The sequence below is a fragment of the Nicotiana sylvestris genome, chromosome 3 (assembly GCF_000393655.2).
Source record: "Nicotiana sylvestris chromosome 3, ASM39365v2, whole genome shotgun sequence".
Taxonomy (NCBI): Eukaryota; Viridiplantae; Streptophyta; class Magnoliopsida; order Solanales; family Solanaceae; genus Nicotiana; species Nicotiana sylvestris.
The window spans coordinates 215,034,103-215,106,191 of record NC_091059.1 but is presented as its reverse complement, the minus strand read 5'-3'; the positions used below and the strand labels follow the sequence as shown (position 1 = coordinate 215,106,191).

Below are 72,089 nucleotides of genomic sequence, written 5' to 3'. Positions count from 1 at the left end.
TCTTTGCACGGAGACACGAAGGGTTTTCGCGCAAAGATAAAGCGAGCGATTTTTGCCCGTCCGAATACTCCGTGTGAAGCATTTTTGAAAAAGATTTGACCGAACCTTTGCTTCGGAGGTTTCCTACATATCCTGGGCTGAACAGGAATCAGGTCAATGTAGTTCGGGAAATTTTGGTAGCTGGGACTACCATGTGACTGTATTGCTTGCTGTTGTTGTGCGCTGTTGCATGCTGCTGTAGGATGCTACTGCTCAACCGATCTCCCTATTACATTGCTCTAAAAGGAAAAACAAGAAGTTAAGCTAGAGTATGAGGTCTCATCTATCTCCCACTTGTTCTTGTTGTCTTGCTTTCTTGTCGGCTAATGCTTTCCTCTGACGCCTGTATTTTGTGAACTTGGAGATGATGCTGATCCTTCGCTGACGTTTGAATGCCAGTTTTCGTCACTTTGCTTGACCCGCTGGGGATACGACTTTCTTCTTTAAATCTTTCAATGGTTTCCTCAGTGGTATGGCTTTTCATCAGAATTGTTATGTTGGGCATGCCATAGCGTTCCCAAACTGCTCTTTTGAGACGCGTTCCTTCTTCCCTTTGAATGTGCGCTTGCTTTTGCAGTTGTCTGCTTCTTGGTGCTGAGGATTTTATTGTTTCCCGTTTGGGGATCTCTGTCGTAACCTTCCGTCTTCAGGTGGGGTGACTGATTCCAAAATCTAGAGCTGAATGTATTCCCGCATTATACTGGTGGGCGACCTAGAACTTAAATGTATTCCCGCATTATACTGGTGGGCGACCTAGAACTTAAAAGTATTCCCGCATTATACTGGTGGGCGACCTAGAACTTAAATGTATTCCCGCATTATACTGGTGGGCGACCTAGAAAAAGTATTCCCGCATTATACTGGTGGGCGACCTAGAACTTAAATGTATTCCCGCATTATACTGGTGGGCGACCTAGAACTTAAAAGTATTCCCGCATTATACTGGTGGGCGACCTAGAACTTAAATGTATTCCCGCATTATACTGGTGGGCGACCTAGAACTTAAAAGTATTCCCGCATTATACTGGTGGGCGACCTAGAACTTAAATGTATTCCCGCATTATACTGGTGGGCGACCTAGAACTTAAAAGTATTCCCGCATTATACTGGTGGGCGACCTAGAACTTAAAAGTATTCCCGCATTATACTGGTGGGCGACCTAGAACTTAAATGTATTCCCGCATTATACTGGTGGGCGACCTAGAACTTAAAAGTATTCCCGCATTATACTGGTGGGCGACCTAGAACTTAAATGTATTCCCGCATTATACTGGTGGGCGACCTAGAACTTAAAAGTATTCCCGCATTATACTGGTGGGCGACCTAGAACTTAAAAGTATTCCCGCATTATACTGGTGGGCGACCTAGAACTTAAAAGTATTCCAATTGTTTCCCCGTTCTTCCGAGAAAATTTTCGACAATCGGCAGAAAATTTTCTGCCCCGGTTTTTGGTAACTTCCATGGCATTGCATCTTGTTGCCGTCATCAATTCTTTGCTCTCTTCTTCCAACATTTCCGAGCACAGTCCCTGCATCGCCTGGGGCCGGCCTTTTAAGACTGTTTGTATTACCCTGCATTGGGTGAATTTCCCTTCGGTTTCTGGTAGTAAGCTTTGAAAAATCCTTTAAAGAACACTTTTTTAGGAAAAGAAAATAAAGATATGGAAAAGAGAAAATCTTTCTGAACCAATCTTTTGTGGGAGGAGACAATCAAAAGAACTTATCTGGATGACACAACTGGTCCCCGTGATCATGACATGCACCATAGATTCCCGACCCAGTCTATTTGTATCAATTGATTTGTCCGACGGGCTGACTTGCTGGGGATGATAAATGGATGTTCATCTTGTTGCGAATGTGGTAGGTTTCGCTGCTCTATCTTGTCGCCTCATAGTGCCCTTCGAGGGGTTTTCACTAATGAGACTCTCTCTTTTCTCTCATCTCCCGGCGCCTTATGGTGCCTGTGAAGGTTTTCACCAATAAGACTCTCTCATTTCATTTCCCTCATCTTACATCGCCTCTCGGTGCCTGTGAAGGTTTTCACCGATGAGACTCTCTCATTTTATTTCTTTTCGAGGAATCGGGGTGTTGTAGATATGATCCTCTCTTCTGGAGATTCTTTTGACTATCAACTCATTCCCAGTCTTACGATCCTTTTCTTTGCTGGGGATCGGTGTATCATTCTCGGCCTTATTTGCCGGATTTGGCATCTCTCGAACATTGATCGGGAGGTCTTTTGGATGTCGATGTTGGTTTTGGTGTGGGATTGAAGGAAGGCTACAACTTTTGGAAACAAAAAAAAAATGAAAACAACTTGGAGGGTGATGTGCTACAACTTTTGGAATCAAACCTTTGTTGGAACTTAAAACATAACTTCTGCCCCAGTTTTCTTGCTTGGGGAATTTATTTATTTTTTACTTTTATGTTGTGCTACGTGCATTACGCACGCTGTGTCTATTATGCATACTATGTACATTATGCATCCTATATTTATTATGATGCATACTATGACCGAGCCGTGAGGCGCCTACGTATCCTCTTTGAGGAATCAGGTCAAACGTAGTTCCCACGGTTTTGTATTTCTTTATGATTTCATCTTCTTTTTCTTCTTCTTTTTCTTTTTTTTTTTTTTTTTTTTTTTCATGTCCTTTCCATTAGTGATTCCAAAAGAGGGGTATGAAAGGATTACTTAAGGCTCAAAGGGGGAAGCAAGGGTTAAACAGTGTTTGGATAGAAGAAAGAATTGCCTCCGTCATCTCATTATCCATCAAATGCCAAATACAAACAAATAAACCAAAAATTGCCATAATTAAAGAAATTACGCATAATATCTCTTGACTGCATCTGAATTGATAGCCATGTCGACACATCTACCTTCGATATCTGTCAAACACAGAGCGCCGTTGGACAATACTCTGGTCACGATATAAGGCCCTTGCCAATTTGGGGCGAATTTGCCTTTTGCTTCGACCTGATGTGGGAGGATCTTCTTTAACACCTGCTGCCCTACCTCAAACTTCCTGGGGCGCACCTTCTTGTTATATGCTCTTGCCATTCTCTTCTGATACAGTTGACCATGGCACACTGCTGCCAATCTTTTCTCATCTATCAGGCTCAACTGTTCCAATCGAGCTTTTACCCATTCATCATCATCAATCCCGGCTTCAGCGACAATTCGGAGGGATGGAATTTCGACCTCCGTTGGTATCACGGCCTCAGTTCCATACACCAACAAATAAGGAGTTGTGCCTATGGAGGTCCGGACGGTAGTGCGGTACCCCAACAAAGCAAAGGGTAATTTCTCGTGCCATTGTCTGGACCCTTCCACCATTTTTCGTAGTATCTTCTTGATATTCTTATTGGCTGCTTCGACTGCTCCATTCGCCTTGGGACGATATGGGGTGGAATTGCGGTGTGTAATCTTGAATTGTTGGCACACCTCTCTCATCAGGCTGCTATTAAGATTCGCGCCGTTATCCGTAATGATCACTTTTGGGATCCCAAATCTGCAGATGATATGGGAGTGAACAAAGTCCACCACCGCCTTCTTGGTTACCGATTTGAAGGTTTTAGCCTCCACCCATTTGGTGAAGTAATCAATGGTCACTAGAATGAACCTATGACCGTTGGACGCTGCTGGCTCGATGGGCCCAATGACATCCATGCCCCATGCTACAAACGGCCAGGGTGCTGACATCGTATGTAACTCTGTTGGCGGAGAATGAATCAAATCTCCATGTATCTGGCACTTATGGCATTTCCTTACGAAAGTGATACAGTCGTGTTCCATGGTTAGCCAATAACACCCTGTTCGAAGGATCTTTCTTGCCAATACATATCCGCTCATGTGTGGCCCACAAACTCCGGCATGTACTTCCGCCATAACCGTCGTTGCCTGCCCGGCATCTATGCATCTCAACAACCCCAAATCCGGGGTTCTTTTGTACAATACTCCTCCACTGAGGAAGAAACCATTCGACAAACGCCGAAGGGCTCTTTTTTGGTCTCCAGAGGCATGTTCTGGATATATCCCCATTCTGAGATATTCCTTGATATCATGAAACCAGGGTTCGCCATCTGCTTCTTCTTCTATGGTATTGCAGTAGGCGTGCTGATCACGGACTTGGATATGCAGAGGATCAACATACATTTTGTCAGGGTGGTGCAGCATTGATGCTAAGGTGGCTAAAGCATCTGCAACCTCATTGTGAACTCTCGGGATGTGTTTGAACTTCACCGATCGAAATTGCTTGCTCAGATCATGCAAGCATTGTCGGTATGGTATGAGCTTCAGATCTCGTGTTTCCCATTCACCCTGAATTTGATGTACCAAGAGGTCCGAGTCTCCCAAGACCAAGACGTCTTGGACATCCATGTCAGCAGCCAAGCGCAGACCCAGAATGCAAGCCTCATATTCGGCCATATTGTTAGTGCAATAGAAGCGCAGTTGGGCCGTAACAGGATAATGCCGTCCTGTTTCAGAGATGAGTACTGCCCCTATTCCCACCCCTTTTGCATTTGCCGCTCCATCAAAGAAAAGCTTCCAACCCGGTTCCTCGGGTAATTCCAACTCATTTGTATGCATCACCTCTTCGTCAGGAAAATACGTTCTTAAAGGCTCGTATTTTTCGTCAACGGGATTCTCTGCCAAATGGTCTGCTAGTGCCTGGGCTTTCATGGCCGTCCTTGTTACGTAGATGATATCAAACTCTGTGAGCAGAATTTGCCACTTTGCCAACCTTCCCGTGGGCATAGGTTTCTGAAAGATATACTTCAATGGGTCCAAGCGGGATATGAGATAAGTAGTATATGAGGACAGGTAGTGCTTCAACTTCTGAGCTACCCAAGTCAGGGCGCAGCATGTTTTCTCGAGTTGAGTGTACTTGACCTCATGCACTGTGAATTTCTTGCTAAGATAGTAGATGGCCTGCTCCTTCCTTCCTGTGTCATCATGTTGCCCCAGTACACAACCAAATGAATTTTCCAAGACTGTCAGGTAAAGGATTAGGGGTTTCCCGGGCTTAGGCGGGACCAACACGGGTGGATTAGACAGATACCCTTTGATTTGGTCGAAAGCCTCTTGACACTCTGTCGTCCAACCTTCTGCAGCATCCTTTCTCAGTAGCCGAAATATGGGCTCACAAGTTGCTGTGAGTTGAGCGATGAACCTGCTGATGTAATTGAGTCTACCCAGCAAACTCATTACCTCTGTTTTGTTCCTTGGCGGTGGCAAATCTCGGATGGATTCAATTTTGGATGGGTCTAACTCAATCCCCCGTCGACTGACGATGAATCCTAGCAACTTTCCTGATGGAACCCCGAATGCGCATTTGGCCGGGTTAAGCTTGATATCATACCTCCGGAGTCTTTGGAAAAATCTCCTTAGGTCTGCCACATGGTCCTCCTGACGCCAAGATTTGATGATCACATCATCGACGTACACCTCTATTTCTTTGTGTATCATGTCATGAAACACAGCAGTCATTGCTCGCATGTACGTTGCCCCAGCGTTCTTTAAACCGAACGGCATTACCCGATAGCAGTAGGTTCCCCATGGCGTAATAAATGCTGTCTTCTCAGCATCCTCCTCATCCATTAGGATCTGATGATAACCCGCATAGCAATCCACAAAGGATCCGATCTCGCGCCCAGCGCAATTATCGATCAGGATATGAATGTTGGGTAACGGGAAATTGTCCTTGGGACTTGCTTTGTTGAGGTTGCGGTAGTCGACGCACACCCTGATTTTTCCATCCTTCTTTGGGACTGGTACCACATTGGCCAACCATTCGGGATACCGAGTGACCCGAATGACCTTCGATTGTAATTGCTTGATCACTTCTTCTTTGATCTTTACACTCATTTCTGTTTTAAATTTCCTTAGTTTTTGCTTGACCGGAGGGCATGCCGGGTCAGTGGGCAATTTGTGAACCACTAAATTGGTGCTCAATCCAGGCATATCATCATATGACCATGCAAAAACATCTTTGAATTCCCTGAGAGTTTCGATCAATTCTGCTTTGACATTTGGCTCAATGTGGATGCTAATTTTGGTCTCTTGGATGATATCAGCGTCTCCTAGGTTCACAGCCTCAGTGTCATTTAGGTTAGGCTTGGGTTTCTCTTCAAATTGGCACAGTTCTCGATTTATTTCTTCGAAGGCTTCTCCTTCGTCACATTCGGATTCATTATCACAAACGACCTCTTGCATTGTTGAGTCAGATTCAGATTGATTTATTAGACTAGGTCGAAGATCCGCTGTGCATGCCATGTCATTAGGACCAGTAAAAAGAGAACTGTTCAGAAAGAAAAAGAACAAAACCAGAAATTAAAATGGGACAAAAGAAAAGAACTTTATTAAATTTGCAGGATAAAAAGGGTTCACACTTTTACAAAACGAAAGTAAAATTGGGATTACACCCTTGAATAATCCGATCAAACAAACAAACAAACAAAACATTAATCAAAGCCTACTACCAAGACTCCCCTCGGACAGGAAGAGGAGTAACCGTCCAATTGTTGGTCTTGGCCTCAGGCCCCACAAATTGTATCTCTGCCCTGCTGGAACCCTCTCCAGCTTCCACCACACTGACATCCGCGAATAGTCTCTCAAAACTCTGATTCAGGTCTTCATTTATGCCGATCAAAGGTCCTTGAATCTTTGGGATCGCTGACCCCTTGGCACTAGCTTTAACAAAAGACCTCGAGAGTCGTGGTACTGGTTTAGGCAGAAACCAGACCCTCTTCTTCATTTTTCGCGCTTGCTTCCTGTCTGCTGGGGTTGGTTTGAACCCCAACCCGAAAGTTTCCAGATTCTTAGGAAGGGAGACAGGTTGGACTATCCCTTGAAGTTCAACTCCCAGGCCTTTTCCCGGCACAAACCCATTACCCAGCATCTCCGATACCATCATGACTGTCGCGGCAGCTACCCTAAGGTGCGGGATGATTTCTCCTTCAGAGATTTTGTTGGCCGACCCTGTATCGAGAATCTGGTAGACCCAAGGACCCTTGTCATCAGTGGTCTCTATGAAAGGCACAATGGTTCCGCCCATGGTGCATGTTGTATCCTCACCGTGCAACACGACCTCTTGTCTTTCCCACTCGAACTTCACTGCCTGATGTAGGGTGGAAGGCACCGCTTTAGCTGCATGAATCCAAGGTCGTCCTAACAGCAAATTGTAAGATACCGTGGCGTCCAATACCTGGAATTCCATGGTAAACAGGACCGGGCCAATGGTTAGTTCAAGTACAACATCCCCCACAGTGGCTGTTCCGTTTCCGTCAAACCCTCGGACACAGATGCTATTCTCCCGGATTCTTCCATGGTCAATCTTTAACTGGTCCAGGGTGGATAATGGACAAATATTGGCGCTTGAGCCGTTATCCACTAATACTCGGGTTACCACCGAGTCTTCACATTTGACAGCTAGGTATAGAGCTTTGTTGTGCTCTGTACCTTCCACCGGCAGGTCATCATCTGAGAATGTCACTCTGTTCACCTCGAAAATCTTGCTGGCAATGGTTTCCAGGTGGTTTACAGAAATCTCACTGGGTACATGGGCCTCGTTCAATATTTTTAACAGGGCTCGGCGATGTTCCTCGGAATGGAGGAGTAATGACAATAGTGAGATCTGGGCAGGTGTTTTTCTCAGCTGCTCAACCACAGAATAGTCTTGCACTTTCATCTTCCTCAGGAAGTCTTCGGCCTCTTCTTCTGACACTGGCTTCTTGGTTGCCACTGGGTTGGTTTTCCTTAACTCCATCGGAGCAAAACATCGACCTGATCGAGTCAGCCCTTGCGCTTCACAACTGACTTCTTCCACCTGTTTTCCTTGGTACGTTACCACTGCTTTTTCATATTTCCAGGGGACAGCCCTGCTGTCAAGCATTGGCAGTTGGACCACCGGCTTTATGGTTACCCGTTCTCTACATACCCCTATCAACACGACCGCCGGTGTGGGCAGGATCCCTGGTATTACCAACTTGCTTGGCTCGGGTTTGCTTGCTATGACGGACGGGTTCTTCCCCCATAATACTACCGGCTTGACACCTTCTCCCTGCGACTGTGCATTTGTTCCTCCCCTGGTTAAGACTTCTTTTGGGGCAGCTTGGATCATCATCACTGTTTGTGAGGGTTTTCTTAATTCACCTCCCTCACATACCAACTCAATCATGTGAGCTTCGTGGTGCGCTGGCAGTGGATTTTGGTTGATGTTAGGAGTCTCCGGTGTCTGGACCTCGATCTTATTGGTGTCAATAAGATCCTGTATGGCATGCCTTAACTTCCAACACTTCTCGGTATCGTGCCCGAGCATCCCTGAACAGTATTCACAACTGATTGAACGATCCAAATTCTGAGGCGGGGGATTTGGTTCCCGAGTATGGACGGGACTAACCAAACCCAATTGCCGCAGCTTGTGGAACACAGCGGTGTAGGTTTCTCCCAGTTCGGTGAAGGTTCTTTGCTTCCGCAACCTGTCATTTCTGGCATCTGGATTTCCCCGGAAACCTGCCCCTGAAGGATTTCTATATGCCCTTGGTGGAGGGTAAGTGTTTTGTGGTGGTGCATATATGTTCTGGGGAGCCGGTGCGCGCCATTGTGGGCGAACCGGAGGCTGAGTGTATACCTGGGCTTGGTGTACGGAACAATGTGGTTCTCGAGGTGGATAGAAATTTTGTGGTGGGTTGTATGGATAGTTTGACCTGTGAGGCCTGGGTTGGTTGTAGTGTGGCCTGCCAGCCCTGGACCAACTGCCTGCCTCGATCGTGGCAACCTCTTCTTTCTTTCTTCTTAGCGCACCTCCCGTGCCGCTTTGAATAGCCTGGGTCGTGGCCTTAAGTGCCGAATAGTTTAAGATCTTGTCCGACCTCAAACCTTCTTCTATCATGACCCCTATTTTGACTACCTCGTTGAAAGATTTTCCAACCGTTGTCACCAAGTGACCAAAGTAGGTTGGATCCAATGTCTGCAAAAAGTAGTCTACCATTTCTCCCTCTCTCATGGGAGGATCGACCCTAGCTGCTTGTTCTCTCCAACGGAACCCGAACTCGCGAAAACTTTCCCCGGGTTTCTTCCCAGTCCTCAATAACGTGAGACGGTCAGGGACTATCTCTAGATTGTACTGGAAATGACCTGCAAAAGCCTGTGCCAGATCATCCCACGTGTACCACCTGCTGAAATCCTGCCTGGTATACCATTCCAGCGCAGATCCGCTCAGACTTTGGCCGAAGTAAGCTATCAAAAGCTCATCCTTGCCTCCTGCCCCTCTCATTTTGCTACAGAACCCCCGCAAATGTGCCATGGGATCACCGTGCCCTTCATATAAATCAAACTTGGGCATCTTGAACCCAGCCGGGAGTTGGACATCTGGGAAAGGGCACAGATCTTTGTATGCCACGCTGACTTGATTGCCCAGCCCGTGCAAGTTTCTGAAGGATTGCTCCAGGCTTTTGAACTTTCTTAACACTTCATCCTGTTCTGGGGCCTTAACAGGCTTCTCAACCTCTGCCGGTACTTCCAAATGGGGATTGTAAACCTGTGGTTCCGGTGCGTGGAATGTAGGCTCAGGGGGATAGTATTGTGTATCGTGAGCCTGAAACAATGGCTCACTGGTCGTTCGCTGCAAAGGGGCTGATGCAGGTCCCACAAAAATGGGAATATTGGATGTTGGGAGAGGTTGGTGGGGTGGTGGAGCTTGGGAATCATGAGGGCTTCTCTCTTGATGATAGAGGGGGTTTGGGCGGCTTGTGGAAGGGCCAGAGTGAGGGTACTCCGGTACGTGTCCCAGTGTCTCAGGGCTCTTTTGCGTTTTGGCCAGGGCTAGCTGCATGGCATGCATCTCCAGTCCCATCCTCTCAATCTTTTCCATTGCCTCTTTTAGCAACTGGCTCATCGGCCTTTCTTCCTCATTACTATTCTCAGAAGTGGTCATGCTTGTTGCTACCGGTCCTTTGGATCTGGTTTGGTATGAATGTGTTGCCAGAATTCTTTAACAACTAACTGTCTGGTATCAGACAACAACAAACTTTGTTAGTGTTAGAGCTTAACAGATTTGATCATAACACATAGAGGATGCAATGCACCTAGGCAGTTGACCGTTTCTACATGCTTTGCTTCAAACCACATGCGTCATCCCGGTTTGTTCATTCGTCTCTTTTTTAGAGTATTATGCGAAACCCCGCGTTTTTATTTTATTTACATTTTCTTTTCTTTATTTAAAAAGCGGTCGAATCTTATGGGGATTGCCTACGTATCACGTCCCCGCGTGAATCAGACCAGGCGTAGTTCTGCCTTAAAGTAAAGACACATAGAAATTCTTCCGGAGTCACTTAATTTCATTATCAAAATTTGCTATTACACATTGCTTCAAACAACATAGCAACAGTACAGACTCCATGGTTCTTTGACCCTATTTGATTGAAGAAAAAATGGAAAACAACATATGGGAAAACATCAAAGCTTAACTAAAACAAGACTCGGCCGGAGGTTAATTTTCCAACTTAGGGACTCGCGAGGCATCGTTCGGCCTTTTCGCGGTTCTAGGTGCGAGATCCCTTTCGAGCTGCTCCAACTCGTGCATGGTCTGTTTGACATAACCCATCACTACTGGGAGAACGGTAACACAGGTCATGTTTTCACACCGTCGACACCTTCTGATGATGGCATGGGCAATGGCCCTGATCTTGTCTCTGGTTTTTTTCTTCTCTATGAGTAGGTGTCTTATCTGATCACTGCACGTCTTGAATACCTGTGAGTCCTGTATATGCTGATCCCTCAGCTGTCGCACTTCTTCCTTCATTTGGGCCAACAAGTCGTAACAGTATCTACTCTCCGATTGGAAATCCCCGGCCTGCTTAACTGCTTTAAACTCGAGTGTAGCCATCTCCCTCTTTATTTTGGCCACAGTCTTCTCGTGGTCACGTTTCAATTGGTTCAAACACCGGCGATGCTTATCTACTCTTGTTCCCCACCGTGCCTTGAACTCTGTCATGACCTTTTCGGATTCTTCTAACCTGTCTCGCCATTCCGCGATCTCCCTTTTCAAACCCTTTATCAACCGCTGGTCTGATCGACTTCTGGGCTGCTCGTCGAGAGACAATCTCAATTTTTGGATTTGGGCCTTAAGCTCTTCGTTCTCTTGGATCAATCTATTCTTTTCGCTTCGATCCGCCGCGACTTGTACGCTATTATCGAATTTCAGACTATCCATTTGTAGCTTCAAATCGCCAATCTCTGCCCGATAACCCTTCTCTTTTGCTAACCAGTTCCATTGCCCTTGGGATGATTCTACGAAATCTTTGAGATGCGGCCTCTTAGCCGGTCTTTCGTAGGACAGGCTACCTCTAAACCAAGCGTGATATTCTGGGGCGACTTCCCCTTGTGCCGTATTAATCACACAAGTGTTTGCTGTCAGATGTTGGCATTCACTCCATATTTGGCGGACTTCTTCTTCAGGGAAATGACCGTTCGGACTGATTTCAATCACTTGGGTACTCAAATCTTCATCTTTCGGTACCACTTGGTACCTCCCAAGTTGCCTCAAAACCCGATATGGTGCATAGGGTTGGATACTTTTCAGTCCCATCAACAGAAAGTGAGGCCGGGTTGCCGGCATGTATATGATTTCCTCGATAGGTGACCATCCGAGCGTCCACTGGACTTGGCTGGCAGTGAGAGTTCGGAGAAATGCGGTCCATGATGTGACTCCCTTAGGTAAATTGAGCCCTTTGATTCTCGTGTAGAATTCTCCAATACAAGTTTTTTCTGGCGAACCATAACCCAAAAGTGAGGAGCGATGGCATAAATGATCGGTCATCCACATTTGCAACAGTAGGTTACATCCTTCGAAAAAGTCGCCCCTGGCTCGACAAGCAGTGAGAGCCCGGAAAATGTCAGCCATAATCATAGGCGCCAGAGTACTTTTATCTTGGGTAAGCAAAGTATTGACAACCCCGGCTATCCTTAGATCAATGTTTCCATCTTTCCTAGGGAACACTATAAGTCCCAGAAAGGCTGTCATAAAAGCCACTAGCCTGTGTTCGTCCCACTTTTGTCGGTTGCCTCTACTGCATAGCTTGAAATCCGGCTTATTGAACCCGCCCATGTGACCGTATCTAGCATATATGAGGTGGAGACTGCAGAATCCTTTGGCAAGATCTGGATGGTGGAATGTCCGAGGTATTTTTAGGAAATCCAGAAACCTGTGTACCGTGACAGCTCTAGGTGCAATTAAGTATTTGAATCTAAAAGGGGCTTCATCAATCCCGATGTACCCTGCTATTTCTTCCAACGTCGGGGTGAGCTCGAAGTCCGAAAAATGGAACACGTTGTGTGCGGAATCCCAACAAGTGACCAATGATCTGATGATATCACCCCGAGGCTGAATGTTTAGTAGGTCCGGGAGACCTTTCAGATATTTCCTTACTTTGTCTTGCCCTTCTTTGCCTAAGTCGTTCCACCATAACCGCAACTCAAACGGGATCCTGGTCATTATTGAAAAGGGTTCGTTTTGTACCGTGCTCATCCTGCACATTTATTGGGGTGATTATGCCTAAGTGAATAATAAAAAATAAAAAAAATAATAAAACTTTATTTAGACGTCTACTTTTATAAAACTTTATGAAAAACCCTGCACATTTATTACTTTCATGACTTTTGGCAAAACCAGTAATTTTGCCACAAATAAAGGCGTATTTTTATATTTGTATATATATATGTAGAGATATATATATATATCAAAAATAAGACTCTTTTCCATCTTCATTTTTGCGACAGGACAAACCATATATATATATATTTAAAAGTATATAAAAGTAGAACGACGACCCCTTTTTTCTTCTTTTCTATTTTTCCTTTGCAATTAATTAAAATAAAACTAATAAGACATTTTCCTTTCATTTTCTCAAAATTTCAGCAGAGTTTTGACTGTATTTTGGCATTGGCTTTTTTTTTTTTCAAAAATAAACAATTAACTCCTTAACCGCTATTCCTTCCCCTTTTTTTTCGATTTCCATTATTCAAACACTGGTCAGCATGCGGGCTTGAGACAAATAGATGCACGGAAAACAAATGGGATGCATTAGGATGGTCCTTTCATACCAGGTTGCTAGTCCTAGACGGACCCAACCCCTGTGTTGAGTCCCCTAAGTCATATGCAACATGATGCAAATAAGCGCTCCTACTAGGGATCCGGCATGAAGTCACGTTATTCTATGTTCAAAACCTGGGTCAGTGTTCTAGACAGTGTACCCGAGCAGACAACTCGGGCCGAGGAGGGGCAACTTACCGGGAACCAAAAGGCCGTCCGGCTTCGTAACTTATCCGTCCTCTTTCTTATTTCGGGTATTGACACTAACAGAATAGGGAGTCTCGACCAGCGAGCTTCTCCCCGGAGGTAAGAAGAGAAGGGTTTCGGCACAGTTTATATATACAGTCCAAATAATATCAAAGCAGTAAAAGCAGCATTTAGCACATTAGGCTCAAACACGTAAAAAACCAGATAATAAATAAAGCCAAATAATAACAATTATTTTAAGCTCGAATTCTTAACCCTGAACCAGTGGTTCTGGGTTACAGATCCCCAGCGGAGTCGCCAGAGCTGTCACACCTCCTTTTTACGCGCCCGCGGGGGCGCAGGGGAGTTTTTTCCAATTAAAGGACAATCGAAACGGGATTGGTTTAATTATTCAGAGTCGCCACTTGGGAGATTTAGGGTGTCCCAAGTCACCAATTTTAATCCCGAATCGAGGAAAAGAATGACTCTATATTATGGTCTGCGTACCAGAAATCCGGATAAGGAATTCTGTTAACCCGGGAGAAGGTGTTAGGCATTCCCGAGTTCCGTGGTTCTAGCACGGTCGCTCAACTGTTATATTCGGCTTGATTATCTGATTTTATACAAGTGTGAACTTATGTGCAAAATTTAACTTTTAACCGCTTTTATCATTTACTGTTTTTATCAAGAATTGCAACGTTGTGAAAATGTATCTCGAACCGCGTTACAATCAATGTACCCGTGGTCGTCGACACACTTTGACTCCGTTGAGATTTGGATTTGGGTCACATCAATGTGCACCCGAGTTTAAGGAAATTAAATTATTAAAGGCGCGCCTAAAGCGACTAGCGTATTTATTTTGGGTAGGACCGTGGAATTTTACTAAACGGTCCATCCCGAAGCCTAAACAATTTTTAAAGCAATATTTATTGAGGGCCCCGCAATTTGTATTTTTATTTGGCGAGGCTCACCTCGTTCTTTATTTCTAATGAATTTGCAACGTCATGGACATGCATCTCGAACCACGTCACAGTCAATGTACCCGTGATTAGAGAGGCATTTCGAATCCGTCGAGATTTGGATTTGGGTCACATAAATGTGCACCCGAGTTTAAGAAGGTAAAGTTTATTAAAGCGTATCCTAAAGAGACTAACGTGTTGTCATTTTAGGAAGGTTGTGAGATTTGCTAAACAACCCGTCCGGGAAACTAAATGCTTCAATGATTTACATTTAACAAGGGCCCCGCATCTGCGTGTTTTGTTTATTTTCATCGAGGCTCATCTCGTTCTTATTTTAAAAGGATATCCTATAGCAACTACGTTTCTTGTCGTGTTCGTCTCTATCAATTGAAAACGGTAGACAGTCCTAATTAATTACATGATTGCGAGTTTACTTATAACAGGATTTAAAATGCTTTTACAGAATAATAAAATGTGACTGCGATTATGGATAACTAGCCGAAAATTATGGGCCCAAACCTAGCTCATGCGAGATGGCCAGACTTAGGCCCCCTTTTTCGATATGGGCCTAACTGATTTGTTTCGATTTGGGCTCGGCCTTCATGAGATTGAGGCCTAGGACTGATTCTTTGTTCTGTGAAATGAGTTTATCAATTTATATGGGACAATCTGGCAAAAGGAGAAAGAATTTTAACTAAAGTGGATAGTTTTCCTATTTGGCTTACATTAGAGAATATATTACACCCTCAGACTAAGTCTAAAGGTACAACTTATTACACTGGGAATGTTTTTTCACCTAACAGCACACATACATGACTAGCATGCATTAACCTGCATTGATACACTAAGCATGTAGGCTACTTCTATTATCCAAACAAAAATGTAACTACTATATACTACATGACATTTAACACAACAGTCCACGTGTATATAAACAATCTGCAGGTCCTCTCTTTTGCATTTATGTTCAAACTCTCAGTTACATTAGTGGTATCGATTGTGTACCTGGTAAGGAGGACAAAGAAGAAAGGAATGATCAGCTAAGCAATATGCAGTGAATACAGCAACAGCAGATAACACCAACAACACAGCAACAACAACCAGCCACAATGATGAAGCTCACAAGTGGTCGAGCAACAAACAAGCAGTCCCAGAAACAGAATGATGAACCAACAGAAAACCAGAGTATTCAATATAACAGCACCAGCAGTTCAACAATCACAAACAGCTCGGCAAATAACCAACAACAATTAGCAAAGACAGCTTGGCTAACTTGAACTCCTAAGCAGTTTTCAGACAGTGTTTTGTTACAATATTCTGAAATTTTCTTTTTGTTTTTTTTTTCTTTCTCTCCAGACTCAAAAATGTCCAGCCTAAGACCCTTAAACTTCCGCCCCTGTTTTAGTTATCAAATGGCCTATTTATAGGCCAAATGCACCATTACAGCTGAGCTGCCCTGCCTGCCAATTGGCAGAATGCCCATACTCTTTTAAGCCCATGCTCAGCATGCTTGGTGTCAGCTCCCTTTATTCCCCACGCCTGGTTTTGTTTAATCCAGAATTATGGGCTCATTTGTTTATTCATTTTGAGCCCCCATACCCTTGTGTCTTGTTCCCCCATTGGTATTAGTTTAATCCTAAGTTAGTACCCTTTTTGTCAGCTCACTTAAACTAATTACTTCTGTTCTTTTTAAACACCCCAGAATACCCCCGTTAACCTTGATTATTACTGCCCCTGCCTATTGCAGCATTAGGGCATTTTTGCACTGATGAAAACTCGAACTCAGGACTGCCTAGACTGAACCCTTTTAGTCATTTTTATAATGCCAACAGACCATTTCAAACATTACTAGGTCATCCAGCCAGTGTCCGAGTTTAATTAGTTATGTGAAACTCCTAGCTCCTTCGATCCATTAGTTATAGAAAACTAATCGACGACATTTATCGAGTCGACTATACTAATTATAGCAGGTAATAATCAGTCGCTCATATAAACAACACGTTCGGGGACCTAAAGGGTATCAGACAACTTTTATTAAATTACTGGGCCTATATGAATTAGTTCCTTTGACGATTAATCTAACTGACGATCATGTTTATCACAGAGTGTATTCAGAACAAACAGAAGACAATCGACCAAATAAAGGGTCTTTAACAGAGATGAAAGAAATCTGGAAGAAGTAACAAAATAACAAACAAACACAAAGAGATATGCTGACAACTTATTTGGAAATAAAACAAAAGAACGGAAAACTTACCAAAATGTTTAAACCAAACAGACCCAAATCAAACTCGACTTCGAACCTTTGAGGCCGAACAAACCTTAATCAGGGTGTTCTCACATGAGAACACCTTGGTTAAGGTCTATTAGACCTCAAACCTATGTCAAAACTGGCCGGGTTCCCCAGGTGCATGTGCTTCAGAAGTCTGGATTTCCAGATCTGGATTTTTGGGAGTTGTGGGTGGATTCGGACCAAACCAAGCTTGGTTTGGTCACGAGGAAGGTCAGGAGAGTGTCTAGCATGAAGATGGGGTGGTTTGGCATAGGTCCAGGTTCGACTCAAATCTTCAAACGAAGATTCGAGACGAACGGAAGTGATTCGAGGCTTGTGGTTAGTGGATTCGTGTTCAGGATGGTCGGGTGCATCGGGGGTGTTATTTTGGTGGTCATCGGAACTGTGGTTGCCAGGCTTATGGTGGGAAACCTAGGCTGCTAGGGTTTGAGAGGAAAGGGAGCCTGGGGAAGATGGTGAATAGTGGCCGAGGGGGGGGTGTGGCTTGGGGCGTGGGGTAAGGGGGTTAGGTTTATATATGTATTGAGGGTTTAGATCCTGGCCATTGGATCAATTGAGATCAAGGGCCAGGATCTAACCATTGAGGAGGGACGACGTCGTTCGGGAGATGATAGTGGGTTATGACCGGGTAGGGGATTGGATCGGGTCATGTTGACGGGTTTAGAGGAAGGCCTGGATCCGTTGGATCAATGGGAATGAACGGCCCAGATTAACTTGCCTGAAACGACGTCGTTTCGACTTAGCAGGGGCTGTATTGGACCGTTTGATTGCCATGAATCAACGGCTCAGATTGAGGCGCTGATACGACGTCGTTTGGGACGTGTCCGGGCAGCCTGTGTTTGGACTGGATCTGTGTCCTGGTCTTGGGCCTATTTTGTTTCATTTCTTGGCCCAAACCGATTTTCCCTACTCTTTTGCTTTTGTTTTCTTTCTTATTATTTTTTCTTTTCTTTTAAACAAAATAAAAATAACAAATAATAAGGTAACGGAATTAAACAACAATGCAACATTTTAACACAATTATCACAAAAATATTTACGTAGGTTAGCTAAGAGCCTAGGGCGAACGGTGCACATATATATTTTTTGAATTTTCTTTTACTGACCGAATTATGGTTTAACCATCCTAATACATATATTTTGTATTTTGTTTGTTAATGATTAAATGCAAAAAAAAGAATGGACAGATCCACAAGTGACTAACAACACATGAAAACTCGAACAATTGTACAACGAAGCCATTTGTCACTATTTTTATTTTCTTTTGGAGCGAATGTCCGTAAAGCAAAAATCACGTGCTTACACCTATTTTAAAAATATATATATATATATATATATATATATATATTATTTTTAAAATATAGCTAATATTTTACAGTCTTGGGTCTAACTTTTGAAATATTACTTTAACTACAATGGGCCCAAGTCAATTTGGTCTATTAAGACAAAAAGGTCTTTAATTTCTTAGGGTTTATTTGCTTCTCTTTCACCCCTTCATAACAGATACGCAGCGAAGCTTCAAGGCCAACTCTCTTCTCTCTCTCTAAAATTCTTGATATTGTACAGGAGAACAAGAGTAGACTGTAGATGCTAGAGGTTTTTCGTTCTCGTTGCTCCAAATTATATGGAGTCCAACAACAGTTCTGTTGAAAGGAAAGAGCCGTCTCAGGTTAGTTCAAGGAGCCCTCAAACTTACTCTCAAAGTTCTAGCAAAAAGAATTCCAATATCTCAAAGTTAGGATCTGTTAATTTTAGCTTGAACTTCTATTAATTCCAATAGTAAAGTTTGCATTTTTACCTACAAATGAACCAAACCCAATAAAGAAAATCAAACATATAATAGAAAGTGATACCAAAATCCAACCAAAATAATCAAACAGATAAGTGGTTTTAATATCATAGTTTCATATTTTGAAGAGCAACATCATTTTGAAAATTCTTTTTTTTTCAAATTTCAACCAATTTATGTTCAAACATTAGCTAAGTATTTTTGAATCATTTCTGTAGTTCTTTTTGTTCTTGACCACTATTTGCTTGTTTCGTCTCTCTTAGCAGATGGAAATACAACCTCCGGAAGCCGAGGTTCAGGAAATTCCTCATCTTGAAGGAAATAGTACTCCAGTTGTTCATACAAGTGTTCCTACTCCTCCTAAAAAGCATAAAAGAGCAGCACCTTCTGAAAATGATTCTGGCCTTGGGAGGGAAACATCAGACATTTGGAAATACTTTACAAAATTCATTGATAAAGATGGTAAGCATAAGTCAAAATGTAGTTTCTGTACTAAAATTTTTGCTTCCGATACTAAGAAAAATGGGACTACTACATTATGGAACCATTTGTATGTTGTTTGTAAGAAATCCCCTTTTAGATTCATAGACAGAACACAACCAACACTCAGGTCTTTCCCAATTAAAGGAAGCGGACAAGGAGGTAATGTTGGTACATGTAAACTAGAAAGAGTTGTGTATAATGTCAATGAAGTAAGAAGGGCTATTGTTGAATTCGTGATCATTGATGAACAACCATTTAAAGTCGTCAAGGGGGAAGGTTTTAAAAGATTAATGTCAATTGTTGTGCCTAATTTTGAGTTACCCTCTCGTTTGACTGTTGCTAGGCAATGTTTAAAAATTTATCATGAGGAAAAAGAAAAGCTTAAAAAACAGATTCAAAATCAGCATGTATGCCTCACTAGTGATGCATGGACATCTCTCAAAAACTTAACTTACATGGTTATAACTGTCCACTGGATTGATGATAATTGGAACTTGCAAAAAAGAAATTCTGAACTTTTTTCAAGTTCCAGATCATAAGGGTGAAACAATTGCAAAAGGTATTGAGGTTTGTTTGTTAGATTGGGAATTGAAAATCTATTCAATGTGACCCTAGATAATGCAACTGCTAATGATGCAACAATTAGACACTTGAAAGGGAGGATTGAGGATTGGATATGAATTGTCTTGGAAAATGACTTTCTACATGTTAGATGTACTGCTCACATTTTGAATTTAATTGTAAAAGAAGGATTAAGTGATTATATTGAGTCTATTTCTCGAGTCAGAAATGTTGTGAAGTATGTCAAGTCCTCTTCTGCAAGATTAGCTTCCTTTAAATCAATTGTTGAAAAGGTAAAGATTGATAGCCATGGCCTTTTGAGTTTAGATGTTGAAACCAGGTGGAACTCAACTTATATGATGTTAAGTACAACTATAAAATTTGAGAAGGCCTTTTCAAGATTGTATATTGATGATCACAAGTACCAAAAATATTGTCTAGATATGATTGGAAAAGTATCGCACCCAAGTGCGGATGATTGGAAGAAGGTAAAAGTTTTTACAAAGTTTCTTGACATTTTCTACCAGATGACTTTGAAATTTTCAGGAACTTTGTATGTTACTTCAAATTCTTTCTTCCATGAGCTTTTTAATCTTCTTAACTTTATTGCCAAAAATTCTCAAGGTGATGATCTAGTTCTGGTTGATATGGTTGTTAAGATGAAACTCAAGTTTAATATATATTGGGGTGACTTTGGTAATATGAATATGTTATTATTTGTCGCTGTTGTGTTGGATCCTCGGTATAAGATGAGGTATGTGAAGTTCATATTTGCTAAATCTTATGGTTCTGTTGTGGGAAATTTGAGATCAGAGAAAGTCATGGATACTCTATCTCGCTTGTATAATTGCTATAAAGATTCTTATGCTGAAAATTCTGATGAGATTTTGGGAGGTCAAGTTAGTATGATGAATGAAGGTGATACTGGAGAGATATGACAATCACAATGGGAAAAATATTTGTAAGAGCAAGATAATGAAGGAAGTAAGACTGATCTTGAGAGGTATTTGGCAGATGATTTGGAGTTGGCCAAAGATTTTAATATCTTGTCTTGGTGGAAAGATGCAAGTAAAAGGTATCCAATTGTTTCTAGGATTGCAAGAGATGTTCTTGCAATTCCTATTTCTACTGTTGCATCTGAATCGGCTTTTAGTACTGGTGGGAGGATTCTTGATTCCTACCGAAGTTCTTTATCGCCAAAGACAGTAGAAGCTCTAATTTGCACTCAACAATGGCTCAGGTCAACTCCCAAAGAATTCAACATTGAAGATATTTTAGAAGAAATCCATAAACTTGAACTAGTTGAAAAAGGTAATTTTATAGATTTAACTCATTATGAATATATTTATATTTGTGAATTACTTAATGCTTAATATTTTCATTTTTTTATCTTTCAGAATATAAAAAAATGGTTTGAGCATTGATTAGATCTGATGATGCAACTGGCTTCAACCATATTCTTGCTACTATTTTACTTTATGAAAAACGGTTTTTTGATGTAATGAAGTTTTATTTCGTTTTGCTCAGGAATGTGTTTGTTTTTAGTGACTGTATGTTGGGAAAATTTAACTGTTTTTGGCTCATCCATTGGAGAAACAACTGAATTTCTTATCATGAGATAAAGTTGAGTAGTGAGTGACAGAATTTTGGATTTCTTGGGAAGTTTTACTGTATTCTTTTCTATAGTTTGGGAGTTTATCTCTAAAATGAACATAAATTGTCTTTACTCTCTCCTCTTTCTCCTAACAGAATACTTGAAAAGTAACAATGGTAGACATGCTTGTCTATTTTTTCTATGTTTCAACATTAGATTCTCGTGAAATTTTTTATACTTTAAAAAATCGACAAAAACCGAAAAACCGATAAAAACAGAAACCGATAAATTTCTATTAATTTGGTTTGGTTTGGTTTTACAATTTGAATAACCAACTTAATTGGTTTGATTTTTTTAAGGTAACAACCGACCCAAACCGAACCATGAACACCCCTACCTGCAACCTAGTAGCTGATCCTCGGCAGGTCCAGGATGCGCAGACGGAGGAAAGTCCATGTCGTCTACTATAATTTAATTAAAATTAATTGTGTGTGTTAGTTTAAGGAATTAAATAATTAATTATGTTTAATATTGGACTGAATAATTATGTATGAGTTCCAGGCTCGATATTTGAGGCCCGACAGCACCAAGTTATCCTTAATTGTTATGCGTGATTAAATAATTAATTATATTTAATATTGGACTGAATAATTATGTATGGGTTCCAAGCTCGATATTTGAGGCCCGGTAGCACCAAGTTATCCTTAATTATTATGCGTGTCAATTTCAACATTTTTAGAATTTTGCTAGTTTAAGGAATTAAATAATTAATTATGTTTAATATTGGACTGAATAATTATGTATGAGTTCCAGGCTCGATATTTGAGGCCCGATAGCACCAAGTTATCCTTAATTATTACGCTTGTCAATTTCAACATTTTTAGAATTTTGCTAGTTTAATGAATTAAATTAAAAATTATTGAATTGGACTGAATAATTATGTATGGGTTCCGGGCTCGATATTTGAGGGTAGGTAGCACCAAGTTATCCTTAATTATTATGCGTGTCAATTTTAACATTTTTAGAATTTTGCTAGTTTAAGGAATTAAATAATTAATTATGTTTACTATTGGACTGAATAATTATGTATGGGTTCCAGGCTCGATATTTGAGGCCCGATACCACCAGGTTGTCCTTAATTATTATGCTTGTCAATTTCAACATTTTTAGAATTTTGCTAGTTTAATGAATTAAATTAAAAATTATTGAATTGGACTGAATAATTATGTATGGGTTCCAGGCTCGATATTTGAGGCCCGGTAGCACCAAGTTATCCTTAATTATTATGATTGATTAAATAATTAATTATGTTTAATATTGGACTGAATAATTATGTATGGGTTTCAGGCTCGATATTTGAGGCCCGGTAGCACCAAGTTATCCTTAATTATTATGCGTGATTAAATAATTAATTATGTTTAATATTGGACTGAATAATTATGTATAGGTTCCATGCTCGATATTTGAGGCCCAACAACACCAAGTTATCCTTAATTATTACGCTTGTCAATTTCAACTTTTTTAGAATTTTGTTAGCTTAATAAATTAAATAATTAATTATGTTTAATATTGGACTGAATAATTATGTATGCATTCTAGAGTCGATATTGGAGTTAATTTTACAACATATATTAATTTGTTACTTTTGTAAATTTATTGTTATAAATTAAATAATTAATTTTATAAAGTGTAATTGGATAGAGTTTGCAGTTACTACATGCTTAAACTACACAGACTCTACGCTAAAAGGTTCTACATTTTACTACGCTAAAAGACTCTATATTTTACTACACTAAAAGGCTCTATATTTTACTACATTAAAAGGCTATATTTTATTACACTAAAAGGCTCTACATTTTACTACGCCTAAAAGGCTATTTATTTTACTACGCTAAAAGGTCACTATTACATATAAAAACAACTAACATAAAATATAAATATGAACAACAAATAAAATAAATAATATTAATTTTTGAACAATACAAATAATTTATCAAATTTTAACAATTTTTTGTACCAAAGCTAATAAATCAATTTGGGTATAAGATACAAATTTAAACACAAACATAACACAAATTAACATGGAAACACATTAAACAATACAAATATGCATGTACTATACGAGTTTCGACATAAACAAAATCGAAATACCTCGATTTAAGTTTTTTGAATTTGATTGAAATCGAATTTTTGCACCCGAAAGAAGGAATCCAAAGCTTGTCTTGTGTGTGGGACCTAAACTCCTTACTATTTAGGTGACGGGTGCGGCCCAAATTTTTTTTTTACTTTTATGGGGGGGGGGGGGAGGGGGACCAGCAGAATCCGAAATTTTTTAATGGGATTCGTCGGCTCTGTGGTGCTTTAATAAATAAAGCTGGGCCCAGATTTTAAGTAGTACTGCGAATTAGTAAAAAAAAAATTTAAAAATAATACGCAGTACTATACAGCGTTTTACTTTAACGACCAACTTTCCGTTAAAGTAAAACGCAGTATAGTACTGCGTTTTACGTAATTACGTAACCTTTTTTTTTAGCATTAGAAACGTGTTTTTTGTCCAAAAAAGCATCAAAAAAGTTTCGGACTCGTTGGAATATTGCCAGTATTTATAAAGTACTAATTGAAAAATAGTCGGAGCTTAAAAAATGCCGCAAAGGCTCAAAGTAGTTGAAATGTAACAACATAAACTTCAGGAAATTTGTGTGTATTTCCACCTGCTGCTAGTGGAGTTCGAAACTTTTAAAGTCGAACGGTTGAAAGTTTATGGAATATATATTCAATTATGGAGATATCTTATTTAGCAATTATTTCGAAAGGAAAAATTGGTTGTACATTATCGTCTTCTTAGATGCTTAGGATTTATGGAATGCATGTCTAATGATAGAGGTATTTTGTTCAGCAACTATTAACACTATGTTTTAAGTAGCAATAAGTGGCGAAACCAGAAATTTCATTTAGGGTGTTCAAACTTGAAAAAAGTATAAAAAATCTCCAATAAAGGATATTAAATATATGTTATATAGCACTAAAATCTAATATTTTACCTATATATACCGTGTAAATTTTCGACGAAGGGCGGTCAATTGACCTAAAAGTAGCTAAAGTATGCAAGTAGCTAAGGTGGATGGTCTTAAATTTTTATCTTAGCTTGCCTTAGGAGCATAACTTCAATTTTAACAAATATTTGCTTATGGACAAAAATTTTAACTTTTAACTTTGAAGTTATGTCCATGAGGCAAACAGTAATTAAAATTTAAAGACCACCCCAAAAAATACATCATATTTCTGCATTTTTTTTGCTAAATTGCACTTCGCCACAACAAAATATCAAAGGCCCACGTCTTAATTGGTTTTATTAAAAAGTAGTAAGCGGTATTGGTAATTCCACGTGGCCATATTATGTACATTCTCAGTGATTAGTAAATTGGAGCTCCCTTTAAAGAATTGGGGAACTAGTGTTTGATGTAAATTGCATTCCAAGAAGAATTTTAAGAGCAGAGGCAAGGGCTAATTTTAACTACCTTTTTTTTATCTGGCAAACTTATTTTTGAAATTGGTTCCAATGAACATGGCGTTCACTGCTCCCGCGAGGTTCGCAGGTTTAACTGTAACTCCGTCGGCTCATGCTAGATTTCGCCGGCAATTTACTCCGTTTGCGACTTTATCGACTCCGCCGACCACCAGCAGTAGCAGCCGTGAGACGGTGGATTGGGTGAAGGCAACTGCAAGTTTCTTTGAGGGTGATAATCGCCCTATTATGTTATTCGATGGTATGGTTACATGTAGTATGGTTTATACTCCTATTTTTCCAATACCCTTGATTTTTTACATCACTTTTCTTTTTTCAGTTCAATTAGGAATAGATGTTATATATTATAAATTGTGGTGAAAGGAAGGGGTTTTAATGCTGCGGAGCAAGATCAGGCATTTAGCAATTAATTTTCTACTGTTTAATACCTCCTTGGTACTATTTTATTGAATAAATTTACCTTTCAGAGAGGGAAAAAAAGGTTTTTACCATAAAATGATTGAGTCTTCTTGCTGTTTATTTAACAAGAATGTGACTTTAGGTATTTTTCATGCTTCTTGTTGCACAACATAAGTATCCCTACCTAATGTTCAACTTGCTGCCTGCCTTTTATGAATTTGTCAATTCTCAATCACAAATTTGTCATCATTTTTATTTTGTCTCTGTTGATGTATTTGAAACAAATTTTCAAGTTTTGACCGCAACTATTCCAAGCCTCAGAATTTCTCCATGTTATCATGATATGCAAGTTTAAAATTTATGATAATCGATCTCGGATAGTGTAGTAATCCTCTGTTTGGTGGTTTTGGACACAGAGCGCATGAAACTAAGAAATGTTTTGCATGTCTTGCAGGCGTGTGTAACCTGTGCAATGGAGGTGTAAAATTTGTCCGTGATAATGATGGTACAAGGTTGGTGTTCTCACCTTTTCTTGTTTTTGGCTGAAAGGATGTCTACATTCAAACTTCCTTCCCTCTGTACAATCTAGCACTTTAAGTATGGTTTATTTTTATATGAAAGAAGATATCTGTCTCAGCAAATTTGATGGCTCTTGATCAGATATTCTAGCTGGTTTACAAAGTTATGTGTTGTGACTAGAGCTATGTGCTAGTTCTGCTTTCAGAAATTTACCTTATGTTTACCCTTAATGTTTGTTCTATCATACTCTTACTGTCTTGGTTAGTGTTTGAGAGCTCCCTCTGCTGCATATTTTTCTAAATATATTTGGTAATATTCTACTTCAGATAGAATATAGAAGGGAACTTGAAATGGTGAGCCCAGGTCAAAAGTCGTTGTCTGTTAACTATTTGATGAATAAGAGGCTGGCATAGCTTATTAAAAAGAGTCTGCTAAGAGAAACTATCTGAGCTCATCTAATTAGAGAAGGGAATGCTATCGACCCTTACTAGTCAGGCTTCTTAATGTAATCATCATCAGTTGATGTTCCTTATTTTTTGATTCATATCAAGGTTACTACTCCTTTAATTCCACATTTCGTCGATATCCAGGAGAATAAGGTATGAAGCTTTACAAAGTGAAGCAGGGAAAAATCTGTTGAGGAGATCCGGCAGAGCTCCTGATGATATTTCAAGTGTTGTGCTTGTTGAAAAAGATAGGTATGCTGTATGTTCCAATTAAAAAGGGATATGTATGCTATCTAACATGGCTCTAATGCTGAACCAAGTTTATTCTTGTTTTTTTTTTGGGTGGGAGGGCGAGGGTGGGATAAGGATCATAACTTTATACTTGGTGCACAAACAAACTAACACAAACTTTTTTCAACTTCGACTTCAATTTTTTCTCAGTTAACTCAAATTTTGTCCAGACGCATACTAAATATGGCAGTAATCACGGAATGAGTAACTAGTGAAGACTGTATTCATTTCAGGTCTTATGTGAAATCCGAAGCTGTTCTGAAGATTATGGAGTACATTAACTTGCCTTTCCCTCAGCTAGCTTTTTTCTTACAATTTGTGCCTCTGTAAGTTTTCACTGTTCTGATCCCAGTTTTAACTTAGTGGAGTAATTGCTTCATCTTTTGGTGCTTAATTCTTCCCTCATTTTAGCAGATTCATTCGAGACTTTGCATATGATAATGTTGCCAATAACCGTTATGCACTCTTTGGCCGCTCTGATTCATGTGAGATATAACTGGAGGTGCCAAACACTCTTTAGGTGCTTCGGTTCTTGTAAGAGTTGAGATGGCGCAACATCATTTAATTGCAGACATACAGAAACTGGTACTTTTTCTATCGTGCAAGTAAAATATTCTCTTGTATAGAACAGAATTTGATATTGTTTATACTTTATAATCACTTGCTGCTATCTGCATATGTTGAATCTAAACTTCACTATTCTTATCTTATTATATGGTTCTGGTGTTATGATTAGTTACACAATGGAGAAAGAGAATGCTGGACAATAGATCTTATTAATTTGATTCTATATCAAAGTTCTATTTTCTATCTGACTTCTTGTTCTGACAATTAATTGTATCTTTTATGTTAGGCTGGTTAAGATTTGCGGTTTTGTACATAAGTTCCAACTCTAATATTGTGATTGTACTGTAAAATACTAAAGGTCCGAATGAAATGCTCTAGGATTTATTTTGTCCCTCTAATTCAGATATAATGTTGCATACAAAGATAAAAGTAGCTTCCGAGCTTATCGGAAAAAGAATTAACTGTGGCTCTAATTAGTTATTCGTTAATTCATTTGTATCCATAAGCCTCGAGTCTGGTGATTCCCTAAAAAGCGATACAAATATAAACCTACAACAGTTGATCAGAATGTTTTGCATAAATATTTTATTGTGGCTATTGAACCTATCAAGAAAAGAAAAATCTGTTTGTGGCTTTTCACTAGTTATTGGTTACAGAAACTGTGTCTGTATCCATAAGCCTTGAATCTAGTAATTCCCAAAAATAGCGAAATAGCTATAAACCTATAACAGTTGAGAATAATGGTACAACAATTCTCTCCTTCCTCCCAACCCACCCTATAGTTTATTGTTGAACAATAAGGTATGTTGCATAACATCATATATAACTATGGCAGCAGACAGTTCACAACAGGCCTAGTATGAGTGTGCCTTCCATGAGCATTAACGCACTTGGCATGAACAGGGTTACCCTTAACAGATGATATATACACACGATCGAGAAGTATGTTTTTGCAGCCAACAGTTTCGCTGCAGCTCAGATTTATCACCTCGTCCATCAGGGATGTCCCTGATATTCCTCTGAATGTTATGTCGCTCAATGCAACTGCAGCTGTCTGTGTTAAATTAGTCAAAACAGTCAGTTAGTAATGAAATTCAACTGTTAGTAAACAGTTCACTAGAAATTGAACTTATATACACTGAAATTTTAACACGATCACTGTATTTTAACTTGTTATAGCGAGTAAACTCTCTTGTAGTTTACTAGTAATATGTGGATGCTGACTAAAGAAGCATCAACTTGTGCCAACATTTGCAAACAGTATTCTTTTTCTATTTTTAATTTTTTGGTTTATTTTTCATATTTCAATGTTAGTGTATTAGAGTAGTAAATATATGTGGTCTCACATCATTTTTGCAATTGACTCGGCTGGGACAGTAAAACTGGTCGATGATGATGGGATTGTTGACTTCAACCAATTTTATTCCTTCAAATGTTATCCTCCTTGCATACCCTTCGCCTCCCTGTTCCATTTGAAAACTAACATGTTAGCTAGTTATGGCTGTAAAAATGAACTGTTTGTATTTGTCAAGTTTAAATGAGAGTATTTTGCAACTGATGAAAAAACGAAGTGCACATTATTACCTGCCAGGTCTTAATTCTTACTCCTGTTAAGGTGTCTTTAATCGTGCAATTTCGTACGCGCACATCTTCCACAATTTCAAATCCTCCTTCTCCCAAGGATCCAATACTACAGCCATAAAAAAAAAATCAAAACTTTTATGTACACTTTTACAACATTCTTAAACTAGATTTGAAAAACCAACAATTAATTACCTAATACCATGGCCTGGTCCGCATGTTATGCCGCTAATATTGACATTGGACGATCCTCCTCCTATTGCAATACAGTCGTCGCCTATCATAATTCATTGCTCAAATTATGTGGAGAAGACCCGTTATAATAGGAAGCAAGTAAATTTTGTACTCGTAACTAGGGGTGGCAAACGGTTGTGTCGGATATGGATGGGTCGAAAACGGGTAATGAAAAAACGGATAAATTATCCGACCCGACTCATATTTAATACGGATAAAAAAGGATTAACCGGCGTATAATATGAGTAATCATATTATCCATGACTTCATGAATATGATCACTTTTGGGAGAATTTTTTATCTCCCAAACTTGAGGAACCCCTAATTTGAAGTTTTACAAATATAAAAGTTAAACCCATTAGTTATCCATTTTCGAAATGGATAATATGGTTCTTATCCATATTTGATCCGTTTTTAAAAAGTTCATTATCCAACCAATTTTTTAGTGGATACTATGAGTGGTTAACTGTTTTCTTTTAACCATTTTGTCACCCCTACTCGTAACTAAAAGTTGTAATTCGACAGCTAAAAAAGGGGGTCGGGTGGAGTTTAACCGTAATAACTTATATATACTGACAATGTGATTTGCCTAGTATAGCAAGTTGCTTGCTTTATTTTTAAGATTAGTAATTTCACTTATTACGAGCAACTACCTTAAGTTATATTTTAAGTGACTTGACATTGTAATAAAAAATGACATTATGAAGATTCTTTTACATTGGAGGGAGTAGAAATCAATTTGTACCTGTTGCAATGAGGGAGTTGTGTATTCGTACGTTTGTGCTACCGGAAACGTCAATCCCATCGGTGTTAGGACTGTCACCGGGGGACATAATACGAATATTGGCGATACTAACTTCATTGCAAGCAGTCAATATGATATGACTTCTAGCACTTCTAATTAGCGTTACACCCCAAACTCGCAGCCGGTCGCATCGTCTGAAAACCAATGCCTATATATATATATATATATATATATATATATGAAGATCATCACATTACGACGTGCATACATAATATATATACATAGATTTAAGTGTATACTCACAGTTGGTCCTTTGCATTGTGTTTCCTGGCCATAAAATAATTCGATATGTAAGAAAATTTGCTAGAAACTTATAGGCTTCTTTTCAGTTTTCGCCATATATAGAGGACTTTGAAATGCTTACTTGGGATGGGTTGTTATTATCCAAGCAAGGATTAGACCACCATACATGGCCTTGGCCGTCAAAAACTCCATTGCCATTAACAGTAAGATGGTCGATATTCTCAAAAATGAGCCATGCATTGGTTGCACGTCCATCCCATCCCGATTTTGAGTTAGGTGCAATTATATTTCCTGATACCTGCAAACAGGCGCGCACGCACACACACAAAAAATAAGATTAAAAATTTAGTTATCAGATATCTCAGCATTGTTTTGATCTAACTTAGTTAAATGAGTTTAACTTTTATACATTGATACAATCAGGTCATGACTTAAAAGATAATTACGTGTAACTATTCGTAATAAATAGAACTAGTAACCTGAAATAGAAAACTGAGAACGTGTCACACCAAGTTAAATGACGATGTAGTGTAACTGTGTAAGAATTTGACATATTGTATGTGGTGTATAATATAAATCCTAGTTAAATAGCTGTTTGTTTCTTAATGTTGAGCAAAAAAGGCTGAAGGGAATGACCTGAATATGGATAAAAGAAGGTTTGCAAGGACCCTCAAATGTTGAAGGCGTCAGTAAGAATTTCTTTCTTTCTGGTATAACAAGAATTACACGACTGGATTCCGATTGACAGACAGCTTCCCATGCCTTGAGGAAAGCCTGCATATATAATATCCACAGTACGTTCAAATTATACATCCATGTTTAGAAATTCTCACATATACGAGGAAATAAGAGTAATACATTGGTGTAAATGCACATATAAGCTCGAACGCAAGAAAATTTAAGAAATAGTAATGGTTTTTAATTACGTACTGGGAGATCATCATTTCTTCCGTCTCCGACTGCCCCAAAATTCACGACGTTGAAAGTTTTAATGTCATCAGCACTCCATACAGGAGAAAACATGCACAACAAAACCAAGAAAATTCCCAAGTAAACCTGCAAATTAAACCACATCATCATGATCTAAAAGCTTTAGACCCTCGTGACCAAAAAAAACTTTTTTTTAATTCATTCTCTAATGTTAGCATATAATTTATAAATCATCATTTGTGTGAAAAAATAGAAACAACTCAATAGAAAAGAAATAATTAGCGCGATCACATATATGGACAAACAAAAAATAAGGACTTCTAAATTTTACTTTTCGGTTAAGATTTTCAGTAATCAAAGGAAACAAGAACGGTTTTGGGTTAACTGAACTTACCATTGTAGTACCAGCTAGTACAAGAACCATGCATATATAATCAGAATGTGCAAATCTCTAGTCATATAAATATAAGCATAGAAAGATTAAACCGCCATGATACCCTCCACCACTTAAGACTGAAGTTACAAAACCTTTTTCGCATCAAAATATATAAACAATTCCGCCACTATTTACCAATATGATCATTATATTGGAGTAAATTCTCCAGCTTCTCATTTAATTAAATCCATAGATTTGACTAATATTTTTTTCTTTTTGATCAAGTGACTTAATAACCCTCTTGGATCTATCACTTTTCACGTCTAACGAAGCAAAGAATAGAAATAATAGCTGACTTAACGCATAATTGCCTGATTTACGAATTACGCAAGTGGTATATTTAATTTGTACTTTTTGTATAAAGTCCAGGAAATTTTATTTTTATATGGGCAAGTTAGCTGTTAGCATGTAAAACACAAAGCACGATGGAGCCTTCTTTCACTTCAATCGAAAACAGATAATTGAATGCGATATGAGATGCTTGAAGACTTTCCTATCCGAGTAGCTTTAATTTACCTCCAAGTTTTATCAGTATTTAGGCATGCAACCAAAAAATAAAATTAGTACAATAAATACCAAAAAATAATGATTATATGTTTTTGATAGAAGTCACTCTATCTAAGTCCTAAGAGAATGAATTTGCAGCTTAATTGTTGCGGTTCAAATCCCACCAAGGGATTTCCAATCTTCGTCTCTGTCACTTCTCTTGGAAATTTCCAAATGAAACGGAATAATTTTAATTTGCCACTTAAAAGATATTCAACAACTGCTATATAGGAAAAGTCAGGCGAAATACTACTAGGACGTACCATCCATTTTAATACTATTCCAGGACAAACTAACGTTAAAAGCTTGTCACGCCCGGATCTTGGAGAGCGCGACCGGCGCCCGACTGAGATACCCTAATCAAGCAAGCCTACTTGATGCCTTCAACCCAACCTTGCCCACAAATAACGTGTAGATAGATTTAAAAGTTAGACAACAAGGAAATAACATGTACAACAACAATCTCATTACCATTAGAAACTCTATTTTTCGCTTTTCAAAATATTACAAGTTCATATTTAAAAATGTCTGAAACCAGAAATCTGACTTTAGTAGGATTTTGACTAGAAATACAATTTCGACAGGAATTAAGGATCTAACAAGAATTATCTCCTAAATTGATCACACTTTAATTTGATTTAATTCCTATAGATATCTCTTATTCCTGGCCGTTCCTTCACTTCACACCCCTCCTACTAGGTACACTTCGGACACTATTTCTTTTGCCAATCTTGGACTTTAGATGTGTTAGATCTGCTTGCTACTTCAATCTCACGGAATGAAATTAAATACTTTTCAAAACTTTGAGTGAGATTAAACTGATTGAAATAAGATCTCATTAGTTGATTATTATAAATGCGAGTTGGTAGCGTGATCTTCTGCAATCTTTTAATTTGTTATCATTCAATCCCTTACCTTTTTGTAAAGTCATCCTTCTATTAGAAAATAACGTCACGTTAGGTCGAATTTGTCCTTTTCAACATATATGTTACATCTAGTATACCCAATCCCTTATTTTAACTTTTCCGAAAAACACTCTAAATTTCGCGCTTCGCAATTTGTAGAAGAATGTGTTTCCTCTATCAAGGCATCTTACAGAGAAAAACTGAGAAATATGTGAAGCAAGCAAAACTGCTTATCATCGAAGTTTTGCTAAAAATGACAAAACTAGCTTCAGCACACGAGAGCCTCACTACTGCAGGAGCTCTTGAACTATATTGTGGTTTAGTCAAAAACAACAACAATAATAATCGTCCTAATAGTTAATTATATTTGTAGTATGTCTAAGGAGTGAAAGAAGGTAAAATTGATCAATAAGAATGGGTGGATACTCGCTCAAATAATACGGTTGAATGCATTCCTTTATACTAAGTTTGCCTTGTCAACTTCTCATTATCATTCTTACAATTGCAGCTTCCGCCGGCTGTTGCCCTCTTTTACAACTAAACTGCTTGTAATATAACTAGTTTTTAAACACGTGCGTTGCACGTGTATCCCATAAATCAGTACGAGAAATAGGATGGAACAATTAGAATTTACGTTTTTTCCTCCTGTAATGTTTATATTGTGAAATTTCACATAATTGTCTTCCACACAAGGAATGATGGCATGAATAAACCTGCCGTTTATGAGCAAAATGAGTTTCAACAACCAATATCTTACATTAAATACAAAGCCAGTTATTAGTACGATTTTGTAAATGTTAGCCAAGATAAACATACCAAGACCATATCATGAAAGAGTGGATATTCATGATATGACTATAATTACATGCATCTCACTACTAGAATTCGGCCAAAAAGCGACCAAATATTGGCGACCAAATTTGATCTGTTAAGAAAAGCGACCAAAGTTAGTCGTCAAACTACCGAAAATAATAAAAAAAATATTTGAAATAATTTAGCGACCATAGTTGGTCGCTATTTGGACGCAAATTTAGTCAAACTGTTGACTGGACTGGTCAGACTAGCTTGGTCAAAGATACACTGAGTTTAACGACCAATGTTGGTCGCAAAAGTGGGACCCACACAATTTTTTTAATTATTTTATTATTATTTTATAAAACTTATAAAATATAAATATATATAATTTAAAACTTGCGACCAAAGTTGGTCGCTAACTGAAGGATAAGAAGATAGCGACCAACTTTGGTCGCTAAAGTGGGACCCAGTTATAATATTTTAATAAATATATATTTATGTAAAAAATTTATAAAATATAAATAAATATAATTCAAAATTTAACGACCAAAGTTGGTCGCCAATGTGGGACCCAGTTCTAACATTTAACAATTTTTATTATTAATTTAAATATTATATAAAATATAAATAAAACTGATTAAATTTTAGTGACCAAATTTGGTCTCTAAGTTAAATTCATGTACATTTAGTGACCAACTTTGGTCGCTAAATTAAATTCATTTAAAGTTAGCGACCAAAGTTGGTCTCTATATGATCAAATTTAAAAATCACTTTTGTGTTTACTATGTAAATAATATAAATGTAAGTCGTTAATAATTTTGTAATACAAGGGATGAATAGTACTACGAAGCGGGCGTGTGTGTCTATATATACAATATATGTACTTACGCTATACTATGCACTAAGTATAAGTGTATGAGGTAATACCGTATCGAATATAGCTTATATATATATATATATATAATATATGTACTTACGCTATACTATACACTAAGTATAAGTGTATGAGGTAATACCGTATCGAATACAGTTTATATATATAATATATATACTTACGCTATACTATGCACTAACTATACTTGTATTAGGTAATACCGTATCGAATACAACTTATATATATACAATATATATACTTACGCTATACTATGCACTAACTATAAGTGTATTTGGTAATACCGTATCGAATACAGCTTATATATATATATATATAATATGTACTTACGCTATACTATGCACTATTTATAAGTGTATGAGGTAATACCGTATCGAATATAGCTTATATATATATATATATATATATATATATACATACGCTATACTATGCACTAACTATAAGTGTATTAGGTAATAGCGTATCGAATACAACTTATATATATATATATATATTTTTTGAAATATATATATATTTTGAAACAACGACCAACTTTGGTCGTTATTTTAGTCAAACAGTCAGAATATAGCGACCAAAGTTGGTCGCTATGTCTAAAAATTCAAAACTGTTTTACCCACCAAAATAACGACCAACGTTGGTCGCTATTTTAATTACATAACTCTCAAAACCGGGATCCCCTCCCATTCTTTCTAAAAAATTCCCAAAATCCCTCTTTTCTCTCTCACACTCAAACCCCACCCCCCTTCCAACTCCCACCACCAGGGCCCACCCACGCCACCAACGACCACCGCTCAGCTGCCACCGTCGCCTCTGCCGCTGTTGCGTCTCTCCTTCTCCATCTACTAAAAATTCAAGGTTAGAATTACAAACCTAGGGTTTCAATTAGTGTTTCAATTGTTTATTGTTTCAACTTAGAATTAGTGTTTCAATTGATTATTTAACATTGTATTTTATAGAAACCTAGGGTTTAGATTGTATTTATCATTATTTAACATTTTATAGAAATCTAGGGTTTAGGGTATGGGTTGAATATTTAGGCTAGGCTTTATTGAGTATTTCTCCTTCAATATTTTAGTAAGCAATAGATACTAATTTAACGTCAAAGACTTGATTCATAGGTAGATATATATTAGGGTATAAATTGAACTTTTAGTTTAATCTTGATTAGTTTATAGGTAGATATTTAATATAGACACATGATAGTATATTTGGATTTTCTCTTAAAGTTCAAGACAATGTTAATGTTTAAGGCCTTAAGCGAATCGTTGCGTGGCTCTTGTTTGAGTACAACGAGTCGCCCACTTTTAGGATATAAATTGAACTTTTAGTTTAAGTTTAAACTCGTAGGATACGAATATAACTTATAGTTTTTAGGTTTTGTTCTTGTGAATTGAACTTGTAGGATATAAATTGAACCTTTTAGGATACGAGTTGAATTTTTAGGATATGAATTGAACCTTTTAGGTATGAGTTGAACCTTTAGGATATAAATTGAACTTAAACTCGTAGGATATGAATATAACTTTTAGGATATAAATTGAAGCTTTTATGTATGAGTTGAACCGTTAGGATATGACTTGAACTTTTGTGGATATAAATTGAACCTTTTAGGATATGAGTTGAATTTTTAGGATATGAATTGAACCTTTTAGGTATGAGTTGAAGCTTTTAGGATATAAATTGAACTTTTAGTTTAAGTTTAAACTCGTAGGATATGAATATAACTTTTAGGATATAAATTGAAGCTTTTATGTATGAGTTGAACCTTTAGGATATGACTTGAACTTTTGTGGATATGAATTGAAGCTTTTATGTATGAGTTGAACCTTTAGGATATAAATTGAACCTTTTAGGTATGAGTTGAATTTTTAGGATATAAATAGAAATTTTAGGATATGACTTGAACTTTTGTGGATATGAATTGAACCTTTAGGATATAAATTGAACTTTTAGTTTATGTTTAAACTCGTAGGATAAGAATTGATGAACTTTTAGTTTTTAGGTTTTGTTCTTGTGAATTGAACTTGTACGATATAAATTAAAGCTTTTATGTATGACTTGAACTTTTTAGAATATGAATTGAAACTTTTAGGATATGAGTTGAACTTTTGGGAAATAAATTGAACCTTTAGGATATGACTTGAAGTTTTAGTTTATGTTTAAACTCGTAAGATATGAATATAACTTTTAGTTTTTAGGTTTTGTTCTTGTGAATTGAACTTGTAGGATATAAATTGAAGCTTTTATGTATGACTTGAACTTTTTAGGATATGAATTGAAACTTTTAGGATATGAGTTGAACTTTTAGGAAATAAATTGAACCTTTAGCATATGTATTGAACCTTTAGGATATGACTTGAACTTTTAGTTTATGTTTAAACTCGTAGGATATGAATATAACTTTTAGTTTTTAGGTTTTGTTCTTGTGAATTGAATTTTTAGGATATGAATTGAAACTTTTAGGATATGAGTTGAATTTTTAGGATATAAATAGAAATTTTAGGATATGACTTGAACTTTTGTGGATATGAATTGAACCTTTAGGATATTGTCACACCTCCTTTTTCCGCCCCCGCGAGGGGTGAAGGAGTTTTTCCAATTAAAGGACAATCGAAACGAGATTTGTTTATTTATTTCAGAGTCGCCACTTGGGAGATTTAGGGTGTCCCAAGTCACCAATTTAATCCCGAATCGAGGAAAAGAATAACTCTGTATTACAGTCCGTGAACCAGAAATCCGGATAAGGAATTCTGTTAACCCGGGAGAAGGTGTTAGGCATTACCGAGTTCCGTGGTTCTAGCACGGTCGCTCAATTGTCATATTCGGCTTGTTTATCTGATTTTATACAATTATGAGCTCATGTGCAAATTTTAACTCTTTACCGCTTTTATTATATTTTTAAAGGAAGGTGAATATCGTTTAAAAACATGTCTTTGGATTGCGTCACATGAAATGCACCCGCAATCCGGAACATATCTTTATTCAATGTTTTGGGATTTGGATTTGGGTAGCATGAAATGCACACCCGAGTTTAAGAAGGTAAGATTAATTAAATCGTGCCTAAAGAGTCTAACGCGTTATTATCATTTCTGGGTACGGCCGCGGAATTTTGCTAAACGGCCTATCCCGAGTTCTAAGGAATCAACACATACATTTTGTGAGGGCCCCACAATCTATGCGTTTTATTTGGCGAGGCTCGTCTCATTTTATTTAAAAGGTCGTCCTATAGTGGCTATATTTTCTATTGAGTTTGTCTCTAATAATGAAAGAAAAAGAATGGTCCAACTTTATTTACATGCTTACAAGTTAGTTATAGTCGGGTTCCGAATATGATTTCCAAAATCCGAAACATGAACGCGTATATGGGCAGTTGTTTAGATATTACGGGCCCAGGCCCAATGTGCATAACGTGAAACTCGACCTAGGCCATCCTTATTCCTATAAGGGCCTGTTAATTCATTCGACTCAGGCCCAACATTTATAAGGTTGAAATGGAAACTGTTATTATTTTATTCTAATGGTATTGTTGCAAGTTATAGCGAGACAGCCTGCTAAATGGAGTAAGATTAACTAGCAATGGACAATTTAACACTTAACATGCGTTAGAGGATATGCTAATCACAAACACAGCTAAAATTCCAGATATTGTTTACTACATTCTTACTTCTTTTCTATCTACCAACATACATACATAAGGTGATACTAAGTAACCATACGCGAAGTTTAATTATACATGATGACTGCCTTCATTATCCTAAATAGAAGATATGAACTATTATATATGCAACTTTAATGTTCAATATATAGACTGAAACAGAAAAACTCAGTAAAAAAAACAGCTTCAACTCTTCATTTTTGCATTCATACTTCAACTTTCAGCTTACATTGACAGTGTATCAGTGGTGTACCTGGTATTTGGGAAAGCAAAAGAAGAAGAAGAATGATCAGAAGAGGCAGTAGCATACACAACAATAGCAGCAACAGAAAACAGCAACACAACCCCCAACAGTCAGATTTTTTGTTATCAACAGCAAACCCAGCAACACAAAATCCAATAATACCCAGTAGGAGAAACCAGCAACAGATTTAAACCAAACAGGAGTCCATTGAACTTTCAGACCAACAGAAAGCCAAGAACAATCAACTGAAACAGTGTTCAACAAGTAAAGAAATCCAAGAAAACTAAACTGAAACCCAGCAGTATCCCAACACAGCAGACTAGTGCACGAAAGCAGTAATTTTCTGATTTTTTGTCAAACACCCAAGAAAAGCAACCTCAAACTCTTTAATGTAGAAGTTTTGCTTTAACACTCTACCTCTCTCAATTTCCGATGTCCAACCCAGAAAAACTGTCTAGCCCCCCCCCCCAAAAAACCCTCATCTTTTGTTCTAAAACCAGTCTATTTATAAGCAAAGTAGGCAAGCACCAGCTGCCTTGATCCCTTCAGCCCTTACCCCTTTAAACTAATCGACAATGCCCATCCTCCTGACATCCCTCTCATGGGTTTTTGTACCCAGGAGGTATGGGGAGATTATACTATTCAATTACCCCATGCTATCAAGTTTTGTTCCCCACTATTGTATTATTTTAATCATACTTCAGTACCCTACTGTCAGCCCCACTTAAACTAACCATTTTCTGATCTTTTCAAACCCCAAACTACCCTTTTTTACCCCTGGTTATTACTGTTTTAACCTAAGCTTCAGCAGCCTGAAATTTGAACTTCTGGAAGTTCAAACTCAAACTGCCCTAAACTGAGTTCTAGTTATTGCACTGCAGCTACAAACCATTCACAGATAATGTCAAGCAATCAGCTAAACGACAATGGTTCGATCAATCATATGAAGCTATACGAATCAGAATATTTGAACATTCAGTCCTATAAAACTAATCGACGACGTTTATCTAATCGACTATACTAATTATAATATAGAACAATCAGTCGATTAAACAAACAATACGAACAGGGCCCCAAATGGCTTCAGACAACTTTGCACAAAATAGAGGAACAACATGAATGGAACACTTGACGACACTGATCAAATCGAGTATGTATATCACCATACGTATTTAACAATAACAGAAGAATAGTCGACCAAATAAAAAGGTCTTACGAAGATGGAGGAAATTGAAAGGACATATCAGAAATATCAACAAACTAACTAAACATGTTAACAAACTCAAACAACATTCAAACAAGAAACAGAAAAGAAAAGAAAATTCACTCTGGAAGCTCAACAACAAACGACCCAAGCTTTGACTGGACTTGACCATTTGAGGTCGAACAGACTTTAATCGAGGTGTTCTCAACTGAGAACACTTTGATTAAGGTCTATTAGACCCCAACCCTCCGTTTAAACTGGCCAGATTCCCAAAGTTCTTGTGTTCTAGGGTTTACACGGTCTGATTTAGGGCTTGAGAGTTTGTGGGTAGATTCGGACCAAACCAAACTTGGTTTGGTCACGAGTGAGGGCAGGGTAGTGACTGGTGTGAATCTGGGGTGGGTTGGTGTAGATCGGGGTTTTGCTCGAACCTTCAAATGAAGATTCGAGACGATGGTGAATGATTCGAGGCAAGGGGGTAACAGATTCGTGTTCAGGGTGGTTGGGTGCATCAGGGGTGTTACTTTGATGGTCACCGGCGTCGTGGTTGCCGGGTTTACGGCGAGGGTGAAGGATGGCAGCTAGGGTTTTGAAAAGGGGTGTTAGGTTAGTCTCTTGAGAGAGACGATGGAAGGGGGGGGGTTGGTTCGGATAGGGGACGTGGGGTGTGATGAGGGGTTTATATATGGGGTAGGGGATTAGATCGTGGCCGTTGGATCTATGGCCAGGATCTATTTTGTAATAGGAAACGACGTCGTCTCCATTAAATGAGACTGGGTCGGTCTAAAGTTTAAACGGGTCGGGTGCTGGGGAAGGCCATGGGATCGTTAGATTAGAATAGACGGACGGCTCAGATCAAATGCCCTATGCGGCGTCGTTTGGGGGGCGTCCCTGGAAGACCTGGTTTTGGACTGGGTCATTGTATTGGTTTGGGCCTGATTTTCAGTTGAATTTTTGGCCCAAATCCGATATTTTCCTTCTTATAATTAAACAGAAATTCCTAAACTAAAATTAAACTACACAAATATTAATTAACACCTAACAACAATTATCACATGAATTAAAACATTTAATAAAATTATCATGACAATAAGTAGAATAAAATGCATATTTTTTGTGATTTTTGGTTTTAAAACCAAATAATGGTTAATTAATTCCTAAATGTATCATGCATGCGACATGAATTTTTGTATTTTTAACTATAGCAAGGCGAGCATTTACGGACAAAATAATAATAAAAAACGTCACGCAAATTCTCAAAATTGTCCCCGAAGGTAATTTGTTTTACTTTTTCAATTTCTTTTGGGCGCCTAGGACATGAAATGAAAAAACAGAAATGTATTCCCTCGTTATACTGGTGGGCGCCTAGGACATGAAATGAAAAAACAGAAATGTATTCCCTCGTTATACTGGTGGGCGCCTAGGACATGAAATGAAAAAACAGAAATGTATTCCCTCGTTATACTGGTGGGCGCCTAGGACATGAAATGAAAAAACAGAAATGTATTCCCTCGTTATACTGGTGGGCGCCTAGGACATGAAATGAAAAAACAGAAATGTATTCCCTCGTTATACTGGTGGGCGCCTAGGACATGAAATGAAAAAACAGAAATGTATTCCCTCGTTATACTGGTGGGCGCCTAGGACATGAAATGAAAAAACAGAAATGTATTCCCTCGTTATACTGGTGGGCGCCTAGGACATGAAATGAAAAAACAGAAATGTATTCCCTCGTTATACTGGTGGGCGCCTAGGACATGAAATGAAAAAACAGAAATGTATTCCCTCGTTATACTGGTGGGCGCCTAGGACATGAAATGAAAAAACAGAAATGTATTCCCTCGTTATACTGGTGGGCGCCTAGGACATGAAATGAAAAAACAGAAATGTATTCCCTCGTTATACTGGTGGGCGCCTAGGACATGAAATGAAAAAACAGAAATGTATTCCCTCGTTATACTGGTGGGCGCCTAGGACATGAAATGAAAAAACAGAAATGTATTCCCTCGTTATACTGGTGGGCGCCTAGGACATGAAATGAAAAAACAGAAATGTATTCCCTCGTTATACTGGTGGGCGCCTAGGACATGAAATGAAAAAACAGAAATGTATTCCCTCGTTATACTGGTGGGCGCCTAGGACATGAAATGAAAAAACAGAAATGTATTCCCTCGTTATACTGGTGGGCGCCTAGGACATGAAATGAAAAAACAGAAATGTATTCCCTCGTTATACTGGTGGGCGCCTAGGACATGAAATGAAAAAACAGAAATGTATTCCCTCGTTATACTGGTGGGCGCCTAGGACATGAAATGAAAAAACAGAAATGTATTCCCTCGTTATACTGGTGGGCGCCTAGGACATGAAATGAAAAAACAGAAATGTATTCCCTCGTTATACTGGTGGGCGCCTAGGACATGAAATGAAAAAACAGAAATGTATTCCCTCGTTATACTGGTGGGCGCCTAGGACATGAAATGAAAAAAACAGAAATGTATTCCCTCGTTATACTGGTGGGCGACCTAGGACATGAAATGTAAAGAGTGAAAAGTATTCCTCTCGTTATACAGGTGGGCGCCTGTTTATCTAAGACTATGAAAAGTATTTGGATTTGTTTCCTCGTTCCTTCGAGAAATTTTTTGACAACGACAGAAAATTTTCTGCCCCGGTTTTGGTGACCTTCTTTGTGGCGTGTCTTTCTGCCATCATCAACATTTATTTTCCTATAGAAATCAAAGAAAATTTTGTTAGTTTTAACATGGTGAGTGATTGTGTCACTCCTGCTGGGGGATGATTTTTCCTTTCCCTTTCCCTTGCTCTGTGCTCCCAAAACTGGTTGGGATAAAGTTGCTTGCTGGGGATGATATTTCTGCTGGGGATGATATTCCTGCTGGGGATGATATTCCTGCTAGGGATGGTTTTCCATTTATCCCTTCCCCGCTCTTTTGTTTCAAAACATGCTAGGGGAGTCCTCTTCAACTCCAAAACTACTCCCTTAAAAGTTTATTTTCTCCCAGCACTGCAGGGCATAAAATGTTATCATCTGGGGATAACGTTATTGAGGATAGGACTGTTGAGGTTATCTTGCTACGGATCAATTATCTCTTCCTCCTTCCTCCTTTCTGTGGTGTCTGACCACCTTGGACCTTGGTCCGTGATCTATTGAAGCTCTGCTGGGGATCTTCAAGGAACTTGGTCCATAAATCCCTCAACCGTCGTTTTCCGCTTTTCTTCATGTTCCCCTTAACTTTCTAGGCCAGTTTGTCATTTGGTTTTGCAACAAATGACTTTTGTCTTATTGCCTCGGCTTTGGCCTGTCCCATTCACATTTTGCTTTGTACCATTTTGGCCCCTGGTAGTAAACTCTGAAAAATCCTTCTCAAAACAAATTTTTGGAAAAAGTCTTTTTAGACAAAGAAATGAAAAAGAAGAAAAAGAGAAAAATCTTTCTGAACAAATGCTGGGAGAGAAGAAAATGAAAGAACTTATCTGGACGGTATGACTGGTCCCAACGATCATGTTGTGCATTACAGATTAATCGGCCCAGTCTATTTGTATCAATCAATTTTCCTGATAGCCTCACTTGCTGGGGATAAATAGGTGCCCACCTCTTCGCAAATGCGGATCCTTTTTGCCAATCTATCTTGTCGCCTTATAGTGCCCTTTGAGGGGTTTTCACTAATAAGACTCTCTCCTTTCTCTCAGCTCCTGTCGCCTTATGGTTCCTGTGAAGGTTTTCACCGATAAGACTCTCTCGTTTTATTTTTCTCATCTTTCGTCGCCTTATGGTGCCTGTGAAGGTTTTCACCGATAAGACTCTCTCATTTTTTCAGCGGGGGATTGGAGTGTTGCTGATATGACTCTCTCTTCCGGAGATTCTTTTCGGCTATCAATTCATTTCCAGTTTATGATCCTCTTCTTTGCTGGGGATCAGTGTATCATTCTCGGCTTTCATTTGCCTGACTTGGCATCTCTCGGATATTGATCTAGAGGTCTTTTTTGGACATCGATGTTGGTTTTTTGTGTGGGTTTAAAGAAAGGCTATCAAAAATTCAAAAATAACTTCGACTGGTGAAACACTACAACTCTTGGAATCAACCCTTTTTGAAACTTCAAAAACATAACTCTTACCCCAGTTTTCTTGCTTGGGGATTTTTATATTTACACTATGTGGAGCTATGCACACTATGCACACTATGGTGCACTATGACCGAGCTGTGAGGCACCTACGTATCCTCTTGGAGGAATCAGGTCAAACGTAGTTCCTACGGTTCCTCTGTTTTTCTTATGACCTTTATCTTGTTTTCATTTTTCTGTTCTCTTTTTTTTTCATATATTTTTCCCTTAGTGATTCCAAAAGAGGGGTATGAAAGAATAAATAAGGCTCAAAGGGGGAAGCAAAGGTTAAAAGTGTTTGGATAGAAGAAAGAATTGCCTCCGTCATTTCATTATCCAATAAGTACCAAGTACAAACAAACGAACCAATAAATATCATAATCAAAGAAATTACACATAATATCTTTTGACTGCATCAGAATTGATAGCCATGTCGACGCATCTTCCTTCGATTTCTGTTAGACATAAAGCGTCGTTGGATAACACTCTGGTCACAACATAAGGCCCTTGCCAATTTGGGGCGAACTTGCCTTTTGCTTCGATCTGATGCGGGAGGATCCGTTTCAATACTTGCTGCCCTACTTCAAATTTTCTGGGGCGCACCTTCTTATTGTATGCCCTTGCCATTCTCTTCTGATACAACTGGCCATGACATACTGCTGCCAATCTTTTTTCATCTATTAAGTTCAACTGCTCCAGTCGAGCTTTGACCCATTCATCGTCGTCAATCCCGGCTTCAGCGACAATTCGGAGGGACGGAATGTCGACCTCTGCTAGTATTACTGCTTCAGTTCCGTATACCAACAAATAAGGAGTTGCACCTACGGAAGTCCGGACTATAGTGTGATAACCCAATAATGCAAAGGGCAATTTCTCATGCCATTGTCTAGATCCTTCTACCATCTTTCTCAGTATCTTCTTGATGTTCTTATTGGCTGCTTCAACGGCTCCATTCGCCTTGGGACGATATGGGGTGGAATTGCGGTGTGTAATCTTAAACTGTTGGCATACCTCCCTCATCAAATTGCTGTTAAGATTTGCACCATTATCCGTGATGATCACTTTTGGGACCCCAAATCTGCAGATGATATGGGAGTGAACAAAATCCACCACTGCCTTCTTGGTTACCGACTTGAAAGTTTTAGCTTCAACCCACTTGGTGAAGTAGTCGATGGTCACCAGAATGAACCTATGGCCGTTGGTCGCTGCCGGCTCAATAGGCCCAATGACATCCATCCCCCATGTGACAAATGGCCATGGCGCTGACATTGTATGCAATTCTGTCGGCGGAGAGTGAATCAGATCTCCGTGTATCTGACATTGATGGCATTTCCTCACGAAATTGATACAATCATGCTCCATAGTGAGCCAATAGTACCCTGCTCGAAGAATCTTCTTTGCCAATACATATCCGCTCATATGTGGCCCACAGACTCCAGCATGCACCTCTGCCATAACTGTCGTGGCTTGACCGGCGTCTATACATCTTAGCAATCCCAAGTCTGGGGTTCTTCTGTAAAACACTCCTCTACTGAGGAAGAAACCATTTGACAAACGCCGAATGGCTCTTTTTTGGTCTCCGGTGGCCTGCTCCGGATATATACCCATCTTGAGGTACTCCTTTATGTCATAAAACCATGGCTCGCCATCCACTTCCTCCTCTACCATGTTGCAATAGGCATGCTGATCACGAACCTGAATGTGCAATAAGTCAACATAAATTTTATCGGGGTGGTGTAGCATTGATGCTAAGGTGGCCAATGCATCGACAACCTCATTATGAACTCTTGGGATGTGTTTGAATTCCACTAATCAAAATCGCTTGCTCATATCGTGCAAACATTGTCGATATGGTATGAGTTTCAAATCCCGTGTTTCCCATTAACCCTGAATCTGATACACCAGGAGGTCCGAGTCTCCCAAGACCAAAACGTCCTGGACATCCATGTCTGCAGCTAGTCGCAGACCCAAAATGCATGCTTCATACTCAGCCATGTTGTTGGTACAATAGAAACGTAGCTGAGCTGTAACAAGATAGTGATGTCCTATTTCAGAAATGAGTACCGCTCCTATTCCAACCCCTTTCGCGTTTGTGACTCCATCAAAGAAAAGCTTCCAACCTGGTTCCTCATGTAATTCCAGCTTACCTATATGCATTACTTCCTCGTCCGAAAAATACGTCCTCAAAGGTTCATATTCTTCATCAACGGGATTCTCAGCCAAGTGGTCGGCCTGCGCTTGGGCTTTCATGGCCGTCCTCGTCACATAGACGATATCAAACTCTGTGAGCAAAATTTGCCATTTTGCTAACCTCCCTGTAGGCATAGGTTTCTGGAAAATGTACTTTAATGGATCCAAATGGGAAATGAGATAAGTAGTATATGAGGACAAATAGTGCTTCAACTTCTATGCCACCCAAGTTAGGGCGCAACATGTCCTCTCGAGTTGAGTGTACTTGACTGCATATACTGTAAACTTCTTGCTAAGATAATAAATGGACTGCTCCTTCCTTCCTGTAATATCGTGTTGCCCCAATACGCAGCCAAACGAATTCTCCAGGACCGTCAGATAAAGAATTAATGGTCTCCCCGGCTCAGGTGGAACCAACACAGGTGGATTGGACAGATACCCTTTGATCTGGTCGAAAGCCTCTTGACACTCCGTCGTCTAGTCTACCACAACATCTTTCTTCAGCAGCCGAAATATGGGTTCACAAGTCGCCGTGAGTTGAGCGATGAACCCACTGATATAATTTAGTCTTCCCAACAGACTTATTACCTCCATTTTGTTCTTTGGCGGTGGCAAATCTTGGATGGATTTGATCTTGGATGGGTCCAACTCAATACCCCGTCGACTGACGATGAATCCTAACAGCTTTCCTGATGGAACCCCGAAGGCGCATTTGGCCGGGTTGAGCTTAATATCATACCTTCGCAGTCTTTGAAAGAACTTCCTTAGGTCTGCTATATGGTCTTCCTGACGCCAAGACTTTATGATCACATCATCTATGTACACTTCAATTTCTTTGTATATCATGTCATGAAACACAGTAGTCATTACTCTCATGTACGTTGCCCCAGCATTCTTCAATCCGAATGGCTTTACCCGGTAGCAGTAAGTTCCCTTTGGCGTAATGAAAGCCGTATTTTCCGCATCTTCTTCGTACATTAAGATCTGATGATATCCTGCATAGCAGTCCACAAAGGATCTGATCTCGCGCCCAGCACAATTATCGATCAAGATATGGATGTTGGGCAATGGAAAATTATCCTTAGGACTTGCCTTGTTGAGATTGCGGTAGTCGACACATACCCTGATTTTCCCATCCTTCTTCGGCACTGGTACCACATTGGCCAACCAATCGGGATATCGAGTGACCCGAATAACTTTTGCCTGCAGCTGCTTGGTCACTTCTTCTTTGATCTTCACACTCATATCCATTTTAAACTTCCTCAGTTTTTGCTTGACCGGAGGGTATGCCGGGTCCGTGGGTAATTTATGAACCACTAGATCAGTGCTTAATCCCGACATATCATCATACGACCATGCAAAAATATCTTTGAACTCAATGAGGGCTTTGATTAATTCCTCCCTAATGTTTGGCTCAATGTGGATGCTGATTTTGGTTTCTCTAACGTTGTCTGCATCCCCTAGATTTACAGCTTCGGTGTCATTCAGATTAGGCTTGGGTTTTTCTTCGAATTGGCACAATTCTCGGTTTATTTCTTCGAAGGCTTCATCCTCATCACATTTGGACTCATCATCATAACCGATTCTTGTATAATTAAGTCAGAGTCAGATTGATTTATTAGACTAGGTCGAAGATCCGTTGTGCATGCCATGTCATTAGAACCAGTAAAAAGAGAACTGTTCAGAAAGAGAAAAGAACAAAACAAAATTAAAATGAGACAAGAAAAGAGAATTTTATTAAAAATGCGGGATAACAGGGTTCACACTTTACAAAATAAAATGAGATTTGGATTACACCCTGGAATAATCCAAAAACAAGAAAGAAAAATCAAAGCCTACTACCAGGACTCCCCCCCGGGTAGGAAGAGGAGTAACCGTCCAATTGTTGGTATTGGCGTCAGGCCCCCACAAACTGTATGTCTGCTCTGCTGGAACCCTCTCCAACTTCTACCATATTGACATCAGCGAACAACCTTTCGAAGCTCTGATTCAAATCCCCGTCCATCCCAATCAATGGTCCGAGAATTTTCGGGACTGGTGACCCCTTGGCACTTGCTCTAATAAAGGATCTGGAGAGACGCGGTATTGGTTTGGGAAGAAACCAAACTCTCTTCTTCATTTTTCGCGCTTGCTTTACATCTTCCACAGTAGGTTTGAACCCCAATCCAAAGGTCTCTAAATTCTTGGGCAAGGAGACAGGTTGAACAATCCCCTGAAGCTCAGCCCCAGGCCTTTCCCTGGCACAAACCCATTACCCAGCATCTTTGAAACCATCATGACGGTTGCGGAAACTACCCTGGGGTGTGGAATGCTTTCACCCTCGGTAATCTTGTTTGCTGATACTGCATCAAAATCTGGTAAACCCAGGGACCTTTGTCACCGTTGGTTTCTATGAAGGGCACAATGGTGTCTCCCATGGTGCACGTAGTGTCTTCCCCATGCAGCACGACATCTTGTCTGTCCCATTCGAACTTGACCATTTGATGTAAGGTGGATGGCACCGCTTTGACCGCGTGGATCCACGGTCGTCCCAACAAAAGGTTATAAGATACCGCGGCATCCAATACCTGGAACTCCATAGTAAACTGGACCGGGCCGATGGTTAACTCGAATAAAATATCCCCCACGGTGGTCGTTCCACTTCCGTCAAATCCTCGGACGCAAATGATGTTCTTGTGGATTCTACCATGGTCAATCTTCAACTGGTCCAGGGTGGATAATGGACAAATATTGGCACTTGAGCCATAATCCACCAACGCCCGAGTAACTGCCGAATCTTCACATTTGACAGTCAAATAGAGAGCTTTATTATGTTCCGTTCCCTCCAGTGGCAGATCATCATCAGAGAATATTACCCTGTTTACCTCAAAATTTTTGTTGGCAATCGTTTCAAGGTGGTTTACTGAAATTTCATTGGGCAAATGAGCTTCATTCAGTATCTTCATCAGGGCCCGGCGATGCTCATCCGAATGGATCAATAATGATAACAACGAGATCTAGGCCGGTGTTTTCTTCAATTGTTCGACCACGGAGTAATCCTGCACTTTCATCTTTTTCAAGAACTCCTCCGCCTCTTCTTCTAACACGGGTTTCTTTGTTACTGCTGGGTTGGACCTTCTCAACTCCAAGGGAGCAAAACACCGTCCCGACCGAGTCAGTCCCTGCGCCTCACAACTATCCTCCTCCACTTGATTTCCCTTGTACAGTACCACTGCCTTTTCATACTTCCAAGGCACGGCCTTGCTATCAATCACTGGCAATTGGACTACCGGCTTTATGGTGACCAGTTCCCTGCAGACCCCTTTCACAACAACTACGGGTGTGGATGATGTTCCTGACACCACCAATTTGGCTGGCTCTGGTTTCTTTGTTGCAGTGGACAGATTCTTCCCTAGTATCACCACTGGCTTGACATCTTCCCCCTTCAACTGCACCCCTGCTTCCCCACCGGCCGATTCTTCTTTCGGAGCGGCCTGGATCATCATCACTGTTTGTGAGGGTTTCCTCAGCTCTCCTCCCTTGTACACCAACTCGATCATATGAGCTTCGTGGTGTACTGGCAATGGGTTCTGGTTGATGTTGGGTGCCTCCGGTGTTTGGACCTTGATCTTGTTGGCATCAATAAGATCTTATATTGCATACCTCAACCTCCAACATTTTTCGGTATCATGCCCAAGCATTCCCGAGCAGTACTCACAGCTTATCGATCGGTCCAAATTTTGGGGTGGGGGGTTTGGCCCCCTCGGCTCGACAGGACTCACCAAACCTAGCTGCCTCAATTTGTGGAACAAGGCGGTATAGGTCTCTCCCAACTCAGTAAAAGCTCTCTATCTCTATAGCCTGTTATTTCTAGCATCTTGATTTCCTCAAAAACCCGCCCCTGGAGGGTTCCTGTATGCCCTTGGTGGAGGGTAGGCATTTTGGGGAGGTGCATATGTGTTTTGGGGAGCCGGCGCGCGCCATTGTGGGCGAACCGAAGGCTGAGTGTATGTTTGGGATTGGTGCATAGAGAAGTGTGGCTCTCAAGGTGGATAATAGTGTTGTGGCGGGCTGTATGGATAATTTGGATTGTGGGGTCTGGGTTGGTTGTAGTATGGTTTGCCGAACCTAGACCAACTGCCTGTCTCAACCGTGGTGACTTCTTCTTTCTTCTTCCTTCCCAGCGCACCTCCCGTGCCGCTCTGAATATCTTGGGTCGTTGCCTTGAACGCTGAGTAATTCAGGATTTTATCGGACCTCAGTCCCTCCTCTATCATGACCCCTATCTTTACTACTTCATTGAAGGATTTTCCAATCGTCGTCACCAAGTGAATAAAGTAAGTTGGATCCAGTGTTTGCAGGAAGTAGTCCACCATTTCCCCCTCTCTCATATGAGGATCAACCTTGGCTGCCTGTTCTCTCCAGCAGAAACCAAACTCACGAAAGCTTTCCCCAGGCTTCTTTCCGGTCCTCAGTAATGTGAGACGGTCAGGGACTATCTCGAGATTGTATTGAAAGTGACCCGCGAAAGCCTGCGCTAGATCATCCCAATTGTACCATCTGCTGGGATCTTGCCTGGTATACCATTCCAATGCCGATCCACTCAAGCTTTGACCAAAATAAGCTATCAGTAGCTCATCTTTGCCGCCTGCTCCTCTCATTTTGCTACAAAAGCCCCGCAAATGTGCTATAGGATCACCATGCCCTTCATATAAGTCAAACTTAGGCATCTTGAATCCTTCTGGGAGTTGGATGTCCGGGAAAGGGCATAGATCCTTGTAGGCCACGCTGACCTGGTTGCCCAATCCATGCATGCTCCTGAAGTATTGCTCCAGGCTTTTGAACTTCCTCATTACCTCATCCTGCTCTGGGACCTTAACCAGCTTTTCAATCTCTGTCGGGACCTCCAAGTGTGGATTATAGGTATGGGGTTCTGGTGCATTGAATGTGGGTTCAGGGGGAGAGTACTGCGCATCGTGAGCCTGAAACAACGGCTCACTAGTTGATCTTTGCAGTGTGGCTGGTGTGGGTCCCATAAAAGTGGGAATATTTGGTGCTGGGAACGGTTGATGAGGCGGTGGAGCTTGGGAATCATAGGGGCTTCTCTCCTGATAATAGCGGTGATTCGGGAGGCTTGTTGAAGGGCCAGAGTGAGGGTATTCCGGCATATACCCTGGTGTAAGAGCAACGGGTGGTTCAGGGCTCTTTTGTACTTTAGCCAAGGCTAACTGCATCGCATTCATCTCCAATCCCATCCTCTCTATCTTCTCCATTGACTCTTTTAGAAACTGGCTTACTGGCCTTTCTTCCTCGGCACAATTTTCTGAAGTAGTCATGATTATTGGTACAGGTCCCTTGGATCTGGTTTGATAAGGATGTGTTGCCAGAACGCTTTAACAACTAACTGTCTGGTATGTGTGGAAAACAACAAACTTGTTAGCGTTAGAGTTTAACATATTTGGTAATAGCACGTTAGGGATGCAATGCTCCTAAGAAGTTAACCATTTCTAACATGTTTTTGCTTCAACCGCATGCGTCATCCCGGCTTGCTTTATTTGTGCCTTTAAAGTGTTTTGGGAACCCCCCATTTTTCTCTCTATTATTCTTTCTTTTTTCCTTCTCTCTTTTTTCCTTTTTCTTTTTTTTTCTTTTTCTTTCTTTTTAGTGGCGGTCGAATCTTATGTGGATTGCCTACGTATCACGTCCCCGTGTGAATCAGACCGGGCGTAGTTCTGCCACAAAGTAAGGACACAAAATTCTTTTGGAATCATTCAATTCATCACCAAAATTTGCTATTACAAACTACTGATTTCAAATGAAGAAAATAGCAAAAATACAGGTTCCGAAATTCTTAACCTGACTTGAAAAAACAACATATGGGAAGACAATGGACCCATAAAGCCAACAAACAAGACTCGAACTAGGGATACATTAAAGATTTCAACTTAGGTGCTCACGAGGCATCATTCGGCCTTTCCGCGGACTTTGGTGTAAGACCTCTCTGCAAGCTCTTCAACTCATTCATGATCCGGTGGACGTAGCCCATGATGGAGGCAAGAAGGTTATCACGAGGTATTTGCTCAAATGCTAGGCATCTCATGTAGATGTAGTGCCCAATCTCATCAATCCTTCCTCGGATGTTGTCCCTTTCAACGAACAGTTGCTCTATTCGCTGGTTCTTTAGTCCCAGTATTTGATCATTGTCGGCGAGTTGATCCTGAAACCTCTCCATTCGTTCTTCCATTATAGCCATTAAATTATAACAACGCCTTCTGTCTGTCCGGGCATCCCGGGCTTGTTTAAGGACCCGCTCCTGTAGAGTGGAGTTTGTTTCTCTCAACAGTCCAATGCTTATTTCAGAATCCCTTATGACTTGTTGTAGATGCTTTCTCCGTGCCATTGTTCCTTTTGCTCATCTGATCCGCATTCTTGCTATGCAAACCTCGGATCTCTCCAGGTCTTCTCAGCTTTTGCTGACTTGATTTCTCAACTCTACTATCAACCTTTCATCGGAGCGACGTTTCTGTCGGTCACCGTTACTCTTACTAACTTGGCGATTTCGGTCTTTCAGTGCCCGGTTTTCCTTGGCTAATTTGTTCTTTTCACCCTGCTCCGAGGCGACTTGCACGTTGTTTTCAAATATAAGCCTTTCAACTTGTCGCTTCAGCTTCCCGATTTCAGCCCGGTAGCCTTCCTCTCTCACTAACCAGCCCCACTGTTCCTGCGAATCATCCGTAAATTGTTGGACGTGAGCTCTTTTAGCAGGTCTCTAACGAATCTGGAACCTTCTCCCGAACCAAACATCGTACTTTGGGTCTACCTCACCCTTAGCCAGTTCTCGAACCATAGTCTCGGGCTCAAGGAATCTACATTCGTGCCACAGCTTTCTAATTTTTCCTTCGGAGAATACGACTCCTGGGCTCAGCTCAATGGCGTGCTTGCTTAGATCCTCATCAGTGGGAATTACTTGAAATCTTCCTAGCTGGCGCAATACCCGATGAGGGGCATATGGTTGGATGCTGCGAAGTCCTATCAAAAGAATATGACATTCTTCGGCCGCCATGTATATTACCTCAGTATCAGACAACCACCCAAATGCCCATTCAATCTGGTCAGCTATTGTTGACCTCAATCGTGTAAGCCATGCTTCGACACCTTCGGGGAATACAACGCCTGTCATTCGTTTCTCAAAACCGCTGATACAGTTTTTTTCAGTTAACCCGTGGTTTATGTATCCCGTTCGGTGACAGAGGTGTTCTTGCATCCACAGCTGGAGTAACAGATTGCATCCCTGGAAGAAATTGCCTCCTTCTCGGCATATAGTTAAAGCTCGGTAGATTTCAGACAAAATAAAAGGAACCACAGTACTGTTAGTTCTTTTGATTGCAACATCAGTCATCCCTACAAGGCCTATCTCTATTCTCTTACCTTTGCAGGGACAGACCACGATTCCTAGGAATGTTGTTATGAATGCCAAAGTACGTCTCGCCTCCCACTTGTTTCTGTTCCCAACATGAATTAGTCCGAGGTTCGGTTCTTCAAAACCATGAGGAGTACCATACCGTTGATATAAGAATTGGAGAGCACAACATCCTCTCGACAAATCATCATTTTGCACCTTCCGACTAATGCTTAGCAAATCCAAAAACCTGTGCGGAGATACTGGTCTTGGTGAAAGTAAATATTGTCCTCTTAATTTCTCATTCAATCCCGCATATCCGGCGATTTCCTCTAGTGTAGGTGAAAGTTCAAAGTCAACAAAACGGAATACATTGCGGGTTGAGTCCCAGAACGGTATTAGAGCCTCGAGGAGATCTGTCCTTGGCTTGATATTCAGCAGATTGACAAAACCTCCAAAAACTCTTCCCACTATCTCTTTACTATCGCCTTCCAGATCCTTCCACCACATGTGAAGTTGTAGAGGGACCTCGCTAAAGACTGAGAACGGTTCATTTTTATTTGTGCTCATCCTGCACATTTATTAAGGTGATTAAAGAAGGAAAACTTTTATTCGACTCAAAACAAAACTATCTATATTCCATTTTTTTTAATTTTGAAGATGAAGGACTCGGTTTTCAGATACGGCCTCTCAGCAGTTCGGGGACGAAGACTTTAAGGCTGTGTGGGTCTACCGGTCAAAAAATCACAAAAATGGCCGTTTGTGCAAATTCAGCCTTCCGGCGTCCCTTTCGAGAATACTCGGCTATTTATGGCAAAACAGCCTGACTTGATTTATTTTTCTGATGAAATTAATATTTGACATATTTTGGTTATTTTTAGCAAAAGGGGAGGTTGGACCCGATTAGGGCTGTCTACGTATCTCACATCCGGTGAGAATTAAACCGGCGTAGTTCGCCCAATTAAACAAACTATTTTTTTTTTAATTTAATTTTTAGCATTTCAAGCAAAATAAATGAATAAAAAAACTACTTTTAAAAACAACCTATTTTCGCTTCCGTTGGCGAATAAACTATTTTGAAACAAAAATCAAGACTCTTTTCTTTTCCCATAACAGAACAAACTATTTTTTCATTTTCCATTTTTGCAGACCAGACAAACTAAAAATGATAGACTTTTTTTTCTGAATAAAACAATAAAATATTTTTCTCAAAATTTCGGCAGAGTTTCGACAGTATTTGGGTATTGGTTTTTCCAAAATCATCAATTAACTCTTCAACTGCTATTTTTCTCCTTTTTTTATTTTTATTTTTATTTTTTATTTTGTTTAAATTTCTAGCATTCCCGAGATTCAGAAGCCGGTCAACATGCAAGCCCGAGCAAATAAATGCACAGAAAACAAATAGGATGCATCAGGATGGTCTTTTCATTTCAGGTTGCTAGCCCTAGACGGACCCAACCCCTGTGTTGAGTCCCCTAAGTCAACATGCACATGATGCAGATAAGCGTTCCTACTAGGGATCCGGCATGAAGTTGAGTTATTCTAGGTTCAGAACCTGGGTGTTTGTTCTAGACCTGGCTTACCCGAGCGGACAACTCGGGCCGGGGGGGGGGGAGGCAGCGTACCGGGAATACAGAAGCTTCACCGGCTTTGCAACTTGTCCGAACCTCGTTCTAAATTGGGATTTGACACTATATAGAAAAGAAGTCGTACGAAGTACACCCTTCTTCATGATTCAAAAGACTTAGAGAGGAGATGGGTTTTGGCATAGTTTATATACAGTTCACGTAATATCAAAGCGGTAAAAGGCAACCAATTAGCACATTAAGCCCAAACATGTAACAAAATCAAATAAAACCAAATATAACAATTTGTCTAAGCTCGAATTTCTAACCCTGAACCAGTGCTTCTGGGTTAAAAAGACTTCCCCAGCAGAGTCGCCAAAGCTGTCACACCTCCTTTTTCCACCCCCGCGAGGGGTGAAGGAGTTTTTTCAATTAAAGGACAATCGAAACAGGATTTGTTTATTTATTTCAGAGTCGCCACTTGAGAGATTTAGGGTGTCCCAAGTCACCAATTTAATCCGGAATCGAGGAAAAGAATAACTCTGTATTACAGTCCGCGAACCAGAAATCTGGATAAGGAATTCTGTTAACCCGGGAGAAGGTGTTAGGCATTCCCGAGTTCCGTGGTTCTAGCACTGTCGCTCAACTGTCATATTCGGCTTGTTTATCTGATTTTATACAATTATGAGCTCATGTGCAAATTTTAACTTTTTACCGCTTTTATTATATTTTTAAAGGAATGTGAACATCGTTTAAAAACATGTCTTTGGACTGCGTCACATGAAATGCACCCGCAATCCGGAACATATCTTTATTCAATGTTTTGGGATTTGGATTTGGGTCGCATGAAATGCACACCCGAGTTTAAGAAGGTAAGATTAATTAAATCACGCCTAAAGAGTCTAACGCGTTATTATCATTTTTGGGTACGGCCGCGAAATTTTTCTAAACGGCCTATCCCGAGTTCTAAGGAATCAACACATACATTTTGTGAGGGCCCCGCAATCTATGCATTTTATTTGGCGAGGCTCGTCTCATTTTATTTAAAAGGTCGTCCTATAGTGGCTATGTTTTCTATTGAGTTTGTCTCTAATAATGAAAGAAAAAGAACGGTCCAACTTTATTTACATGCTTACAAGTTAGTTATAGTCGGGTTCCGAATATGATTTTCAAAATCTGAAACATGAACGCGTATATGGGCAGTTGTTTAGATATTACGGGCCCGGGCCCAATGTGCATAACGTGAAACTCGACCTGGGCCATCCTTATTCCTATAAGGGCCTGTTAATTCATTCGACTCAGGCCCAACATTTATAAGGCTGAAATGGAAACTGTTGTTATTTTATTCTAATAGTATTGTTGCAAGTGATAGCGAGACAGCCTGCTAAATGGAGTAAGATTAACTAGCAATGGACAATTTAACACTTAACATGCGTTAGAGGATATACTAATCACAAACACAGCTAAAATTCCAGATATTGTTTACTACATTCTTACTTCTTTTCTATCTACCAACATACATACATAAGGTGATACTAAGTAACCATACGCGAAGTTTAATTATACATGATGATTGCCTTCATTATCCTAAATAGAAGATATGAACTATTATATATGCAACTTTAATGTTCAATATATTGACCGAAACAGATTCGAAAAACTCAGTAAAAAAAACAGCTTCAACTCTTCATTTTTGCATTCATACTTCAACTTTCAGCTTACATTGACAGTGTATCAGTGGTATACCTGGTATTTGGGAAAGCAAAAGAAGAAGAATGATCAGTGGAGGCAGTAGCATACACAGCAACAGCAGCAACAGAAAACAGCAACACAACCCCCAACAGTCAGATTTTTTGTTACCAACAGCAAACCCAGCAACACAAAATCCAATAATACCCAGTAGGAGAAACCAGCAACAGATTTAAACCAAACAGGAGTCCAGTGAACTTTCAGACCAACAGAAAGCCAAGAACACTCAACTGAAATAGTGTTCAACAAGTAAAGAAATCCAGGAAAACTAAACTGAAACCCAGCAGTATCCCAACACAGCAGACTAGTGCACGAAAGCAGTAATTTTCTGATTTTTTGTCAAACACCCAAGAAAAGCAACCTCAAACTCTTTAATGTAGAAGTTTTGCTCTAACACTCTACCTCTCTCAATTTCTGATGTCCAACCCAGAAAAATTGTCTAGCCCCCCCCCCCCCCCAAACCCTCCTATTTTGTTCTAAAACCAGCCTATTTATAAGCAAAGTAGGCAAGCACCAGCTGCCTTGATCCCTTCAGCCCTTACCCCTTTAAACTAATCGACAATGCCCATCCTCCTGATAGCCCTCTCATGGGTTTTTGTACCCAGGAGGTATGGGGAGATTATAATATTCAATTACCCCATGCTATCAAGTTTTGTTCCCCACTATTGTATTAGTTTAATCATACTTCAGTACCCTACGGTCAGCCCCACTTAAACTAACCATTTTCTGATCTTTTCAAATCCCAAACTACCCCTTTTTACCCCTGGTTATTACTGTTTTAACCTAAGCTTCAGCAGCCTGAAATTTGAACTTCTGGAAGTTCAAACTCAAACTGCCCTAAACTGAGTTCTAGCTATTGCACTGCAGCTACAAACCATTCACAGATAATGTCAAGCAATCAGCTAAACGACAATGGTTCGATCAATCATATAAAGTTATACGAATCAGAATATTTGAACATTCAGTCCTATAAAACTAATCGACAACGTTTATATAATCGACTATACTAATTATAACATAGAACAATCAGTCGATTAAACAAACAATACGAACAGGGCCCCAAATGGCTTCAGACAACTTTGCACAAAACAAAGGAACAACATGAATGGAACACTTGACGACACTGATCAAATCGAGTATGTATATCACCATACGTATTTAACAATAACAGAAGAATAGTCGACCAAATAAAAAGGTCTTACGGAGACGGAGGAAATTGAAAGAACATATCATAAATATCAACAAACTAACTAAACATGTTAACAAACTCAAACAACATTCAAACAAGAAACCGAAAAGAAAAGAAAACTCACTCTGGAAGCTCAACAACAAACGACCCAAGCTTTGACTGGACTTGACCATTTTAGGTCAAACAGACTTTAATCGAGGTTTTCTCAACCGAGAACACTTAGATTAAGGTCTATTAGACCCCAACCCTCCGTTTAAACTGGCGAGATTCCCAAAGTTCTTGTGTTCTAGGGTTTACACAGTCTGATTTAGGGCTTGAGGGTTTGTGGGTAGATTCAGATCAAACCAAACTTGGTTTGGTCACGAGTGAGGGCAGGGTAGTGACTGGTGTGAATCTGGGGTGGGTTGGTGTAGATCGGGGTTTTGCTCGAACCTTCAAATGAAGATTCGAGACGATGGGGAATGATTCGAGGCAAGGGGGTAACAGATTCGTGTTCAGGGTGGTTGGGTGCATCAGGGGTGTTACTTTGATGGTCACCGGCGTCGTGGTTGCCGGGTTTACGGCGAGGGTGAAGGGTGGCGGCTAGGGTTTTGAAAAGGGGTGTTAGGTTAGTCTCTTGAGAGAGACGATGGAAGGGCGGGTGTTCGGATAAGGGAGGTGGGGTATGATGAGGGGTTTATATATGGGGTAGGGGATTAGATCCTGGCCGTTGGATCGAGTTGGATCTATGGCCAGGATCTATTTTGTAATAGGAGACGGCGTCGTCTCCATTAAATGAGACTGGGTCGGTCTAAGGTTTAAACGGGTCGGGTGCTGGGGAAGGCCATGGGATCGTTAGATTAGAATGGACGGACGGCTCAGATCAAACGCCCTATGCGGCGTCGTTTGGGAGGCGTCCCTGGAAGACCTGGTTTTGGATTGGGTCATTGTATTGGTTTGGGCCTGATTTTCAGTTGAATTTTTTGCCCAAATCCGATATTTTCCTTTTTATAATTAAACAAAAATTCCTAAAAACCAAAATTAAACTACACAAATATTAATTAACACCTAACAACAATTATCGCATGAATTAAAACATTTAATAAAATTATCATGACAATAAGTAGAATAAAATGCATATTTTTTTTGTGATTTTCGCTTTTAAAACCAAATAATGGTTAATTAATTCCTAAATGTATCATGCATGCGACATATATTTTTGTATTTTTAACTATAGCAAGGCGAGCATTTACGGACAAAATAATAATCAAAAACGTCACGCAAATTCTCAAAATTGTCCCCGAAGGTAATTTGTTTTACTTTTTTCGATTTCTTTTGGAGCGGTTTCCGTGAAGCAAAATCACGTGCTCATAGATATAAATTGAACTTTTAGTTTATGTTTAAACTTGTAGGATAAGAATTGATGAACTTTTAATTTTTAGGTTTTGTTCTTGTGAATTGAACTTGTACGATATAAATTGAAGCTTTTATGTATGACTTGAACTTTTTACGATATGAGTTGAAACTTTTAGGATATGAGTTGAACTTTTAGGAAATAAATTGAACCTTTGGGATATGTATTGAACCTTTAGGATATGACTTGAAGTTTTAGTTTATGTTTAAACTCGTAAGATATGAATATAACTTTTAGTTTTTAGGTTTTGTTCTTGTGAATTGAACTTGTAGGATATAAATTGAAGCTTTTATGTATGACTTGAACTTTTTAGGATATGAATTGAAACTTTTAGGATATGAGTTGAACTTTTAGGAAATAAATTGAACCTTTAGCATATGTATTGAACCTTTAGGATATGACTTGAACTTTTAGTTTATGTTTAAACTCGTAGGATATGAATATAACTTTTAGTTTTTAGGTTTTGTTCTTGTGAATTGAATTTTTAGGATATGAATTGAAACTTTTAGGATATGAGTTGAACTTTTAGGATATAAATAGAAATTTTAGGATATGACTTGAACTTTTGTGGATATGAATTGAACCTTTAGGATATAAATTGAACTTTTAGTTTATGTTTAAACTCGTAGGATAAGAATTGATGAACTTTTAGTTTTTAGGTTTTGTTCTTGTGAATTGAACTTGTACGATATAAATTGAAATTTTACGATATGACTTGAACTTTTTACGATATGAGTTGAACCTTTAGGATATGACTTGAACTTTTGTGGATATGAATTGAAGGTTTAGGATATGAATTGAACTTTTAGTTTATGTTTTGGAATTTTAGATTGCCAGAGGATTATTAGAAGAGGTTGATGACGTTATTAGACAAGCAATAGAACTTCCACCAAGAATAACTAAGACACAGTACCTGGCAAAGTGTGCCTTTAATTGTTCTTCTCATTAGCGACAATGATGATGAGAAGGCAATGGCATGTGTTTCAAATAGTGATGAAGACGGAATGTGTTTCGTTGGTCATGGCAGTTCCCATAGAATAGGGATCATAAGACTCTATAATGACAGAGATTATAGGAAGTTTTGTTCTAAATTTTCTTTCAAGTCTGATCCGTACAAGCTTAATGTGATATTAGTGATATTTCTTCGGACTCAGACAATGATTTGACCGACAAAAGTATGGAAATGCTCTTAAAAAGAATTAAAGGTAAAATCTTTTCAGCATCCTTCTCTACCAAGAAAAACATTTTACCTTTAATTCTTTTTAAGAGCATTTCCATACTTTTGTCGGTCAAATCATTGTCTGAATCCGAAGAAATATCACCAATATCATATTAAGCTTGTACGGATCAGACTTGGAAGAAAGTTTAGAACAAAACTTCCTATAATCTTTGTCATCATAGAGTCTTATGATCCCCGCTTTATGGGAACTGTCATGACCAACGGAAAACATTCCGTTTTCATCAACGTTGTCACTATCAATCAAACTTCTTTTCCTCTTGGAAAGTGAAGTAGAGAATTCCTCTATAACCTCTTTTATCTACTTAGAAAATACTAAATCCTACCTATACCATCACTATTTTGAAACACATGTCGTTGCCTTCTCATTATCATTGTAGCTATAGAGATCAACAATTGATCAAAGACACACCCTGTCAGGTACTGTATCTAAGTTATTCTCTGTATCCAAGTTCATCCCGAGTAATAGTACCACGAGGATAATCACCAAAGCCACCAGACAGCTTTATGATGCCAATGAAGCAAGATGAGCTATTCAATGAAACTTGTATTGTAAAGAAGAAGAAAGAGACTGATTCAGAAAGGAGGGTCGAACCTCGACTATATACATGTAAGTTTTTTACTTTTCATTAAGTATTTTGATTTACTTTTATATAAATTTTGAAATACTAATTCAATATATATAATTTTTCATATAGGTTCGCTTCACATGCAGCTGACGTGGGAGAATTCATACGCAGTCAACCACCTAATGAATCGGGCGAGGCAATCCAACTTTCGGACGAGGATGCTGAAAGAACACTCCTTGAGTACTTTATATACTTTGAACTAGACAAAAAAATTTAGTTCTATTGTGTTAGTTCTTTTTAGTTCGAATGGGCTTGTAATAAGCGTTAACTTAGTTTTGTTAGCTTAATGTGTTAGTTCTATTGATTGTTGCTTTTAATTGTTGTTGTTGTTGTTGCTGGCATAAAATGCCTGTTTAGGATGTTTGGTAAGCTGGCAGGTGGTGTAGCTGCCAAAACAGGCAGTTTCTGCCAAAAATATACCAAGAAAAGCGACCAACTTTGGTCTCTATTTGGTCGCATTTCACTATAAAAAAAATAATTTTCTGGGCAATAGCGACCAACCTTGGTCGCTACCTGCCCAGATTTCTATTAAAAAAAATACAATTTCTGGAAATATAGCGACCAATGTTGGTCGCTTATCTTTAAAAAAAATTAAATTCTTGAATTTAGCGACCAACTTTGGTCTTTATTGTCCAGATTTTAAAATATAATATTTGGATTAGAGACCAAAGTTGGTCGCTTTCTAATGATTAATGATAAATTAAAAACAACGTATTTCATATGTAGAGACCAACTTTGGTCGCCAAATTTATATTATAAATTAATATAGCGACCAAAGTTGGTCACTAAAGTCAAAATCAGAATATTTGGTCTTTTTACCTTAGAGACCAAAGTTGGTCGCTAATTAGCGACCAACTTTGGTCCCTAAAATAAAGGGAACAGCAATATTGCGATCAGGCATGTTTGGTCGCTTTTTGGTCGCTTTAAGCCTATAAGCGATCAACTTTGGTCGCTTTTTGTGGTCGTTTTTTACCGAATTTCTAGTAGTGTCTTAATATTCCCCCTAAATGTTCAGAGAAAATATAAAACACTAAAAACATAGCAAAAGAAGTACAACAAACCTACAAACAATACAGACGTTTGAAGATTTCATTTTTATGTTTTGGATTTTAGATGCACTAAAAACACTTTGCATTTCATAGAGAATAATATTGATCGTTCGATTCTCCACACATTCGTAATTTGATCTTTGTTCCTTACATACACATTTGTTGTCACTTGCAAATGTTAGAGTACATTGGATAATAATTGGAGCAGGAATTTGATGGGTTATGGAAACTAATTAAAAAAATTAAGGAGGAGGAAGAGTGGGCTAATTAAGAGATAGTATTAAAGAAGTAACTGTTGATGTATTAGGCAACATAAAGAAGAAAAGAAAGTGGCCGTTGAGATCTTCATAATAATATTGCATACTATATAATAATAAATAAATAAATAAATAAAATTGATAAATAAATCATTAAGTAGAGGGTAATTTGACCATTCAACTTTTGAAGGACATTTTAGTAAAACAACTTAATCTAAAAGTCTTCACACTTATAATATAGTATGATTTGTATGACGGTACTAGAACTAGTGATGGGTCTATATCGATTCAACTGGTATAAGGAGCAATGGCATCCCAGCTACTTGTGCTTTAGTCAACTTAGTTTTTGTTCGAAACACAGTGGAAAATGGGATTGCCCCTCTACCCCCATTCAACTTGTGTTTTGGCCAATTTACACAAGAGTTGGTAAGTCGATTGGCTGTTAAAAGATAATGTTGGGAGGATTTTCATCAATCAGGCCTTTTCTTGTGTTTTCTCACACATTCTTCTCTCAATGTTGGGACTACCAAATTTATTGTACACATCTAAGTTAAGAAGTCAAGTTAATGCTTCTAAAAGGGTAGGCATATCTTGCTAAACCTATACTCATATCGAATATTTTGAAATTAATCTGGCTTTCGATAACGTAATAGAACAAAGTAACCATACCTAAGTAGCCAAGGGGGCCGACAAATTTATGTGGTCTAAAGCCAAACTTTATGAGTGACCTTAGCTTTTTAATTTTTTTATTATTATTTATTTAAAGTCTATTTATTTTTATTTTTTTAAGCTTTTCTTAGATGCAAAGTTATTTAATTTTATAATCAATAACTCCTAATAAGTATTTCTCAATTGACATTATGGCTAATTCACTTAACTTTTCTTGTGACATTGTTGTTCTTAGGTAAGAGTTTATCAATTTTAATTTTGAAAACTTCTTTCCGCTGAAGCAACGGTAACTTGAGTTATTAATATTATTCCATAAGTAATTTAGGCATTTGGAAAAGAATTAAATCTTTTTTATTTGATTAAGCATATCAATTAAATTGTTATTTTCTAATTGTACTATTTTTCTTAATACTTATAATTCAGAAAATAAATCTAAATCATCAATATCGAATTGATTATTATGCTTTAAGAAACATTCAAGATTAAGGCAATATTTTTTCAAATTTCCAACATCTAGTGATTTTAGTTTTTACTGCCAAATAGAAAATCAAAAATATTTTCATATGCTTCGAATTGTTCAAATCTATTTTGAAGTGAAAAAATAACCTTGTCTATTATGTATAAAAGTAATCAACTCTAAAGGACTCTTCGAAATTTTTTGAGATTTCATATCAACATTCGCATCAAATCATTACTTCCTATATATCACATGTTTCTTACGAAATTCAGGTTTGATATTCATTTCAAGTACAATTTCCTTAGTAGAGATCATAGCAGTTGCAAATTTTTCTTCTCTATATTTGTTAGAAAAAAATCAAAATTTTTCACTTTACAGAACTTCTTTAAACTTATACATAATCTATTAAATGCAACAAAAAATCGAACCCCCACAAATATGGGGCCTAAAGCGGTTGTTTTACTTGCTTTATGGAAGGGCAACCCTTGTAAGTAGCATTTGTTTATTACAAGACACAAATTAGGCAAACTAAGTGTTCCAATTGGACAAGGCCCAAATCAGATACAAACAGAAAGGCCCAAAACTAACCACGAAACAGGCCAGCAATTGTGTACAACATAGTGGAACCGATAGAAAGCAAGCTCCAGCCCAAGTTCTGTGCAGATTTTACAGCGCGTGAACGACAGTAATTATGACCGTACCAAGTGTCGCTAGGGATGCCAACATTGTAGGTGAAGGTGACAGCTTTGGTGTGGTAGCCGTAGATAGTAACATCATACGGTATCCATCCATCGTATCCACTCCTGTAGAGGTACGCATAACAGATCTGATACGTACACGGACCGTATACTGTGTATGTATCCCTCGAACACCGCTCAAAAGCCCTGCTTGACGGATCATCTAACCTCGGTGCATAAACCTGAAAAAATGGGATTGAACAATTTAACAGTAAAATAAAACAATACTAATATCGCGCGACTCAATAAATTGAGCTTAAAGCTATAGGAGAAGTGGTTTACCTGATTTCCATAAGCATCACCAAAGGCTAGACTAATTTGGTCTCTGGTGAGTGCGGGAGAAGAGCAGCTTGTCCTAATGCTCACCGTAAATGAACAGCGGGCGTTCTGCGCATATGATATTCAGATTAATTTTAAAACCCAACTGCTTATTCATCGATATTCGGCCATAATAATGGGCACTCGTATTTTACCATATTTTTCAGATAGCTAACCCCGACAAGTTTGGGGGTGAAGGATAGATGGTTAATTGATTGAATGTATATTTTCTGCACAACCATTTGATAAAACGGAACAAAAATGAAGAAGAAATGAATAAACGGTACCTGGTTCGAAGTGGTGTTGATTATGTCGAGGGATGATAAAGGCTGGGGCAAGAAAACGATGGATCTTGATGCTCGAGCACCGGAAGTGATGGACGCGACGGTGATAACGAGAAGAAAAAGTAGTCCTCTGATCATGGCTGGTGACATCTGGAATCCTGTTTTGGACTTCTATTGTGCTGAAGTTAAACCAAGTTTTTGGAATAGAATGGCAATCGGAGATTACTAAATTGTGGCAAACTTGGAATAGTACACGAGTACAGTTGAGGGTAATAAGGAAAGGGCATATTCGTCTTTCCGCCCCTTGTGAGGGTGAAAATGAAGGGATGAAACGTTTGGTGAAAGAAACGGATGGTAAGGATTACAAAATAGTAAAAACGTGGTTGGCGTGGAGAGCTAGTGCACAGGGGAGAATCGGATTATCCTCAAGAGACTCAGTATTGGATTTATTCGGGGGCGCCATGTATCTTAGTGAGCAAGTATAGGGACATACTAGTCTATCCAATTAAATTGTTCGATGATGTAATTTAATATCTGATAGGGATGGTTTGTTTGGTGGCTGGACCTGCGAGTTTCTTATGTCAATCTTTTGACTCTAGGTAGCTGCTATCTTACCCCTTTCGTCGAAGATAATTTTCCATTGAGAAGAAATACAGAATACGTTTGAAAAAAAGAAAGAAATACATAACAGTCCTTTTCTTGAGTTTACTTCCTGGTTTAGAATTCACCCCGGGCATTATGAGATGATATGCTTTAGTTCAATCATTTTTGAGAAACCTCTGATTATACGCAACTAAGATTATTCGACTAAGTTCCCACACCATCCAGTGTCAAATGTCAATGAGCATATACGCAGGTCAATTAAGTGGTATATTAAAATATTCAAAAGGCTACCGATTAAACAAAATTCAAAGCCTAAGGTAGTATCGTGGCTTGCATTCCTTCTAATCTACATCGTGCCAGCTTGATTAACACGACCCAGAGGAGTTTGGCAAGGTCGCCAGTGGTAAACTCCAACTAGCAATGTTTCCTTGAAAGAGCCATACATTTGTATTCTACAATTGCCTTTTGGAGTGGAACTGGATATTATTAGGGCCTTAGGGGTGGCTGGCGAGAGCAGACAGTAATAGGCACCTCACCGTGGTCCATCAAACATGAACATATATTATCCTCTAGGCAAAACTACAAAAGTGTAGAAGGAGAAATATTCTTGTCTCAAGTACGTGCTACACATGAGAGCTAGAAAGGATTGTAACGAACATACCCAATTCAGAGGTCCAAAACCATATTCCATTCAATTGAAAGGGCATTATAAGGATATAATCCCAAAAAGAACCAACCAACATGTCAAAAGATGTAGAGAGGGAAAAGAAATCCACCCCTTCTCCACTCCTCAAACGAAAATAGTCCTTTACGATAATAGAAAGCGGTATGTGGAATGGTTTTCTTATCAGGCCAAGCAAAATAAGCCATATTATAAGCGTTAATGCAAATAAAATAGCTGACAGAGTATCCAGAAGTCAAAGGAAGATATAAAACATGCATCAAACCTATACTCTTGATTCAGGAGCTTCGCCTGAACAAGAGACTGGGGAAAATCTTCATCAGAACTCCGTTGGTGGTTTCAACCTAACAAGTCTCTTGATTCTATCTTTGTCAATGTTTTCCAGCAACCCCTTCAAAATAAAACAGTGAAACAATAGCATTAGCCCAGACAGCACCAAACTGAAGACAACATACATTGAGCTAACAGCCAAACCAAATACTTGTTTCTCTTAGCTATCATATTGGACTGAAAGGGTTCATCAATTGAGACAATCAGTTTGAGTAAACCTACAGCATGATTTAGCAAAATTCCTAGATGGTATAAACAGTGTGACCTGATGGATGCAGTAAATCATGCAAGTCATCTAGCATTGGAAAAAAAGCATGTGGTTTTGCATCAAATAGGTACAATTTGAATTAAGCTTAAGAGTATTCATAACCGCCCTATGCCCTCTCCAAATAGAATCACACCATAAACTTGAGAAGATGAGAGCTTCAAGTATGTGAAATTATTTATGCTCCAACGCAAAAACATTTTGGCTTACCGTCCACACAATTTCATCCAGAACCAAGCAAATCTTTCCATACTTGTCCAAGAAGGATCTCTCTGTTGGAGGTTTTCCACAAACATCCTTAATAGCAGATGTTATAACAAAGATTGCTTCAGACACTGCAAATAAAGCCAGTGAGATTCCATAAAAAATAGTGGAAGGAAAAGTTTAATGATTCTACAAGTGTAGAACAATCACCCTTAATAAATGGAATAGCTACCCTCTGTGACTACAGATAATCCCTGCAGGACAACAGCCACACAGCTTAAAGAAAGACAATACAGCCTCACTGATGGCAATTGCCATAACATTGCCTTTTTTCGTAATCCGCAAAATGGAAGCTGCAATGCAATTTTCCATCTAACCTAATGGTATTGTCTTCCTCCTCTAGAGTTCATACACCTCAAGTATAAGAAAAGTCAGCTCAATTATGTGATCAATACTATAATATTGAAGGGCTTCATATTGGATGGACACCATAATGCAATTAGGTAATCAACCTAAAAGTAAGCTGCACCAGTGGTAGGCTTCCTTTTAAATTTTGACCACATAATACTTAATTTGAAGAAAATTTGATCATTTATCTTTACACTCTTGTCGAGTAACTCCAATATTTGACAGTCGATACAATGGTAGGAAAAACTATTGGGACCAATTTGTGTGCACCTCAACTATTCCACGAGATATATGCTACCTCCCGCGTGAACAAATACTGCATAACTACGCATGGCTTAGGTAAATAGGAAGAAACTACCTAATTTTTATCTCTCTGTTGAAATTTGAATTCTGATCTTTCACGGTCTTCATCCCTTTCCATTGACTGATAAGTGATACCTTTAAGTACTTAGGGGTCGTTTGGACAATGGTGGGATAAACCAGGATATTGCATGGGATTAGCTATCCCACCTTCTATATGGGATAGCCAATCCCACCATTTTAGTATAAAACTTAACCCGGGATTAGCCTATAACCAAACAAGGGATAAATACAATCTCAAATTTTATCCTGGGATTATTATCCTTATCCTCTTGTACCGAACGACCCCTTAGTAAGTTGAGTTACATTTGAAGATTTTTCTTTTATGCATATGCATAAAAAGAGAAAGAATGATATACTCAACCACTAATCTCAACATCTCAAATCATGAAGTCATCAAAGTTTGGAACATTCAACTACCTCAAAGTTTGCAAAGGCATTATTAGCCTCCACATAATTAAGGTCAGAACTGGTTTGCCTTATTTCAACTAAACTATCTAAATCAATTGCCACGAGCATACTTTGAGCTACATACAACAACAACCCAGTAAAATCCCACCCAGTGGGGTCTGGAGACGGCAAAAATAGCATATCAAAATAAAGTTTGTACATAAAATGAAAAAAAGACAACATGATTTGCAGTTTCTTTTAGCATAAATTAATTGCTGACGAGGCCTTAAACAACTGTACCATGCGTCAGTAAATCATTATCTCTTTTCTTGAAATATTAAAGTTAATGACTCAGACTTACAGGCAAGTTCATCATACTCATCCTTTCCTACAATATATATGCTGACATCTCCAAGTACCGTGTATACAATGTAAACAGACCTGCAGAGGAAAAATATGTCAAAAGACTATATATAGAAGAATTGTCATGAAAACAGTCCTAATTACTAGCAAACCACCCTTTACTACAAGAATCTTTTGCTAAGGTTTAGCTAAAGGAGGTTGAGTCCAGAAGCAAGCACCCAATTGATCTGAATTCAATTCCAAACACTACAGACATAAAGGAGGAAGCTTGGGAAGCAAGCATCTTGCCTGTTCCTCTCTGTGTCACCCTCCCTCCCCACATCTCCAACTAACAACTGTTTTTAGCTATATGTTATTGACATTGGTCAGGAATGTGGACCACCATATAACCAGATAACAAATTTACATACTTGTGGCAAGCCACTAGGAGTTCTTCATTCTTGACCCCTTTAAGATTCTCTGCACCCAGCTTAACTAAGAAAGACCTCCAATGCAGACGCTCCTCTGCTGGTACTCCATTAAAACTGCAAGTGAAGATGTACTAAAAGTGGTAATTCCTGCCTGGAAAAGAAAAACTAAAGAAGCTGTGTCTGGAAAAAAAAAAGGCATCTTCCTGCAGGAGAGACTTCGATTGAAGAAAAAATAGCATCTTTACTTTATTGGCAGAAGGTAAGATAGATAAATTTAATACATAGAGTTACTAAGGATAGTTGAAATAGGTGAGCGCTACGTTAATATTATGCAATAGGAGGATAACTAATAAAGTAAGTGATAGTACAAGATGAGTAATTTTATATGAGAGTGACACAAGATGAGTGTCAAATGCAAATATTAGGATGATTATGCGATTATACAAGATTAGATAATATCATAATTACAGTCAATAGAAGGACAAGCAGCACACATAGGGATAATGAAGGAAGGTTGTCAAAGATGGTTTGCTCATGCCTTGAGAAGACCTAAAAATGTATGAGTCGGTAGGTATAACGAATGAGAATAGAAGATGTTAAAAAGGGGATGAGTATACCTGAAACTAAATACAAAGAAATCTCAAAAGACCTACAATCTCTTGGAAATTGGAATCCATACAAACTTGGCAAAAAACAGACACAATGGAAAAGCAATACTAGGCGATCTAGACAATATAGCTAGTCGGGATAAGGATTAGTCGTGTATGTACAGTGCTTGCTGGGAATCTTTTTAGTCTATTTGAAGATCTGTCTGTCAATAGAAAATGAAAAGGACCTCAAGGCTCTAGTATCAGAGAATTCTAAATCGTGGATTATCGGAATGTAACAAGTCCAACTGGAGTAAAATGGATGTTGAGAATTCATATAACCGACCGCAGCTAACTTAGGATTGAGGCATAGTAGTAGAATTAGTTGTTGTTATTGAACAAATCCCACCCCAGGGAGTGATGGAGCAATACCAAATTCAGTAGAAAGCAGCTAAGTAATCAACATTTAAAAATGAGCACTAAAGTAACTAGAGACAGAAGGCAGATATTGTTGATACCACAAAATAAAAAAGCCTTATAACCACATATCAACGCAGCTTGTTAAACGGATACCATAAGAAATAAGGAAATCTATAAGATAAAGCAGCGATTTAAACAGGAAATTCTCAAGTATTCATTTACGCGGAGAAAACAGAATCTTAGCTGTGCGTTACCGTTCGACGAGGATGTTGCCCTCGGAGTTAGCAAATAAGACAGCCAAAAGCATTTTCTAACCCTTTTCCGAATGCGATTGTTGCTGATCTGATCGGCGAACTCGGATCAGAAATCGCCGTTGTTGGTCGCTGAACAATTAGTTTGATCGGTAATTGTATTCTGACCCCTGTCTTCCCGAATATTTCTTGTCCTTTCTTTTATTTTCCTTTCATTTTCCTTTTACCGTCGTCCGTCAGGGAGAAATGTGCCTCCTTACCACTTGCCACTTTTTTCCCTTTTTCCTGTTTTTCTTAATTGAATTTTTGGAATATTTTCATTGGCTACTCTGGTGCTTGACGTTCTTTCGGCTAGGGGTGTTCAAACCGAACCGGAAAATCGCATCAAACTGAAAAACCAAATCAAACCGATTAAAAAACCCGACTAGATTTGGTTTGACTTGGATTGATATTGAGTAAAAAAATCCGAACCAAATCGACATATAAATATATAAATTTTATTTTGTTATGAAACAATAAAAGAAGAAGAGTATTGCAGAGAAAAGTAGGGAGAGAGAATTCTTATTGATTTTGGGATGAATTACAATGGAATAGAACCCTCTATTTATAAGGAGAGATTGGTTTAGCCACCAAGAAACCCTAAAATCTCTCTAAATATAGACATTCACCTTAAATAGAATTCTATTTATAACACTCCCCCTTGAATGTCTATTCAACAGATAATGTGCCTCGTTAAAACCTTAACTAAATAAAACCCAATGGGAAAGAAATTGTAGAAAAGGAAAAGAGTACACATATCTAACAATACGCTTTTTGGTTGCCTCGTTAAAACCCTTGCAAGGAAAACCCAATGGGAAAAAACCTTGTAAGGAAAAAAGAGTGCAACGCGTATTAACTCCCCCTGATGAGAGCATCAATTTACATCTTTAAGCATTTGCATTCCAATCTTGTGCACCATCTTCAAAACGATCTTTGGTAGAGACTTGATAAACAAATCAACCATATTAACTTGAATGAATATATTGCATCTTGAAATCATCATTCTTGATATAGATGTAATGTCTTCATAAACTTCCGTAGAATGGCCTTTTCAATATCTCCATAGAGGTATTCTCGCTATCACATTATCATGTTTATAGTTATAACAAGATACATATGTGCACAAATTGTACTTAGGATGTGGTACTTCAAGACCAAGAATTGTATATGCTTTAAGCGACTTAAATCCTTCATGGATTGTCATATAAATTAAGTCATATAAGCCATCATATAATAGACCTTAGATGTATATCAAGTTTTTATGTCATGCTAGACATATAAGATATCGGAAACTGATTGCACATACCATTGACTTTATACTTTCAAGTATTGTCACACCTCTTTTCTACCCCTCAAAATAATAATAATAATATGTGTATGGGCCAAAGAGTTTTTCCAATTAAAGTGACAAAATTTGAATAGGGATTATTTTATTGTTCAAAGTCGCCACTTAGAATTGATTTTTTCGGTGTTCCAAGTCACCATTTATTTGGATCCCTAGTCAAAGGAAGGTTTGACTCTATTTTAATCGGTCCGCGAAAACAAAGTTCGGGTAAGGAATTATATTGACCGGGGAGAAGGTATAAGGCATTTCCCGAGTCCCGTGGTTCTAGCACGGTCGCTTTATTGACTTAAACTTGGCTTGAATTAATTTTGGACAAACTGCGATTTATATTATTTTCATATTTTACCTATCCTCTTTTATCTCTTGATTATTAGAAAAAATTAAAGAATATTTTTGAATAATAAGATGTCATAACCACACTACGCAAGCGAATGCGTGATCGACGAAATTTATTATTTAGTCATAACGGCGCTACGCAAGCGAATCCGCAGTCATGGCAGATGATTGTTAGCACGTTATTTACTTTTGAAAAATTATTGCAATTGTGTTGGAGGAAACATTAACTCTCTTTTTTCAGAAAATTTATTAAATGTCACTACCACGCTACGCAAGCGAATCCGTGATTATGACAAAAGATTTATAAATTAATTAAAACTATTGAATATGACATGAAATTGATGAATTAACTTATTAAAAGTTAAGCGTCACGCTACACAAGTGAGTCCGTGAAGTTAAAGCGCACTTACTATTTGCCTAACGTTTAAATTAATTAAAGGGAAACTAGTTAATTAAAATAGTAGAAAAAACTGATATTATTATTATTTTTAGAGCTTTATAGTTGGGAAAAATTATGCAAATAAATGTTGGACCAACTTTACTTATTTTAAAAGAAATGAGCCAACTTCTTGTTAAAAAAATGGGCCAGCTTGTATGGAGCTTTTGGGCTGCTGGAATTTATTATTAAAATGGGCCATGAAATAAATTTCAATTGGCCCAATGCTATATAG

General features: G+C 38.9%; 4 protein-coding genes across 7 annotated transcripts; 1 reads left to right on the top strand and 3 right to left on the bottom strand.

The window, feature by feature from the left end:
* Nucleotides 1-24,438: 24,438 nt before the first annotated feature.
* LOC104216782 (DCC family protein At1g52590, chloroplastic) lies at nucleotides 24,439-28,001 on the top strand. 4 transcript variants are annotated; one of them, XR_011406352.1, is made up of 6 exons: nucleotides 24,439-24,757; nucleotides 25,370-25,427; nucleotides 26,025-26,132; nucleotides 26,405-26,497; nucleotides 26,586-26,756; nucleotides 27,577-28,001. XR_011406352.1 is itself a non-coding variant. In XM_009766913.2 (5 exons), the coding sequence occupies exons 1-5, from the start codon at nucleotides 24,550-24,552 to the stop codon at nucleotides 26,665-26,667; spliced, it is 549 nt and encodes a 182-aa protein (XP_009765215.1). In that variant the 5' UTR covers nucleotides 24,439-24,549; the 3' UTR covers nucleotides 26,668-26,986. The 4 variants fall into 4 exon arrangements, 1 of the variants encoding a protein (XP_009765215.1); XR_011406351.1 differs by having other exon boundaries at nucleotides 27,574-28,001; XR_011406353.1 differs by lacking the exon at nucleotides 27,577-28,001 and adding an exon at nucleotides 27,025-27,199.
* Nucleotides 27,565-31,053, bottom strand: LOC104216783 (probable polygalacturonase At3g15720). The gene is made up of 10 exons (XM_070170575.1): nucleotides 30,926-31,053; nucleotides 30,532-30,657; nucleotides 30,238-30,375; nucleotides 29,723-29,899; nucleotides 29,602-29,625; nucleotides 29,299-29,506; nucleotides 28,515-28,596; nucleotides 28,323-28,428; nucleotides 28,085-28,201; nucleotides 27,565-27,792 (listed from the first exon to the last, which is right to left on the bottom strand). The coding sequence occupies exons 1-10, from the start codon at nucleotides 30,953-30,955 to the stop codon at nucleotides 27,565-27,567; spliced, it is 1,236 nt and encodes a 411-aa protein (XP_070026676.1). The 5' UTR covers nucleotides 30,956-31,053.
* Nucleotides 31,054-63,508: 32,455 nt separating this feature from the next.
* LOC104219956 (embryo-specific protein ATS3B-like) lies at nucleotides 63,509-64,932 on the bottom strand. Its single transcript, XM_009770726.2, has 3 exons — nucleotides 64,429-64,932; nucleotides 64,106-64,210; nucleotides 63,509-64,005 (listed from the first exon to the last, which is right to left on the bottom strand). Exons 1-3 carry the CDS (start codon nucleotides 64,573-64,575, stop codon nucleotides 63,670-63,672), a joined length of 588 nt encoding a protein of 195 aa, XP_009769028.1. The 5' UTR covers nucleotides 64,576-64,932; the 3' UTR covers nucleotides 63,509-63,669.
* Nucleotides 64,933-65,693: 761 nt separating this feature from the next.
* On the bottom strand, nucleotides 65,694-69,985 carry LOC104219957 (uncharacterized). The gene is made up of 5 exons (XM_009770727.2): nucleotides 69,702-69,985; nucleotides 68,441-68,554; nucleotides 68,029-68,108; nucleotides 66,516-66,640; nucleotides 65,694-66,101 (listed from the first exon to the last, which is right to left on the bottom strand). The coding sequence occupies exons 1-5, from the start codon at nucleotides 69,752-69,754 to the stop codon at nucleotides 66,030-66,032; spliced, it is 444 nt and encodes a 147-aa protein (XP_009769029.1). The 5' UTR covers nucleotides 69,755-69,985; the 3' UTR covers nucleotides 65,694-66,029.
* Between the last annotated feature and the right edge of the window lie 2,104 nt (nucleotides 69,986-72,089).

Excerpts from the sequence above, each read along its gene's own strand:
- LOC104216782 (XM_009766913.2), top strand. The coding sequence starts at position 24,550 with ATGAACATGGCGTTCACTGCTCCCGCGAGGTTCGCAGGTTTAACTGTA. Across the intron at positions 26,133-26,404 it reads GTGCTTGTTGAAAAAGATAG|GTCTTATGTGAAATCCGAAG; the intron begins GTATGCTGTATG and ends TATTCATTTCAG. Across the intron at positions 26,498-26,585 it reads TTCTTACAATTTGTGCCTCT|ATTCATTCGAGACTTTGCAT; the intron begins GTAAGTTTTCAC and ends TCATTTTAGCAG.
- LOC104216783 (XM_070170575.1), bottom strand. The coding sequence starts at position 30,955 with ATGGTTCTTGTACTAGCTGGTACTACAATG. Across the intron at positions 30,376-30,531 it reads GAAGAAATGATGATCTCCCA|GCTTTCCTCAAGGCATGGGA; the intron begins GTACGTAATTAA and ends TTATATATGCAG. Across the intron at positions 27,793-28,084 it reads GAGTCAATTGCAAAAATGAT|ACAGCTGCAGTTGCATTGAG; the intron begins GTGAGACCACAT and ends AATTTAACACAG.
- LOC104219956 (XM_009770726.2), bottom strand. The coding sequence starts at position 64,575 with ATGTCACCAGCCATGATCAGAGGACTACTTTTTCTTCTCGTTATCACC. Across the intron at positions 64,211-64,428 it reads TCAACACCACTTCGAACCAG|AACGCCCGCTGTTCATTTAC; the intron begins GTACCGTTTATT and ends TCATATGCGCAG. Across the intron at positions 64,006-64,105 it reads GTGATGCTTATGGAAATCAG|GTTTATGCACCGAGGTTAGA; the intron begins GTAAACCACTTC and ends CCATTTTTTCAG.
- LOC104219957 (XM_009770727.2), bottom strand. The coding sequence starts at position 69,754 with ATGCTTTTGGCTGTCTTATTTGCTAACTCCGAGGGCAACATCCTCGTC. Across the intron at positions 68,109-68,440 it reads CTCCTAGTGGCTTGCCACAA|GTCTGTTTACATTGTATACA; the intron begins GTATGTAAATTT and ends TTTCCTCTGCAG. Across the intron at positions 66,102-66,515 it reads TGGATGAAATTGTGTGGACG|GGGTTGCTGGAAAACATTGA; the intron begins GTAAGCCAAAAT and ends TTTATTTTGAAG.